Source organism: Capra hircus, chromosome 1 (assembly GCF_001704415.2).
Source record: "Capra hircus breed San Clemente chromosome 1, ASM170441v1, whole genome shotgun sequence".
Taxonomy (NCBI): Eukaryota; Metazoa; Chordata; class Mammalia; order Artiodactyla; family Bovidae; genus Capra; species Capra hircus.
The window spans coordinates 96,054,516-96,126,604 of NC_030808.1; the positions used below are offsets into that span (position 1 = coordinate 96,054,516).

The 72,089-nt window shown below is 38.3% G+C and overlaps 2 protein-coding genes and 1 pseudogene across 2 annotated transcripts; all 3 read left to right on the top strand.

Annotated features, from left to right (window-relative positions):
* Nucleotides 4,846-28,012, top strand: LOC102189522 (annotated as a pseudogene).
* EIF5A2 (eukaryotic translation initiation factor 5A2) lies at nucleotides 35,042-57,475 on the top strand. Its single transcript, XM_018047833.1, has 5 exons — nucleotides 35,042-35,171; nucleotides 35,836-36,029; nucleotides 36,565-36,669; nucleotides 51,764-51,895; nucleotides 52,790-57,475. The coding sequence occupies exons 2-5, from the start codon at nucleotides 35,865-35,867 to the stop codon at nucleotides 52,847-52,849; spliced, it is 462 nt and encodes a 153-aa protein (XP_017903322.1). The 5' UTR covers nucleotides 35,042-35,171; nucleotides 35,836-35,864; the 3' UTR covers nucleotides 52,850-57,475.
* RPL22L1 (ribosomal protein L22 like 1) lies at nucleotides 66,774-70,527 on the top strand. The gene is made up of 4 exons (XM_005675323.2): nucleotides 66,774-66,857; nucleotides 68,625-68,717; nucleotides 68,882-69,003; nucleotides 70,263-70,527. Exons 1-4 carry the CDS (start codon nucleotides 66,849-66,851, stop codon nucleotides 70,405-70,407), a joined length of 369 nt encoding a protein of 122 aa, XP_005675380.1. The 5' UTR covers nucleotides 66,774-66,848; the 3' UTR covers nucleotides 70,408-70,527.

The window sequence follows — 72,089 nt, forward strand, 5'->3', positions numbered from 1 at the left end:
CTATTCTTCCTCAGATTAACGATTACTTGTGCCTTCGTCATCATTATTCTGAGTATACTGCACAGATCCTGGCACAAAGTAGGCAGTCAGTAAGTATTTGTAAAATAAATGAATGAAGGGTATAACGAACCAGTGGTAACATTCTATTGTTCTACAAGTTAAATGGCTGTCTTACTGAAGAACTAGATCCTGGAATGAAACCTAGGGAATAAAAGACAAACAGATGCAGACATGCTAGAAGTGAAGGGTCTTTTATGCTTTTATGCTTATTATATGCTGCTTTCTAGTGAAAGAATATAAATATTTAACAGTAGGAAATTAGTTAAATAAATTATGATCTGTTCACCCAGTGGAATATTAGACTTCTATTAAAAAATGATGCTGAAAACTAATGGGTAATAGCATGGAAGTATATGCTCAATACATTAAATATTTTAAAAAATTAAAACCATTTTTTGTGCATGCATGTCAGAAAGGAAAGGAGAGACAAAATGGTATATATAGTACACATAAAAATTATGAAAGGATATGTTATAGCCCTATATGGCAATAATGCTTTTCTCTATAATAGAATCAGAAATGAATTTTTATTTTTTATTTCATTGATCTGTATTTTCTAAATTTCTACAATAAATATATATTACATTAGGAAAGGGAAAAATAAAAAGTTTTGTTCCTGCTTTTGATTTTTTGCTAAATACAAATAAATTACTTGTATAAAATAATTTAAAAGGAATGCATACAACTTCTGCCCATGTACTCAATTATGTTTTCTTTGTCAATCCTTTAGTTCAAATACTGTATGCAGGCATGTGTAAGGGGAATGGGTGACTCTTGAGAAATATATTTTCAAAGTGGAAACAAAAGCACAATAGACCATCATCACCCAAACTTGACTAAAGTATTCAAAGCATGCATGCTTTTACCTTTCTCCACCGATTGTAACAAATGCACCAAGTCCCATGAACTGGTTAAAATCAACCAACCAAACGAGCAAGTAATAACAAGTTCTTCATAATAACAAGTGCCACCGAAAAGAAGAAGTGCTGGTTGTAGAAATGAAGAAAAGTAAACAAGGGTAAGACAGCGATTGCTCCTGACCTAGACCTGTGTAATTGGATTCAGGGAGGGGGTGGGGGTGGTTATAAACAAAAATTCTAGACAAAAACAGTTTTTTTTAATGTTCTCTTTAGGTCTTTCTATTTTTCCCCTCCAGTAACATCAGGCTTGGAAGTTTCTGAAAAATGTCATGTCAAGATTACAACTTCTGAATTTTTTCCCTGCCACAACAACAAAAAGAAAGAGTGGAGAGAGAGAGGAAAACAAAGTAAGAGAGGAGGGAAAGGGTTCAGTTCAGTTCAGTTCAGTTGCTCAGTCGTGTCCGACTCTGCTACCCCATGAACCGCAGCACACCAGGCCTCCCTGTCCATCACCAGCTCCCGGAGTTCACCCAGACTCATGTCCATTGAGTCGGTGATGCCATCCAGCCATCTCACTCTCTGTCATCCCCTTCTCCTCCCAACCCCAATCCTTCCCAGCATCAGGGTCTTTTCCAGTGAGTCAGTTCTTCGCATCAGGTGGCCAAAGTATTGGAGTTTCAAGGTAGTAGGTGAATAATACTACTGCTGGCGCTTGTAAAGAATTCAATTGTCATTGAAATGGGTAATGGGCAGGAAATATATTTTTTTTAATGAGGAAGGATTGCAGAGGAGGATGTGCCTGTGAGTCACTGAAAACTGGCCCTCCTTCCATCTTTTTGTGGGGAGGGTTAGACTTCAGTGTCCAATACTGGGAGAAGGAATAGAGAGCAGTGGGAGCGATGATCCAGATGTGAGCAAGGGACAATAAAGAAGGCAAACAGCTCCACCTCTCTACACCTTGGAGTCATACACACAACAGCCTAGGAACCATTTATCACCATTACAAGACTTCCCTACAAGCCACAGAAATTCTTTGCATTAGAAAAACACAATATTTAGTAAAAACCCCCTTCTTGAAAGAAATTGTTTATACTGAGAGATAACAACGCATTAACAAAACACAGAAAACCCAAAGCTCTTTTTTTTTTTTCTTTTTAAAGAGAGAGCTATGGTAGCTAAAAGGCAGTAACTTGAATGGAAAAAAAATTACTATTGAGAGTGATAACAATAAGGACAAGCACATAATGGGTATCTAAAACCTCTATAGATACCGCCCATCCTAAGAAATCATGCCTATATATCTAGTTGATGTCGATATGAGATATATATGAGGTCCAATCTGGGTGTACAGGGAGTGTCCTTGGAATAGCACTATAACTAAAAATAAGCAAGTCTAATCAAATACGAGTAGTCTGACTGCTTGGAGGCTGGGATTGTGGCTAGAATAGGTATCTTCTTGGACCATGTGGTTTGTATTAAGAATTACATATAGTAACACGGATGAATTCCACAGGCTAGCGTAGGGTGAAAGACATCAAATACCAAAGGATCCATACTGTCTAGTCCATTTACATGATGCTCTAGAATAAGCAAAGCAAATCCATATGTTCAGAATAGTGGTTGGGATGGAGGCTGAGGATGAAATGGGGCTTTGACTAGGGGAACAAGAAGGAAGCTATCGCACTGCTGATAATGTATAACTTCATCTAGGCGATGGCAATATGACGTGTATACATTTGTAAAAGTCCACTGAGTTCTTAAGTATAAACTTAAAATTTGTTTACTTCTCTGTGAGACTTTAGCAAGTTAAGGAAGAAAATAAATAAGGATTATATAGCACTCTGAAACAAAACAGAGAGAGAGACACTGTATTTGACAACCTAAATCATTCTGGTTACCAGAGAGATCCACCACCTTATGAGATGTGTGTAGTGCAAATATTCTTATGGCCTTCATGACATTTCCATCAGGTGTGTTCCTCTCGCTTTTCTGTCCCCTGATCAGCCTTCTAAACTCTTGCTCAATCTCCCAAGAGGGCTAGCACAATCTGGAGCCAGATGGGTTTTTAAAATTTTATTTATTTATTTTAATTGGAGGATAATTACTTTACAATATTGTGGTAGCTTTTATAGACATGAATCAGCCAGAGGGTTTTAATTTTACTCTCATCACTCTGACCAGTTTTGTGAGTTTGGGCATGATTTCCATACCTTCTTCAAGTATAAATGAAATGCTAAAGTATATAGCACTTGACACGCTGACATTTTAATAAATGTTCACTTATTATCACCCCTGGAGAAGGACATGGCAACCCACTCCAGTATTCTTGCTTGGGAAACCCCATGAACAGAGGAGCCTGGCGAGCTACAGTCCATGAGGTCGCAAAGAGTTGGATATGACTGAGCAACTGAGCGTATTATCTCCAGTTTCCCTTCCTAGGAAGGAGAGAGTATTTTGAGTAATAAAAACAAATTATTCTGGTCCTCTGAATAATACTTCAGCATTATTGTGTGCCTGGAAAATCCCATGGATGGAGGAGCCTGGTAGGCTGCAGTCCATGGGGTCGCTAAGTCGGATACTTAGCGACTTCACTTTCACCTTTCCCTTTCATGCATTGGAGAAGGAAATAGCAACCCACTCCAGTGTTCTTGCCTGGAGAATCCCAGGGATTGGGGAGCCTGGTGGGCTGCCATCTATGGGGTCGCACAGAGTCAGACACGACTGAAGTGACTTAGCAATAGCAATTATTGTGTGTAGCTGTCCTGAATGTTGATCATCCACTGGAGAAACTGGAAGCTTCCCATCTCCGGGTTGTACAAAGTTGCAGTTAGACCCCACTGTGGAAAAGGCAGCTTGTGATGTCCCAACGGAAACCTGCTTGCCTCCCCTCCACCCACTCCTCTTTCCACAGGCAACAGCTGATGGACAAACTTTCTCAGGTGATTGATGCTTCTTGCAACCTGATCGTGAAGTGTGCATCTCCCATGCCACATTCCTGATCCTTTACATAAACAGTTTCCCAGACCTATGAACTGCCCCACTGGAACCAGTCAAGACAATTGGTACCCTCCACATGTTCCCACCATTTAGCTTATCTGGGAGCCTTTCACGAAGCTCATAAAGCCATTTGAATTTGTATATTCAAAAATGACATTCTGGTGATAAAGTCAAGCATTTTTTTTTTTTTAATTTAAAATAAGAATAGAGTAACTGCCTTCTTGTGTGGTTGGCAGCCTGCTGTTTACAAAGTATCTACAGCTGCTACTGTCCAATGGCTTCCTAGGTGGCGCTAGTGGTAAAGAACCTGCCTGCCAATGCAGGGGACATAAGAGACTCAGATTCAATCGCTGGGTCCGGAGAGAAGGGCACAGCAACCCATTCCAGTATTCTTGCCTAGAGAATCCCATGGACAGAGGAGCCTGGTGGACTACAATCCATGGCGTAGCAAAAAACCTGGACACAACTGAAGAGACAGCACTACTGCCCGAATCACTGTGTACTGCAGACAAGTGGCGGCATGGCTTGGATGGCGCTCAGCCACTGGGGATGCTGCCTGCTGTGAGGCCCCTCTACCACTCTTATTCCCCAGTTGCCAATGTCAACTACAATCAAAGTGCCGCTTCAGTGTAACCACCAGCATCTTTTGCCTAGTGTGGCCTAACTGCTTTAGCTGAGATAATAGCACTCATCTAAAACAGTGACTCTGAACCATATATGCACATTAGAATTACCTGAGAAGGACGTCCCTGGTGGCTCAGTGGGTAAAAATCCACCTGCCAATGGAGGGACACGGGTTTGGTCCCTGGTCCAGGAAGATCCCACGTGCCACAGAGCAGCTAAGCCTGCGTGCCATAGCCACTGAGCCTGTGCTCTAGAGCCCATGAGCCACAGCTACTGAAGAATGCGTGCCACGACTACCGAAGCCATGTGCCTGGAGCGCATGCTCCGAGACGAGAGGAGCCGCCGCTATAGGAAGCCTGTGCACCGCACCTAGAGAGCGGTCCCCGTTTCTCACCACAGCTGGAAAAAGCCTGAGCACAGCAAAGAAGACCTAGCACAGATAAATTCTTTTTTTAAAGAATTTGCTTGAGAAGTTTGAAAAGAAATTAATTTTGCCTGGCTCCCTACCTGTTTCCACATTTGCTGGGGACTTTGTTCTGGGCTGAGACTGGTTATGGTTACAGTCTCATCTTTTAAAAGTTCCTTAGGTGAATCTAGGGACTCCCCTGGAGGTCCAGTGGTTAAGATTTCATGTTTCCATTGCAGGGGGCATGGGTTCAACCCCAAGTCGGGGATCTAAGATCCCATAAGCCATGGGGGGACCAAAACATATAAATATATACACACATTTAAAAAGTACTAAATATTGTTACCAGATTTCTAAGCGCAGTTATCTTCCTACTACATTAAATCTTGGTATCTGCTTGATTTCTCTGGTTCTACTTGTACTCCTGTGTCCCTCTGTTCCTAAGCAAGGTAACCATACTTCTTAACCCTCTTTGGGTTCCTCACCTTTTCTCTAATAGTGTCTTCCCTTGAGTCATCATTTGACCCTTCCAATCCCCTGGTTCTGTGTGAGGCCTAATGACTAGTATTAGAGACTGAAATTCCTTCCTGTCGTACTGAATTTGATGTATATAATATGTATTCTGAATACTGTATGTATACTGAATTTTATGTATAGAATAGAATAATTCTGAGATATAATTATTTTCTAAAAATAAATTTTGTTATTTTTTCTTAATATAGCTGCTCATCATTACAACTCAAAAAGTAACAAAATTAAAAATAATCCCCAAACCTACAAATATCTCTGCCATCATGTTTAGTTTTTCTAAACATATGTATTTTTTCCTTCCGTTAAAAGGTATTACGACATCAACACTATTCTGTAATTTTTTTCCACTTCATACATCAGACGCCTCTATGTTCCTAAATACTATTCTCTAAATATTTAGAGAAGTCTCAGTTCATTAAATATTGTTGAAGTCTCCACAGTAATTAATTGTATGAATTTGTTTAACTACCTCTGTATTGTTGACTAGTTAGGCTATTTCCAATTTTTATCTTTTATAAATATATCCTTCCAAATATTCTTCGAACAAATCTTGGAGCATTCTTATCATGTTCTTACCTAGGAATGAAATATACATCAAATGACATAAGAAGGTTTAAGAGTTTTCACATAAGATGTCAAATTGGGTGGAAATTTTCCTTCAGATTTGTTAATTTTTTGGTTAGTGGTTAGTGGTAGTTGACAAGCCATGGACATCCTTCATCCAGGTTGGTTTCTCGCTATAGTGGCCCTTCAATGCATATCTGTGAAATGAAAAACCAGAGTAAGCCTGGCAATTGGTGGTGATTAGTCAGCACTTTCACCACTTCTGTAAACTAGCTTTGAATAATCCTGAAATTCAACTCCACTGACCTTGAGTGAATGCCACATAGAACTAAACACAATGTGGAGGCTAAAAAGACAAACTGCTTCCTTGAAAGTGTTTGTAATTTAGTATTCACACATAGTTATTACATAATACAAAATGTGATAAGTCATTAAGAAAATTAGTGCTGTGGGAAGATTTCTGAGTGGGTTCCTTGGGAAGATTACATAAAGAAAATTACATTTAATCTAGCTCTGATGAAAATAAGGTCAGATTTGATTTAGTGTTGGGCGTGTTGGGCAGAAGGGCACATTGGATATGGAGACATATGAAGCGAAACACTAAAGGGCAACAAAGTATCTAAAATTCATTTGGGAAAAAAAGACAGCAATCAAGGTGTCTCATGAGTAGAGTTAATACAGGACAAATTTAATGGGAGATACACTGGGGAAGCAGACTGGTATCAACCTTGAACATTTTGCTGAGGAGTGGAAATTATTTGGAAGGAAATGGGGAGCTGATGAAGGGGAGAGAAATGCTGCAGGAAGGTCATTGTGTCAGCAGTATGGATCAAAGCAGCTTTTGGCATAGGGAATCATTACAGCAGCCCTTGTGAGAAGTAACAGAAAAGGGCAGAAGAGAGGCAGACAGTGAGACAAAAAAAATTTTACAGCTAAGACTCTTCAATATATGTAGGACATAATAAAGCAAGCAAGAGTGAATACTGGCAAAATTTAAAAGCTGGATTTATAGTTGGTAATCCCTCCCATCCAATTTTTTTTGAAATAAATATTCAATTAATTGACCTGTTTATTTGGCTTTATTTGAAAAGCATCAGCACCACCTGGTGACAGTAACTCAGATTACCCCAACTGTCCTGAATTATACCTTTCTTTTTTGGAAAAAATTTCAAACATTTAGAAAGTTGAAAGAATACCAAAATAAACACCCCTATACCACCCTATATGATCATCTGTATTTACCAGTTGTTAAATCATGGCATCTGGTCCCATCACTTCATGGGAAATAGATGGGGAAACAGTGGAAACAGTGTCAGACTTTATTTTGGGGGGCTCCAAAATCACTGCAGATGGTGACTGCAGCCATGAAATTAAAAGACGCTTACTCCTTGGAAGAAAAGTTATGACCAACCTAGATAGCATATTCAAAAGCAGAGACATTACTTTGCCGACTAAGGTCCGTCTAGTCAAGGCTACGGTTTTTCCTGTGGTCATGTATGGATGTGAGAGTTGGACTGTGAAGAAGGCTGAGTGCCGAAGAATTGATACTTTTGAACTGTGGTATTGGAGAAGACTCTTGTGAGTCCCTTGGACTGCAAGGAGATCCAACCAGTCCATTCTGAAGGAGATCAGCCCTGGGATTTCTTTGGAAGGAATGATGCTAAAGCTGAAACTCCAGTACTTTGGCCACCTCATGGGAAGAGCTGACTCGTTGGAAAAGACTCTGATGCTGGGAGGGATTGGGGGCAGGAGGAGAAGGGGACGACAGAGGATGAGATGGCTGGATGGCATCACTTATTCGATGGACGTGAGTCTGAGTGAACTCCAGGAGTTGGTGATGGACAGGGAGGCCTGGCGTGCTGCGATTCATGGGGCCACAAAGAGTCGGACACGACTGAGCGACTGAACTGAACTGAATGCTTTGCCTGGCTTCAGTTCTTTCTGTGTGTGTGTGTGTGTGTGTGTGTGTGTGTGTGTGTGTGTGTGTGTATGCAAAGTCATTTGATAGTAAACTATAGACACTGAAACACTTAAAAATTTTCTGCATGAAGTTCCTAAAAAAAGAATATCCTCTACTTAAACATAATACCATCACCTTACTTGAAAAATTAATAATTTTACATCATCATATTATTACTGCTATTCAAATTTCATAAAAAATGTTTTGAAGTTTGTATTTTTTTAATCTACAAGATTTGTTTTGCATTTGATTATGTTTCTAAGGTCTCTTTTAATCTAGAACAATTTTCACTACCCTTTTTTTTTTTTTTTTACTTCCCATGATATTGCCATTTTTAAGCATCCAGACCAGTTATTTTGCAAAATGTCTCACATTCTGGATTTGTCTTATTATTACCCTCATGATTAGATTCACATGAAATATTTTGGCAAGAATACTTCATAAGTGACTGTGTATTTTTTATTGCATCACTTCAGGAAACACAATACCAGGTTGTCCTATCACTGGTGTTGTTATGTTTGATCAATTGGTTAAGTAGTAACTGCAAATATATCATGTGTGGGGTGTTATTTTGAGGCCATGTGAATACCTCGACCTTGACAAAGTTTTAGCCAAAGGCTTTAACATACAATGACAATCCTTACTTGAATCAGCTTATTGCACTGGGAATTGCCAAATGATGATATTCTATCATTCTTATGACATGCATTGCTAAACAGAAACAGATTAATCTAGCTATAGATCAAACTGATATAACAAAGGAGAAAATAACTGAGATTCAAGTAGATTTTGACCAAGTACTTTGTACATCCTTAGTGAAATATATTCTAAAGACAAACGGAACTAAAAAAGAAAACTTAAACTACTTGGTTAATATATTCTTAGTAATTACACAGATATTGCAATTCTGAAACTTTTTAATGTAATTCTAGAATAAAGCAAATAAACAACTATATTCATCAAATTAGGAAACAAGATTTCACTGTAAAAGAGATCCATATATAAAATAAAATCAAGTATGGAAAAATGCTATAATTTTACAGTTGAACTAGAAATATCAAATATTAACTCATGATTTAAGGAAAAAAATAATTCTTAGTTCTGTCCACAATGGTGTAAACAAAGGTATTACAGCAGCAACAGCATAACGAGCACCCAGATTTTGGTTTTTCATACGCTTACTAACCATTTGCCTATCTTCCTTGGTGAAGTGCCCGCTCAAATCTTTTCCCTGTTTTTACTGGGTTGTTTGTTTTTTATGATGGAGTTGAAGGACTTCTTTATGTATTCTGAATATGAGTTCATTATCAGATATATGTTTCATGCATATTTTCTCCCATTCTCTGGCTGTATTATTTATTTTCTCAAGCAGTTTTTAATCATGATGAAGTTCAATTCATATATTTTTCTTCTTTTATAGTTATTGCTTTTCTGTGTCTTGTCCCGCAAAAACTCTGCCTAATGGTAAGTCACAGATATGCTAATATTTTCTTCTAAAAGCTTTAGTTTTGCTTTTTATGTATAAATCTATGGTCTATGTAAAATAAAATTTTAGGTGTACATCTTTTATTAAATACCATCAAGGGGTTAATCATCTCCAACTCTGTGTTTTAGATATTTCACATTTGTTGAATAGCAGGAAACACATGTGTTTTTCCTTTCTATTTTTTAAACTGAAGTGTAGTTGACATACAAAATACCAGTTTCAGTTGTACAACATGGCAATTTGACATTTATCTACATTACAAATCGATCACACAATAAGTCTAGTAATCATCTATCACATCATTACAGTATTACTGTAATGTACATACACTCCCTATGCTGTACATTACACCTCCAGACTCACTAATTTATAACTGGAAGCTCATACCTCTTAATCCCCTTCACCTATCTCCCTCATTCACTGACTCCTCTTCCTTCTTTCGATCATCAGTTTGTTCTCTATGAGTCTGTTTCTGTTTTATTCTGTTTATTTTGATTTTTAGGTTTCATATATAAGTGAAACTGAACTTACTTCATTTAGCCTAATGCTCTGAAGTTCCATCCATGTGGTTGCAAATGGCAAGATTTCATTCTTTTTCATCACTGAATGGTATTTCATTGCAAGTATATACTATACTTCTTTTAATCTAAGTGAGTCTCTTTTTAGCAATATGGACATATAAGTCTTGTTTGTTTGCTTTTTTTAATGTATTCGGCCATCCTATGTGTTTTGATGGGAGCATTTAATCCATTTACATTTAACATAATTATTGATAGGTATATTTATTGCATTTTGTTCACTGCTTTCTAGTTGTCCTGTAGTTTTTCTTTGCTCCTTTCTTCTTCTGTTCTCTTCTATTGTAATTTCATTACTTTCTTTAGTGTTCTTGTATTCTTTCTCTTCCTTTTGTTTTTTTTTTCTTTCTCTTCCTTTTTTTGATATATGTATCAGGCTCTTGGTATGTGGTTACCATGAGGGTCAAATATAGCCACCTGTGTATACTATAGTCTATTTTAAGTTGACAGTTGTTTAAGTTGCACTTACAGTGCCTCTTACATAGCATATAGTTGGGTCTTGCTTCTTTATCTCAGTTTGATCATCATCATTGCATTTTACTTGGAGTGTTCTTAAGTGTCTTATTATGTTTGTTATGAAATGTAATTATTAATATAGCTTAAGTCCATCATTTCACCATTTTGCTTTCCACTTGTGCTACCTGGTTTTTGTTTCTTCATTTTTCCTTTTGCTTTATTTAGTGAAATATCTTAATTTTAAAAATTTAACTTATTTATCCACTGCTTTTTAGTTATACCTTTTTGCATTAAATATTTAGTGGTCATTACAGAGATTGAAGGCAGGAGGAGAAGGGGACAACAGAGATGGCTGGATGGCATCACTGACTCAATGGACATGGGTTTGGGTGAACTCCAGGAGTTAGTAATGGACAGGGAGGCCTGACATGCTGTGGTCCATGGGGTCGCAAAGAATCAGACACGACTGAGTGACTGAACTGAACTAACTGAACTGAGATTACAAAATATATCCTTAAATTTTCTCAGTCTGAAAAAGTGAAAGTCATTCAGTTGTGTCTGACTGTTTGTGACCCCATGGACTATATAGTCCATGGAATTCTCCAGGCCAGAATACTGAAGTAGGTAGCCCTTCTTCCAGGGGATCGTCCCAACCCAGGGATCGAACCCAGGTCTCTCTCATTGCATGTGTACTCTCTATCAGCTGAACCACAGGGAAGCCCATAATTAATATCACTTTACATAAAATATAGTTTAACTATGTAATCAGAAGCCTGATGAAACCTCTCATCCTTTAGGCTATAGTTGTAATATTAATATGTAATATATTACATTCACATATATATTATAAACTTCAAAACAGTATTATAATGTTTGCTTTAAATAGTTATATGTACTTTAAATATATGCATATGTGTACATATATTATATATATGTATATTTTAAAATAAGGAAAAGTCTTCATATTTATATACATATTAAGTTTTCTATATTACTATTCTTTTCTGAAAATCTGAGTTTCTTTCTGGCTTTATTCTCCTCAGCTTATAGAACTTCCTCTCACATTTTTGTATTAAGTTTTCAGTGGTTACTATAGAAATTGCAATATATACCCTTAACTTTTGTCGATCTACTTTGGCCCGCATGTAAAAAATTCATTTTATGTTCATTTCTTAAGAACATTTTCACCAGATACAGAATTCTAGTCTGACAGTTTTTTGTTTTATTCCTTTAAAAAATTTTGATCTAGACTTTTGCTTCCAGTCAAAATTTTGTTAAAAGGATAAGATTTACTCTTCTGCCTTAACAACAACAAAACACCTATACAAAATACATCAAACAACAGTTTTCAAGGTACTAGATATTAGAAAACAAAGAACAGTAGTCCCTGACAAACAAAACACAAACAAGGGAAACTAAGGGGAAAAGGCAGAACCCAGCAGTCTTCCTAAATTGAGGAGATGTAGCTGAGCGTATGAAGAGGCCACGGCAGCTAGAGTTCAAAGGACGAAAGACTGGAGAAGAGAAAGCTGCATCGAGAAAGGGCCTCAGAGACTGCATCAAGGGTTCCCATCACTGTTCAGTCCATGTGTGCAAGGAAACTGCCTGAGGCCATGGAAAGAACTATCAGGAAGGATTACAGGGGGAAAAATGCCTGGAACTTTCAGACCTGGCAACAGTGACTGTTCCCCCTAGCCAGACTGCAAAACTTTCACAATTCAGGGGCATAAATCAGGAAGGTGTTGCCTCAGAAGAAGGGAATAATTAGCTCTAGATGGAGCACTGCTCTGACCCACTTAGTAAATCGTAAGACCAAGGCTCAAAACAATCAAATTGTTTCCCAGTAGCTTAACTGCATCTGAGAGAAAAGCTCAAGATAGTTTATAGGAATACAAAAATATCTTAACACCCAGAAAAGAAAAGTTTACAAGGTCTGGTATCCAATCAGAGATTACCAGGCATGCACAGAACAGGAAAGCACAACACACATAAAACAAGATAATCAATCATTAGAAAAAGATGCAGAACTGACAAAGATGTTATAATCAGCATAGAAAGACATTCAAACAGTTTTTACAACTTAATTCCATGTGTTCACAAAGTTGAGTAAATACTTAGAAATTTAGAAAAGAACCAAATCACTGTGATGAGATTTCAGTGAATAGGATTAATGGCAGATTTGGCATTGTGGAAAAAAGATTAATGTATTTGAAGGATACACACACACACTGTGTACACATGACTTAGTATATATACACTTATTTCCAGGTGGTGCTAGTGGTAAAGAACCCGCTTGCCAATGCACAAGAAGTAAGAGATGCGGGTTGATCCCTGGTTGGGAAGATCCCCTGGAGGAGGGCATGGCAACCCACCGCAGTATTCTTGCCTGGAGAAACCCATGGACAGAGGAGCCTGGTGGGCTACAGTTCATGGGGTTGCAAAGAGTCAGACATAACTGAATTGACTCAGAACGCACACACAAATTTCCTAGCTCTGTATACAGACAGCCTAAAAGCAGCAAGCATACCTAACAGAGATAAGATCTTGATATGTAAACAAATACCGTTTGATTTCAGAGTTAGGCAGGAAAAATACAAAATGAACCTGGAGCATTGTATAATCCCAAAAAGTGAGGAAATACTTAAACAAACAAACAAACAAAATACATGAGGCATGTCAAAAGGACAGAGGCGCCCAATAGCCAAAGCCTGAAAAATTTAAACTACAAAATAGTGATACTATTGATTATACACCAAATAAAAAAGAAATATCCATGAGTCCATATTGATAAAAATAAATAAACAAATAGAAGGGACAAATCCTTATAGAAGAATTTCAAGTAATAAGAAGGGATGGGGAAAATAGAAAATCACCATTAAAATATCACAGTAACAATTGTTTCAAGCAAGATAAATGGATGAATGCTATAATTTGTAGGAAAAACTTTAAGGAGAGACCAGATAAGTGTATAGCCTTGAAATACCTACCCCAATATATTTATGAATAATTGTGGTGCATTTTTAATATATGTCCATAAATTCTTTGATATTTCTTCAACTAAAAGGTGAACATTAATAGATCTTCCTGAGGGTATGCTGGATTTAGTGATTTGCTTCCACTGAATAGAATACAGAAAGCATGATCTAAAATCTTCATTGTGTTTTCCATGGAAAAGGCAAGGCAGGGCAGGGGGAAAAGCTTCAGTTCAGTTCAGTCACTCAGTCATGTCCGACTCTTTGGACCCCATGAATCGCAGTACGCCAGGCCTCCCTGTCCATCACCAACCCCCGGAGTTCACTCAGACTCATGTCCATCGAATAAGTGATGCCATCCAGCCATCTCATCCTCTGTTGTCCCCTTCTCCTCCTGCCCCCAATCCCTCCCAGCATCAGAGTCTTTTCCAATGAGTCAACTCTTCACATGAGGTGGCCAAAGTACTGGAGTTTCACCTTTAGCATCATTCCTTCCAAAGAAATCCCAGGGCTGATCTCCTTCAGAATGGGCTGGTTGGATCTCCTTGCAGTTCAAGGGACTCAAGAGTCTTCACCAACACCACAGTTCAAAAGTATCAATTCTTCGGCACTCAGCCTTCTTCACAGTCCAACTCTCACATCCATACATGACCACAGGAAAAACCATAGCCTTGACTAGATGGACCTTAGTGGGCAAAGTAATGTCTCTGCTTTTGAATATGCTATCTAGGTTGGTCATAGCTTTTCTTCCAAGGAGTAAGCATCTTTTAATTTCATGGCTGCAGTCACCATCTGCAGTGATTTTGGACCCCCAAAAAATAAAGTCTGACACTGTTTCCACTGTTTCCCCATCTATTTCCCATGAAGTGATGCAACCGGATGCCATGATCTTCATTTTCTGAATGTTGAGCTTTAAGCCAGCTTTTTAACTCTCCACTTTCACATTCATCAAGAGGCTTTTTAGTTCCTCTTCACTTTCTGCTATAAGGGTGGTGTCATCTGCATATCTGAGGTTATTGATATTTCTCCCGGCAATCTTGATTCCAGCTTGTGCTTCCTCCAGCCCAGAGTTTCTCATGATGTACTCTGCACAGAAGTTAAATAAGCAGGGTGACAATAGACAGCCTTGACGTAGTCCTTTCCCAATTTGGAACCAGTCTGTTGTTCCATGTCCAGTTCTAACTGTTGCTTCCTGACCTGCATACAGATTTCTCAAGAGGCATGTCAGGTGGTCTGGTATTCCCATCTCTCTCAGAATTTTCCACAGTTTATTGTGATCCACACAGTCAAACGCTTTGGAATAGTCAATAAAGCAGAAATAGATGTTTTTCTGGAGCTCTCTTGCTTTTTGGATGATCCAGCAGATGTTGGCAATTTGATCTCTGGTTCCTCTGCCTTTTATAAAACCAGCTTGAACATCTGGCAGTTTACAGTTCACATATTGCTGAAGCCTGGCTTGGAGAATTTTGAGCATGACTTTACTAGCATGTGAGATGAGTGCAATTGTGTGGTAGTTTGAACATTCTTTGGCATTGCCTTTCTTTGGGATTGGAATGAAAACTGACCTTTTCCAGTCCTGTGGCCACTGCTGAGTTTTCCAAATTTGCTGGCATATTGAGTGCAGCACTTTCACAGCATCATCTTTCAGGATTTGAAATAGCTCCACTGGAATTCCATCACCTCCACTAGCTTTGTTCATAGTGATGCATCCTAAGGCCCACTTGACTTCACATTCCAGGATGTCTGGCTCTAGGTGAGTGATCACACCATCGTGATTATCTGGGTCATGAAGATCTTTTTTGTACAGTTCTTCTGTGTATTCTTGCCACCTCTTCTTAATATCTTCTGCTTCTGTTAGGGCCATACCATGTCTGTCCTTTATCTGGCCCATCTTTGCATGAAATGTTCCCTTGGTATCTCTAATTTTCTTGAAGAGATCTCTAGTCTTTCCCATTCTGTTCTTTTCCTCTGTTCTTTGCATTGATTGCTGAAGAAGGCTTTCTTATCTCTTCTTGCTATTCTTTGGAACTCTGCATTCAGATGCTTATATCTTTCCTTTTCTCATTTGCTTTTCGCTTCTCTTCTTTTCACAGTTATTTGTAATGCCTCCCCACACAGCCGTTTTGCTTTTTTGCATTTCTTTTCCATGGGGATGGTCTTGATTCCTGATTCCTGTACAATGTCACGAGCCTCATTCCATAATTCATCAGGCACTCTATCTATCAGATCTAGGCCCTTAAATCTATTTCTCACTTCCACTGTATAATCATAAGGGATTTGATTTAGGTCATACCTGAATGGTCTAGCGGTTTTCCCTACTTTCTTCAATTTAAGTCTGAATTTGGTAATAAGGAGTTTATGATCTGAGCCGCAGTCAGCTCCTAGTCTTGTATTTGTTGACTGTATAGAGCTTCTCCATCTTTGGCTGCAAAGAATATAATCAATCTGATTTCAATGTTGACCATCTGGTGATGTCCATGTGTAGAGTCTTCTCTTGTGTTGTTGGAAGAGGGTGTTTGCTATGACCAGTGCATTTTCTTGGCAAAACTCTATTAGTCTTTGCCCTGCTTCATTCCACATTCCAAGGCCAAATTTGCCTGTTACTCCAGGTGTCTCTTGACTTCGTACTTTTGCATTCCAGTCCCCTATAATGAAAAGGACATCTTTTTTGGGTGTTAGTTCTAAAAGGTCTTGTAGGTCTTCACAGAACTGTTCAACTTCAGCTTCTTCAGCATGACTGGTTGGGGCATAGACTTGGATTACTGTGATATTGACTGGTTTGCCTTGGAAACGAACAGAGATCATTCTGTCATTTTTGAGATTGCATCCAAGTACTGCATTTCAGACTCTTTTGTTGACCATGATGGCTACTCCATTTCTTCTGAGGGATTCCTGCCTGCAGTAGTAGATATAATTGTCATCTGAGTTAAATTCACCCACTTCAGTCCATTTTAGTTTGCTGATTCCTAGAATGTCGATGTCCACTCTTGCCATCTCTTGTTTGACCACTTCCAATTTGCCTTGATTCATGGACCTGACATTCCAGGTTCCTATGCAGTATTGCTCTTTACAGCATCGGACCTTGCTTGTATCACCAGTCACATCCACAGCTGGGTATTGTTTTTGTTTTGGTTCCATCCCTTCATTCTTTCTGGAGTTATTTCTCCACTGATCTCCAGTAGCATATTGGGCACATACCGACCTGGGGAGTTCCTCTTTCAGTATCCGATCATTTTGCCTTTTCCTACTGTTTATGGGGTTCTCAAGGCAAGAATACTGAAGTGGTTTGCCATTTCCTTCTCCAGTGGACCACATTCTGTCAGACCTCTCCACCATGAGCCGCCCATCTTGGGTTGCCCCACAGGCATGGCTTAGTTTCATTGAGTTAGACAAGGCTGTGGTCCTAGTGTGATTAGATTGACTAGTTTTCTGTGAGTATGGTTTCAGTGTGTCTGCTCTCTGATGCCCTCTTGCAACACTTACCATCTTACTTGGGTTTCTCTTACCTTGGGCATAGGGTATCTCTTCTTGGCTGCTCCAGCAAAGCCCCCGCCGCTGCTCCTTACCTTGGATGAGGGGTATCTCCTCACCACTGCCCCTCCTGACCTTCAACCTTGGATAGCTCCTCTAGGCTCTCCTGCGCCGGAGCAGCCACCGCTCCTTGGTTGTGGAGTGGCTCCTCCCGGCTGTCCCTGGCCTCGGGGGTGGGGTAGCTCCTCCCCGCCCGCCCCTTGCCTTGGGCGTGGGGTGGCTCCTCCCGGCCGCCCCTGACCTTGGATGCGGGGCAGCTCCTCTCGGCTGTTCCTGCGCCGTCGCAGCCTGCGCTCTCGGCTGCTGCCCCTGACCTCTGATGTGGGGTAACTCCTCTTGGTCGCCGCCCTTCAGGCATGGGGTCCTCCCGGCTTCTGCCCCTGACCTCGGATGCGGAGTAGCTCCTCTCGGCCGCGGGGCAGCTCCTCTTGGCCGCGCTTAAGCTTAGGATTGACTAATTTGAAAAATGTCAATTCACTCTGACCTATAGGACGTCTAGTACCTTGGGTAAAGATTTTAGGCAGGGGAAATACTGGCTTGGTATATGAGAGTTAGCTAAAGGAGATGGTTGGGGGTATGGACCCAGACTGGCTCGAGGGTTTATAAAAAAAATGATTTTCATGTGCCTATCTATGAAGGCTGAATCACAGGGGAAGTGCAAAGAACTTTGGCCATTCATTTGGCTCTGTGACTAATTGATGTCAAATAGATGAATACAGAATCTAAGGAAACATAGAACAGAAAATATCACATAAACTCATACTACAAAATACCTTCTAAAAAATACCTTCAGCAGTACTCTTCAAAACTATCTAAGTCATGAAAAACAAAGAAATATTGAGAAGCTGTTAGATACTAGAGGAAAGTAATGAAATAGAATGGGGTGGTATCCAGAATTGGATCTTGGAACAGAATAAAAATCAATGGAAAAACTGATGAAATCTCAGTAAAATTTCTTCTTTAGTAATAATATTGTACTAATGTCAATTTCTTGGTTTAGATAAATATAAAATGGTTATGTAAGATATAAACATTAGGGAGAACTCAGTAAAGGGTATATAGGATCTCTTGACTATCTTTGTAATACTTCTATAAATCTAAGATTCATTCAAAACAGAAACTTTATATACAAACAAGTAAAATAACTTTCCTTTGACTGCACATACGACTCTATCTGTCATAATATTTCTTTCCACCTCTTCTCAGCAAAAATCTCTGGAGGAAATGATTTAATTTTGAATTTTTTTCTAAAGTCTCTGTTGATAGTTTTTTAAACACAGAATATTCAACGATTCTTTAAAAATAATTGTTCAATTTATTAAAATTACCAATTCAAAATTCTATTTGTTCTTCAAGTTTATCCCTTAAGAGTTTTTTATTTAGGTAAAATTTATAGTGAAATGCACATATCTCTACAATATAATGACTTATGATGAATGCATACACCCAGATAATCCACACGTTTAGATACAGAACATTTAAATCGCCTAAGAAAGTCCTCTCATGACCCCCATCCAAATACCTCTCAGAATAATTTTTTATTCTTTTAGAATTAATTTTTCTGATTTTTTTCCGACCATAGATTAATTTTTCCTATTCCAGAACATCATATAAAATACATTACAGTATGAATTATTTCATATTTGGCTTCTTCCATCTAACATAATGTTCTGGCTTCTTTCAACTCATGCATATCACTAGGGTTTATCAGTAGTTTTTTCCATTTTATTGCTTAGTAATGTTCCATTTTATAAATACAACACAACTTGTTTATTCAATAAAGATAAGTATTGATGGACATTTGGATTATTTCCAGTTTTTAGCTATTGCGAGTCAGTTCAGTTCAGTTCATTTGCTCAGTTGTGTCCGACTCTTTGCAACCCCATGAACCGCAGCACGCCAGGCCTCCCTGTCCATTGCCAGCTCTTGGAGTCCACCCAAACCCATGTCCATTGAGTTGGTGATGGCATCCAACCATCTCATCCTTTATCGTCCCCTTCTCCTCCCGCCCTCAATCTTTCCCCAGCATCAGGGGCTTTTCCAATGAGTCAACTCTTTGCATCACGTGGCCAAATTATTGGAGTTTCAACATCAGTCCTACCAATGAACACCCAGGACTGATTTCCTTTAGGATGGATTGGTTGGATCTCCTTGCAGTCCAAGGGACTCTCAAGAGTCTTCTCCAGCACCGCAGTTCAAAAGCATCAGTTCTTCGGTGCTCAGCTTTCTTCACAGTCCAACTCTCACATCCATACATGACCACTGTGAGTGAAAATGCAATAAACATTCATGTTCAAGCTGTCTTATACACTTTTTTTTTTCATTTTGGAAGTTAACTAAAATTGGAATTGTTTTGTTTTATAAGAAACTGTCAAAATTTTCCAAAAGTGTTGTGCCATTTTATAATTCTGGGAGTTACACATCCTGGCTAACATTTGGTCTTTTCATCATGGTTTTACTTTTGCTTTTCGTTGCTGATTAGTCATATTAAGTACTTCATGCACTTAGTGGGCATTCACATATTTTCTTTTGAGAAGTATCTGTTCAAGTCATTTGCCCATTTTTTTATTGTTTGCATTTATTATTATGATTTCTTTAATTAATAAGAATATAAGCCACTTCCCATATACATATTTTTTACAAAAGTTTTTGATCTACAGAAAAATTGAGAATATAGTAAGAGAGTTTCCATAGACCCCCTCATTCATTTTCCTTTATTATTAACATCTTACATAAGAAAATCTTATGATATTTTCTTAAAATTAATGAACTGATATTATTAACTAAAGTCTATAGTTTACTCAAGTTTCCTTAGGTTTTTATTTTTAACTAATATATATTTCTGTTCCAGAATCCTATCAAGATATTAATTCTATGTATCCTGTTTCCTTGGGTTCCTCTTGGCTGTGAAAGTTTCTCAGATTTCCTTTATTTTAACGATCTTACAGTTTTGAGGAGTACTAGTCAAGTATTTTGTAGAATGTCCCTCTGTTGGAATTTACTGCTGTGTTTCTCATGATTAAACTGGGAATATGGGCTTTAGGGCTTTAGACTACAGAGATAAAGTGTCATTTTTTCACATCATATCAAATGTACATGTTATCAATATTGTTTACCTCTGTTGATATTGGCCTTGATCACCTCGCTGATGTAGTGTTGATATGTTTCTCCAGTCTAAAGTCATGGTTTTTTTCCTCTCTCTATACTGTACTCTTTGAAAGGTAATCACCAGGCACAGCTGGGATTTATGTGCCCTCTGTCTGAGGGCAGAGTATCTACATAAATTATTTGGAATTTTTCTACAAGGGATACTTGTCTTTTATCCTCCATTCATTTCCTCCTTGTTTATTCAATCATTTATTTACATCACCATGGACTCATGATATTTATTTTATACTTAGAGCTATAATCTAACACTATTCATTTGTTGCTATTGACCCTGATCATTTGGCTAACGTAGTGTTTGAAAGGCTTCCCCACTGATACTTTTTCTCCCTTTCCATAACTCTTAGGAAGAATGTCCTTATATGAAGCTCAAACTTATGGAACAGGGAGTCATGTTTCACTTCCTTAAGGTTGGAAAAGCTACATAAATTATTTTGAATTGTTTCGTGCTGATAACTTATCTATTATTCCCATTAGTAATTTAATCACTTGCCTGTATCAGTGTGTACTCATGAATATTTATTTTATACTTTGGGTTATCATCCAGTGTGACTTTATTTTGCTGTTCAAGGTGTTGTACAATGTGAGGTTTTTTTCTTTTCATCCCCCTTCTTTTGTTTTGGTTCTATTGTTTTGTTTTTTGAGCACTTCCTTACATTCTGGGGGCTTCCCTGGTGGCTCAGCTGGTAAAGAATCCACCTGCAATGCAATCAATTGGATTCAATCGCTGGGTTGGGAAGATCCCCTGGAGAAGGGAAAGGCCACCCACTCCAGTATTCTGGCATGGAGAAGTCTATGGACTGTATAGTCCATGGGGTCACAAAGAGTCTGACATGACTGAGTGACTTTCACTTTCACAAGCTGGACTTACAAAATGCTCTAGGCTTATCTTGTGTATTTCCTGCTCTAATTGTAGAATCAGACATTTCTCCAAGAAGTCCTAGTTCCTTTTATTGCAGAATGATATTAGAAACAAAGATCTGGGCAACAGATTTGCTTATTTTTCCAGGCCTTCTCAGCTGACAGAGCAAGGAAATATATACATGTATACCAACCTTGATAATATACACAGCTATAAATATTTCTATGTATTTAATAATTTTTATCTCCCCCAAAGAAAACTCTGTACCCATAAGCAGTCTCTCCCAATTTTTCTCCTCCTTCTATCCCTGACAACCATCAGTCTTCTTTCTGCCTCTACAACTTTACTTAATCTGCACATTTCGTATAAATGGAATAATAGATACGTGACTTTGTATCTTGCTTCTTTCACATAGCATAACATTTTCGAGATTCACTTTGTAGCATGTATCAATACTTGACTCTTTTTTATGGTTGAGTAATATTCCATTGTATGTATATAGCACATTTTGCTTACTCATTCATCCATGAATAAGACGTGGTTGTTTCCACCTTTTGGCTATTGTGAACAGTGCAGCTATAAACATTTGTGAACAAGTATTTGTTTATCTGTTTTCAGTTCTTTGTGGTGTATGCCTATCAGTGGAATTAACGGGTCATATGACCATACTATATTTACTTTCTGAAAAATGATGTAACTATTTTGCACAGTGGCTACAGCATTTTACATTCCCACCAGCATACACAAGCATTCCAATTTCTCTATTTCCTCAACAATACATGTTGTTTTGTTTTGCTTTTTTAAATTACAGACATCCTAGTGAAAGTGAAGAGTATCTCATTGTGGTTTAGATTTACATTTACCTAAGGACCAATAAAGTTGAGCATCTTTTTATATGTATTTCAGACATTTGTATAGTCTTTTGAGAAATGTCTGTTCAAGTCCTCTGCCCATTTTTTAAAAATGACTGTCTTTTGTTTTTTGAGATTTTTTTTACTGCGGTTTTATAAGTCTTGAAATAAGGTAGTGAACCTTGTTCTTTTTTTTATAAATTATTTTGGTTAGTCGAAGTCCTTGGAATTTCCAATATAGATTTAGGGTAGGCTTGTCACTTTCTCTACAAAAGCCTACTGGAATTTTTATTCGGACTGCATTTAATTTATAGATAAATTTAGGAAGTACAAACAACTTAACAATATTATGTCGTCTGATCCATGAACATGGCATATGTCTCCAATTATTTAAGTCTTCTTTACCTTACCTCCAGAATATTTTTATTATTTTACAGTTTTCAATATACAGGTCTTGCACCTATTTTATTAATAAGTATTCAATTTTGTGATACTATTATAAATGGTTCCTTTTTAAAATATTTAATTTATAATTGTCACTAACATAGAAATATAACTGATTTTCCTGTTGGCTTTGTATCCTCATTTATCAATTCTCATGAACTCATTTGTTAATTTTAGTCCATTTTATATACTGTGGAATTTGCAACTAGATGTTCATGACATCATAAATAAAGTAATTTCTTATCTGTATAAGAAATCCAAGAAGTCCTAGTTCCTTTTATTGCAGAATGATATTAGAACAAAGATCTGGCAACAGATTTGCTTATTTTTCCAGCTTCTCAGCTGACAGAGCAAGGAAATATATACATGTATACCAACCTTGATAATATACACAGCTATAAATATTTCTTGTTGCACTGGGTAGCATCTTCAATACAATGTTGAATACAAGCGATTATAGTGGAAGCCTTGTCTTTTCTTAGAGGACTTGGTAAGTAGAATTCTAAAAGTGTCCCCTAAGATTCCCATCTCCTGATTATTCAAATACAAGCATACCTTATTTTATTCCACCTCACTTCATCACACTTTGCAGATATTGCACTTTTTAGAAATTGAAGGTTTGTGGCACCACTGTGTTGAGCAACTCTGTTGGTGTCATTTTTCCAACAGCTTTTGCTCACTTCATGTCCCTGTGTCACAGTTTGGCAATTCTTTCAATATTTCAAACTGTTTCATTATTATTATATTTGTTGTAGTGATATGTAATCAGTGGTCTTTGGTGTTACTATTATGACTTGCTGCAGGCTCAGATAATGGTTGAGAAAAGATGAGAAGCAAAAGGCAAAGGAGAAAGGGAAAGATATATACATCTGAATGCAGAGTTCCAGCATAGCAAGGAGAGATAAGAAAGCCGTCCTAAGCGATCAATGCAAAGAAATAGAGGAAAACAATAGAATAGGAAAGACTAGAGATCTCTTCAAGAAAATTAGAGATACTAAGGGAACATTTCATGCAAAGATGGGCACAATAAATGACAGAAACGGTATGGACCTAACAGAAGCAGAAGATATTAAGAAGAGGTGGCAAGAATATACAGAAGAACTATACAAAAAAGATCTTCATGACCCAGATAACCATGATGGTGTGATCACTCACCTAGAGCCAGGCATCCTGGAGTGTGAAGTCAAGTGGGCCTTAGGATGCATCACTATGAACAAAGCTAGTTGAGGTGATGGAATGTCAGCTGAACTATTTCAAATCCTAAAAGATGATGCTGTGAAAGTGCTATACTCAATATGCCAGCAAATTTGGAAAATTCAGCAGTAGCCACAGGACTGGAAAAGGTCAATTTTCATTCCAATCCCAAAGAAAGGCAATGCCAAAGAATGTTCAAACTACCACACAATTGCACTCATTTCACACACTAGCAAAGGAATGCTCAAAATTCTTCCAAGCTAGGCTTCAACAGTACGTGAACTGAGAACTCCCCAGTGTTCAAACTGGATTTTAAAAAGGCAGAGGAACCAGTGATCAAATTACCAACATCTGCCGGATCATAGAAAAAGCAAGAGAATTCCAGGAAAATATCTACTTCTGCTTCATTGACTATGCTAAAGCCTTTGACTATGTGGATCACAACAAACTGTGGAAAATTCTTAAAGAGATGGGAATACCAGACTACCTTATCTGCCTCCTAAGAAACCTGTATGCAGGTCAGGAACAAATAGTTAGAACATTACATGGAACAACTGACTGGTTCAAAATAGGGAAAGGAGCACATCAAGGCTGTATATTGTTACCTTGCTTATTTAACTTATACGCAGAGTACATCATGTGAAATGCTGGGCTGGATGAACCACAAGCTGGAATCAAGATTGCCAGGAGAAATATCAGTAACATCAGATATGCAGATGACACCACCCTTCTGGAAGAAAGTGAAGAGGAACTAAAGAGCCTCTTGATGAAAGTTAGAGAGGAGAGTGAAAAAGCTGGCTTAAAACTCAACATTCAAAAAACAAAGATCATGGCATCTGGTCTCATCACTTCATGACCAATAGATGGGGAACAATGGAAATAGTGACAGACTTAATTTCTTGGGCTTCAAAATCACTGCAGATGGTGACTGCAGCCATGAAATTAAAAGATGCTTGCTCCCTGGAAGAAAAGCGATGACAAACCTAAACTGCATATTAAAAAGCAGAGACATTACTTTACCAACAAAGGTCCATATAGTCAAAGCTATGGTTTTTCCAGTAGTCATGTATGGATGTGAGAGTTGGACTATAAAGAAAGTGCTGAAGAATGGATGCTTTTGAACTGCGGTGTTAGAGAAAGCCTCTTGAGAGTCCCTTGGACAGCAAGGAGATCAAATTAGTCAATCCTAAAGGAAATCAGTCCTCAATATTCATTGGAAGGACTGTTGCTGAAGCTGAAGCTCCAATACTTTGACCAACTGATGCAAAGAACTGACTCATTGGAAAAGACCTTGATGCACAGTCCCTGGGGTTGCCAAAAGTTGGACATGACTGAGTGAGTGAACTGAACTGAACTGAACTATGACTTGCTGAAGGTTCAGATGATGGTTGGATATTTTTTCAGCAATAAAACATTTTTTAATTAAGATACATACATTTTAAAGACATAGTGCTACTATATACTTATTAGTCTATATTTTAGTATAAATATGACTTTTATATAAAACCAAAAAAAAAATTGTGTGACCAACTTTATTGTGATATTCCCTTTATTACAGTGGTCTGGAATCAAACCCACAATATCTGTAAGGTATGTCTGTACCAACCTGGGTAGGCTGTGTAGGGACTCTAAAGATGGAATTAAGGTAGTAATCAGCTCAACATTAAATTAGGAAGATTATTGTGCTGGGTCCAGTGTAATTACATAAACCCTTAAAAGTGGAAGAAGAAGGCAGAAAAGTGGGTCAGAGAGATGCTGAAGAAGGAGAAGTAGCAGGGAGTAGTAGATGACACATGAAGAAGAATTCTTCAAAGAGAGTCAAGGCATAAGAAGGACTTGACTAGCCATTGCTGATTTTGAAAATGGAGGAAGGGGGCCATAAGCCAAGTTACACAAGTGACCTCTGCAAGCTGAGCACAATCTCCATCTGACAACCATCAAAGAAATAGAACTCCAACACTAAAACTGCATGGAACTGAATTCTGTCAACAACCTGAATGAACTTAGAAGTGGATTCATCCTCAGAGCCTTCAGAAAAACAAAAAACAAAAAAACAGCTCTGCTGAAACCTTCAATTTGGCCTGCTAAAATCCAGAGAAAAAATTGAGCCACACTGGCATGGACTTCTGATGTATACTGTGTAATTTTTAAATGAATGTTATTTTAGGGTACTAAATTTGTTGCAATTTGTTTTGGGGGACAATAGAAAAGAAATAGAGAATATGTTCAGCCTTTCACCACTGAATATGGCATTAGTTGGCCACCTCCACCCCACAGGTTGAAGGAGTTCCTTTATATTCTTGGTTTGCTGTTTCTCTCAGCAATGGGTACTGAATTTTGTCCCTTTTTTGTGCATCCACTTAGATAATTGTATGTTTTTCAACATTTTTCTATTAATGCGGTGAATTATACTTTTTCTCTTTTTAATTAATATTCAGGAAAGTAATGACAACAAATTGAGTTTTTCATTTAAAGCATATAAAGGTGTAGGTCGCAAAAGGATACTCACTGTAGTATGGTGAAATTATTTATGCTGAGTGGATGAGTATTAATCCTCATTTTTTATCTTTTCTTAAGTAATAGCTTTATGGAGGTATAATTCATTTATCATGTAATTTCCCCTTTAAAATGTACAATTCAGTGATTTTTAGTATATTCAGAATTGTACAATCATCATATTATTTATTATCAGTACATTTTCATCGCCCCCAAAGAAGCCCTGTACCCATTAGCAATTATCTCTCATTCTCTCCTCCACCCAGTCCTAGCAATCACTAATCTACTGTCCGTTTCTATGGATTTGCCTGTTCTAGACCTTTCATATAAATGAAATTATTCAACATGCAGCCTTTGTGACTGGCTTTTTTTCATGTAGCATAATTTTTAAGGATAATCCACACTTCCTATTTATAAGTACTTCTTCCTGGTGGCTTCCTTCCCTGGTGGCTCAGATGGTAAAGTGTCTGCCTGCAATGTGGGAAACCTGGGTTCGATTGCTGGGTTGGTAAGATCCCCTAGAGAAGGAAATGGCAACCCACTCCAGTACTCTTGCCTGGAAAAGCCCATGGACAGAAGAGCCTGGTAGGTTATGGTCCATGGGGTCGCAAAGAATCGGACACAACTGAGCGACTTCACTTTCACTTTTCACTTTACTTTCTTCCTTTTTATTGTTGAATGTTCCATTATATAGAATAGCATATTTCATTTATCCATTCATCAGCTGATGAGCAATTAAGTTTTTTCTAGTTTTTTACTATGATGAATAATGTTTTATGAACATTAATGTACAAGTTTTTTGCAGGGATGAAAATTCTCTTGAGTATATAACTAGGTGTAGAATGGTTAGGTCATATGCTGTCTCTAAGTCTGATATTTTGAGAAATTGCCAAACTGTTTTCCAAAGCAGCTGTGCTATTTCACAACCCCACTAGCAATGTTATGAAGGTTCCAATTTCTCTACGTTCTTGCAACAATTGTTACTGTGTTTCATTTCAGTCATTCTAGTGGGTGTAAAGTGGTATCTCACTGTAGTTTTGATATGCATTTCCTTAATAACTGATGATGTTGATAAGTTTTTTGTGTTTAATAGCCATTTCCATATCTTCTTTGGAGAAACATCTATTCAAATCTTTAGCCAATTTTAAAAAATTATTTTTCTGTTTATTTTTGAGTTGTCAGAGACCTTTACATTTCTGTATACAGATCCCTTATCAAATATATGACTTGCAAATATTTTCTCCCTTTGCATGATTTTATTTTCACTTTTTTGATGTTGTCCTTCAAGGTACAAACATTTTCAATATTGATGACATTCAAATATATCTTTTTTTAAAAATTTACTACTTGGAGTTCTGCCCGCAGGTGCCACCTGGGAATCCCTTCACAATCCCAGCAGAAGCAGCACCGTGGATTCCTTTAAAGTGGTGCTGGAGGGGGCCAGCACTTTGGGGCTTCTGGCCACAGGTGTGCAAGGACTTCAATGTGCCCTTCTCTATCTCCTGGCTCACTCAGTCCTGGAGGTAAAGCTGAGCAGGCCAGCATGGCTGTGGGTGACTGAGTGCTGAGTATTGATGGTGAGAATGCAGAGGGCCTCATACACATAGAAGCCCAGAACAAGATTCATGCCTGTGGGGAGAGCCTCAGCCTTGGTCTCAGTAGGGCTCAGCCCCCTCAGAGGAAACAGCAGAAGGCCCTGGCCCCTCACCATGGACCCCCCTCACCCCACTCCCACCCTCGCCCAGGCAGTACACCTTTGCACCCAGTGCTTCCCTCAACAATACACCTGGCCTTCGGGGCAACCCCACTCGCTGACAGTGCCCTGTAGCAGAATGGACAGCTGCTCAGCAAGTAGTGGCTGATGGAGGACTTGGAAGACTGGCAGCCAAATTCTGGGACAGGCCAGTCCCATTCCTTCTGCATCCTCGCCCACCTCACGAGCACCGAGTTCATGCAAGACCTGATGAGAAGCACCTGAAGAAACCAAGGGAAAACTGTCCTGGAGCTGCAGAGCCCATGCCACACCCACCTCCAGGACTGGCACCCCTGGCACTCTGCCCATGTGCTCAACATGCAATGGTAGTCTGGCCCTCGCTGGCTGGCAGCCCTCTCTGCCTCTCTTTCTGTTCTTCCACCCAGGGCATCTCCCCTTGGTGCTTCCAGCTTCTGCCTACCTCACCCATCCCTTTCTTGCCCCTGCATTGAGCCTCCTGCTGGCCTAGCCCTGGCTGCCCTACTGGCACTGGGCCTGGCTCCATTTGACACTGCCCTCACTCTTTGCCCTATGGTACTGCTGTCTGCCAGGTCTGTGCCGGCTTGGGCATGAAAATAACTTCTTAGCCCTGCTATTAAAAAAAAAAAAATCTGCTTGCAATGCAGAGATGCAAGAGTTGATGCAGAGATGCAGGGGTTGATCTCTGGGTAGGGAAGATCCTCCAGTAGGAAATGGCAATCCACTTGTTTTCTTGCCTGGAATATTCCATGGACAGCGGAGCCTGGTGGCCTACAGTCCACGGGGTTGCAAAGAGTCAGACATGACTGAACACACACACAAACACATGCTGTGAAAGGATTCCTCCCATCTAGTTAATTGGCACATCCATCATGTCATACATCATACATTTATCTTTTTTTGGTGAGAACATTCACATGCTACTCTCTTATACAACACTGTGTTGATTCATTATGCTATACAATACATCCTTATACCTTATTCATCTTATAGCTGAAAGTGTATACCTGTTTACTAATCTCTTCCTATTTCTCCCTAGATCCTGGCCACAATTTTCTACTCTCTGTTTCTGGGGTGTTTTTCAAGATTCCACATATAATGAAATCTAAATTCAGTATTTTTCTTTCTCCACCTGGCTTATTTCACTTAGCATCTATGTGTTCATCTATGTGTCAAAAGTGGCAGGATTTTCTTCTTTCACATGACTGAATAATATGTATTCATTGTGAATATATACCACACCTTCTTTATCCATTCACCGACTGACAAACACTTAGGTTATCTCCATACCTTGATTATACGAGTAATACTGCAATGAACGTGGGAGTGCAGATGTCTCTTCAATATTCTGTTTTCATTCCCTTTGGATATATACACAGAAGTGGGATTGCTGGATCATATGGTAGTTCTATTTTTAATTTTTTGAAGCACCTCCCTGCTGTTTTCCATAGCGGTTGCACCATTTCACAGTCCCCAAAACTGTGCACAAAGATTTCCTTTTCTCCACAACCTGCCAGCACTTGTTATCTCTAGTCTTTTTGATGATGGCCGTTTTAACAGGAGTGGGGTGATAATATCGTGATTCTGATTTCCCTGATAATTAGTGATATTAAGAAATTTTCTATGTACCTGTGGGCCATTTGTATGTCTTCTTTGGAAAAATGTATATTCCATTCCTCTATTTTAAAATCAGATTTTTTTTTGATTACTGAATTGCATGAATTCAACAACATGTTGCATGAAAACAACAATGGCTAATTTTGTAGTCAAGAACTCTAATAATTGCTTATTTTTAATATTTATTTTTATTATTTATATTTATTTATTTATATATTTATAAATAAATATTATTTATATTTATTATTTTATTGTTTATTTATTATTTTTAATATTTATTTATGTGGCTGTATCAGGTCTTAGTTGCAGCACATGGGATCTTCATTGCATCATTCAGGATCTTTCACTGTCGCACACAGATTCTATTTATGGTGCAAGGGCTTAGTTGCCCCTCAGCTTGAGGAATTTTAGTTCCCCAACCAGGGCTTGAATTAATGTCCCCTACATTGCAAGGCAGATTCTTATTTACTGGACGACCAGGGAAGTCCCTGAATTTTGCATGAATTCTTGATGTATTTTTGGATACTTACACCTTATCAGATGTATGACTTGCAAATACTTTCTTCCATTCCATAGGTTGTCTTTTCTCATTGTTGATGGTTTGCTTTACTATGCAGAAGCTTTTCCGTTTGATGTAATCCTTGTTCATATTTTCTTTTGCTACTTTTTCTTTTAATGAACTATCCAAAAAAATCACTACCAAGATCAATGTCAAGAATTTTATCCTCTATGTTTTCCTCTAGGAGTTTCATGGTTTTGGTTCTTATGTTCAAGTCTTTAATGTATTTTGAGTTAATTTTTATGTGCGGTATAAGATAGGAGACCAGTTCCATTCTTGTGCATCTGGCTATCCAATTTTCTCAACCTTATTTATTGAAGAGCTATACTCTCCCCATTGTATATTCCTGCCTCCTTTGTCATCAAATTGGCCACATAGGCATGAGTTTATTTCTGGACTACTTTTATAATTCGTTCATCTATGTGCCTGTTTTTGCACAATGCTGTACTGTTTGATTACTACAGCTGTGTAGTATAGTTTGAAATCAGGAAACACGATGCCTCCAGCTTTATTCTTCTTCCTGCACTAGATTACTTTGACTACTTGGGATATTTTGTGGTTCTCTACAAATTTTATGATTTTTTTATTTATGTGAAAAAATGCCATTGGAATTTTGATAGGAACTGCATTGAATATTAGATTGCTTTGAGTAGTATGGAAATTTTAACAACACTGTTTCTTCCAGTCCATAAGCATGGAATATATTTTGTGTCTTCTTCAATTTCCAAGTCTTGAGAGTTTCCAGATCTTTTACCTCCTTGGTTAAATTTATTCCCTAGAATTTTATTCTTTTTGAAGAAATTTCAACTGGACTTCCTTTTTATTAAAGTATTGATGATTTACAATATTAATTTCAGGTGTACAGTATAGCAATTCAGTATTTTTACAGATTATACTCCATTATAGATTATTACAGGCAGTAGATATAACTCTCTGTGCTATACAGTATGTCTTTGTTAATTATCTATTTTATATACAGTAGTTTTTATCTATTAATCCCATACCTCTAATTTGTTCCTTCCTGAATTCAGGTTGTTAATACTTTCATATTGCACTATGCTTATTATTCTCCCTTCTTGTAGTGTCTTTGTCTGGTTTTGGTTAATAGAGTAATGCCGGACTCATAAAGTGAGTCCAGAAGTGATCACTCATCTTTCAGTTCAGTTCAGTCACTCAATTGTGTATGACTCTTTGCGACCCCATGAACCACAGCACACCAGGCCTCCCTTTCCATCACCAACTCCCTGAGTTTACCCAAACTCATGTCCATTGAGTCGGTGATGCCATCCAACCATCTCATCCTCTGTTGTCCCCTTCTCCTCCTGCCTTCAGTCTTTCCCAGCATCAGGGTCTTTTCAAATGAGTCAGCTCTTCACATCAGGTGGCCAAAGTATTGGAGTTTCAGCTTCAACATCAGTCCTTCCAATGAACACTCAAGACTGATCTTTAGGATGGACTGGTTGGATCTCCTTGCAGTCCAAGGGACTCTCAAGAGTCTTCTCTGACACCACAGTTTAAAAGCATCAATTCTTCGGCACTCAGCTTTCCTTATAGTCCAACTCTCACATCCATACATGACCACTGGAAAAACCATAGCCTGGACTAGACAGATCTTTGTTGACAAAATGTGTCTGCTTTTTAATATGCTGTCTAGGTTGATCATAACTTTTCTTCCAAGGAGTAAGCATCTTTTAATTTCATGGCTGCAGTCACCATCTGCAGTGATTTTGGAGCTCCCCAAAATAAAGTCAGCCACTGTTTCCCTTGTTTCCCCATCTATTTGCCATGAACTGATGGGACCAGATGCCATGATCTTCATTTTCTGAATGTTGAGCTTTAAGCCAATTTTTTCACTCTCCTCTTTCACTTTCATCAAGAGGCTCTTTAGTTCTTCTTCACTTTCTGCTATAAGGGTGGTGTCATCTGCATATCTGAGGTATTGATATATCTCCCAGCAATTCCTGCTTGTGCTTCATCCAGCCCAGAATTTCTCACAATGTACTCTGCATATAAGTTAAACAAGCGGGGTAACAAGGTGACAATATACAGCCTTGACGTACTCCTTTCCCAATTTGGAACCAGTCTGTTGTTCCATGTCTAGTTCTAACTGTTGCTTCCTGACCTGCATACAGATTTCTCAAGAGGCAGGTCAGGTGGTCTGGTATTCCCATCTCTTGAAGAATTTTCCACAGTTTATTGTGATCCACACAGTCAAAGGCTTTGGCATAGTCAATAAAGCAGAAATAGATGTTTTTCTGGAATTCTCTTGCCTTTTTGATGATCCAACAGATGTTGGCAATTTGATTTCTGGTTCCTCTGCCTTTTCTAAAACCAGCTTGAACATCTGGAAGTTCACGGTCACTGGAAGAGCTTACAAAAAATTGGTATTAATTCTTCTTTAAATGTCTGTTATAATGCACCAGTGGAACTATCTGGTTCTGAACTTTTCTTTGTTGGGAGCTTTTGATTACTGACCTATAATTCTTCCTACTAAATGATCTGTTTAGATTTTTCATGATTCAGTCTTGGTAGGTTGGACATTTCCAGTAATTTATCGATTGTTATATTTCAACTGAACAATACCTAGACCAGATAAAGAGGGCCAAGACCTTTATTTCAGCATCCTGTAGTTATTTCTTTAGCAGCATTATATCTGTTAAAATTGCTAGATTGTATCCTGCACTGGACAGCAAGTACCTAATGAACAACAGGCTGTCCTGATTAACACAGCCATTTCAGTTCTGAGAGCACTAAGATAAAAAGTAACCCTCATTTTTCATAGATTACACATTTATGAATATGCCTGATTACTAAAGTTTACTTGTGACCCCAAAATCAAATTTTGCTGTGCTTTCTTGCTCATTTGTGGACATTTACAAAACAGGAGAAGATTTTAGTCAGCCAATACACATTTTCCTAGCTAAGGTCAAAGAAGGCAGTGCTCTGCCTTCTTGTTTCAGATATCAAACTGTAAACAAGTGTTCTTTTCACAGTCCGTGTTTCTTTTTGCTTTTTTGTGACTTTCATTGATGACTTGGTTGTTTAAAATGGTCCCAAATATAGTATTTTGTAGTGCTCTCTAGTGTTCCTAAGCACATGTAGGCTGTGATGTGCCTTACAGAGAACACACGTGTTAGATAAGCTTCCTTTGTACATGAATTACAGCGCTGTTGGCTGTGACTTAAATGTTAATGAACCAATTTATATTAAATACAGTGTCTTCAAACAGAAGCACACACAAAGCAAGATTATATATGTTAGCTGACCAAAATGTGATGCTCATGGGACTGTAATATGTACTTCCTCTAGTAGCAACAGTTCAATATTCACTAATCCAGTGTTCCAGCAACTTGACTAGAATCAACTATATTTGTTGAATGCATGAAGCTGGATCATTTGATTCCAAACCCAAATCTGTGTGACTGCAGTATATGGTGGTATATAGGCAGCATGCAGTAGTATATGGTAACAGGGACTGTGGAGACAAACTTCCTTAGAGTTTATGCTGGCTCTTTGACTTGATAGCTGTCTAATTTGGGGCAAATTATTTAACTTTTCTCTGCCTTCTTCCACAATTTAAAGTGCAGACAAAATAGTTGCTAATGGTTGCCTGGGCTGGGTGTTGGGGGAGGGGACTGACCACAAAGAGGCACAAAGAAAGTTTTGAGAAACATTCTGTATCTTGTTTATAGGTTTACAGTGGTAGTTACATAACTGCCTATGTTTTTCAAAACTCATAGAACTTAAAAGGGTAAATTTCATTTTGTATAAACTCTAACAGTAAATTTGAAAGTTGAAAAAGCAGTAACAGTCAAGATTAAAGGAATAATGCACATAAAACATTTACTGCACTACCCGCTTATATACTCTAAATACTTGTAACTTTCTAACAATAATAGGGAAAGGTTAGAGGGTGTAAGGAAAAGCAGAGTGGACTCCTGAACCAGGGTCCTAATCTGGCTCTTTCACATATTAGCTAGATGCTGAGCTCAGTTTAGGGTGTTCACTTGCTTACTGTAAATCTTAGACTGGACAACACACGTGAAACATCTGTGTAAACCATGGAGTCACACAGAAGAATGAGAAATGGAATTTTTCATGAGACAGCAGTACAAATCACAGGGCCACATAAACTGGGGTGTTAAGGTCATCTCTGCAAGGTAGTAGAATTTGGTGGGCTGTGAAACCACTGAGAAAAGGAGAATGCATCTCTTTTTAAGAAACTCGGTCCTAATCCTATTCAAGTCACTACTGGCTCCACATTAATTCCAAGACTACCCAACTGGCCTAATGAGGTACGGGCATACCTCAAACTTGAAGGAATGCCAATGCCAGGAGGATGTAAGAGCTGAGTTTGGCAGAACATCTTTCTGCTGGACAATGCAGTAGGAGTCAGACACCACTTGCCTCCAAAACACGGTAACAGCCTCTGATGTGAGGAGTGTGAGGAGAGAGTTAGGTCATTTCACCGCTGCTTTTTAGTTCGTGGATGTCTCAGGAGTTCTCACGCTTGAGAGCAGATCAGCAGTGGCAGCCGCTGCTGGAATCTCATCGTGGGTGGTTGGTGTCTCCCGCGAAGCCCACAGTGGGAGCCCAGTAACACCATACTGCACTGGGGCTCTTCCTCAAGGAAAAAGCATGGTTTGGAAGGCCAAGTAGGGCTTCAAGTTGGGCCAGAAGTTGGAACCCAAAGTTCCCTCCAAAGCCACGAGATACACTCATTGAATTCGCACGCCTTGTGAGTTCTGACAGCCGTCACATGACAACTACCACAACACCTGAGGGCACCGGCCGTCGAGTGCGTGGCTTGGTTTCCGTTCAGTTCGACAGGGACCCTAACTTAATCGCACCTGGAAGTTTGAGAGAGCACGTTTCCTTGCCGGCGAGTTTACCCTCAGCAACCAAACTCCATAAAGCGCTCTTCACGCCGGAAGTGCACTAATCCGCAGCACGTGGGGTTGCCAGGGCGCTCTTCACGTGACTGGGCGGGGCCTCAGGAAGCTTATAGCCAATGGTAGCGCGAGAGGGCGGTGCCTATGACGCGCCGGGACCTATCCCGGAAGTGGGGCTGAGGTGGGGGCGGGAAAGGGCGGGGAGGCCGGGGTGTGGAAAGTGTGGCGGCCCCGCCCCGTCTCTTGGAACTGCCGCGGCCGCCACAGCTGCCGCCGCCGCAGCTGTGCGGGACCGGCGCGGGTGCGCAGGCAAAAGGCTCTCTTTACCTTCTGAAAGGTGAAGACTCGGGGAAAAGGTGGTGGGGCTGCGACCGGAGCGAGGAAGGGCTGGGGTAGGCAGCCAGAGCCGAGCCCCGACCAAGAAGAGGAGGAAGGATGGATGGGGGACCGAGGCGAGCGCGGGACCCGCCAGGGCTCAGGCCCGTGAGGCGCCGGGCCGGGGATGTCGGCAGGACAGAGGGTGTCTGAGAGGTCGAAGTGACGCCGCTGCAGGCTGGAGGGAGAAGTGTGCGCCCACTGCCCGAGGGCCAGGTGCTGAGGCCAGGTCCTGTTATCCCCATCCTTCGCAGGGATGTGCGGCCTGGGCTGGGTCCCCCGCACTGAGGATCCGGGCGGCGGCGGAGGGCCGGGCGGCGTGGTACGGGAAGGTCGTCCGGCGGTGGGACGGTGGGGGCCGGGATTTGCTGCCCCCCGAGCGGGTGAGCGCCCTCGGCGGGTATTCCCCAACCCCAGCGAGCTCTGCTGCGACTTCTCTCCCACCTCCCCACCAAAGGATGGAAAAGTTTGCAAGGCCGGAGTTAAAAAGTGCCTACTATTCCGGGTGGGTGTTCTATAAATGCAGAAATAATAGATCCATGATGCTTGGCTCGTAACTTGTCCGAAATGAGGCGTTTCCCTGCTTGCATGCTAGTTGTTAAAAACCAAACAAACTTTTTGCATAGTACCCTCAGAGGAATCTCCCCAGCCCACCATGGCGGATGAAATTGATTTCACTACTGGAGATGCTGGGGCTTCCAGCACTTACCCTATGCAGTGTTCCGCCCTGCGCAAAAACGGCTTCGTGGTGCTCAAAGGACGACCATGCAAGATAGTGGAGATGTCAACTTCCAAAACTGGAAAGCACGGTCATGCCAAGGTAAATCCCCTTTCTGGTCTGCCTTGGCGTTGGGGTTTTGATCACTTGTATTCCATTACAGAACATGAGGTTTCTGAACTTAGAAGTGTATAAGAACAGATATTTTTTTTCTTCCCACAGTTACTGGGTGATCAGCTATTTGAATACTGAAAGGTAGCATTTCCTTCTTGGGCCCTAATAATGTTTCATTAACTGGGAATTGAAACTTTCCTGAATCCTAGTGACTTAGGCAATCTGTTTTACAAATGAGAAAACCTGTTCTAACATCATTCTAAGGAATTTTTCTTAAGCACTTTTATGATTGAGTTACTAGACTGTATGATATTGGGTCTTGATATGTCATGATACTGTTTAGTTGTTCACTGCTTCTCAGTTGTATGATCACTGCTTTTTTTTTTTTTTAAGAAAGTAAAATTAGATGACCTTGGAAGGAGAAAGAATCTGTCATAATCAGCATTGGTATTATGCTTCTGTGTATGTAATGAGTGATATCTTGGCAAAGATTAAACAGATTTCCTGTTCTCCCTTCTGTTAGGTTCACCTTGTTGGAATTGATATTTTCACGGGCAAAAAGTATGAAGATATTTGCCCTTCTACTCACAACATGGATGTTCCAAATATTAAGAGAAGTGATTATCAAGTAAGTATTAATTTCCTTTAAAATACTGCTTGTTTCCTAAAGGTGCAAATACTTTCTACTGTCAGTTGTAATTTAATAAAACCCACAAGTAGTTTTGTAGGTTTTTCTAACCCATTATTAGGTACTGCTTATCTTAGAAATGGGAGAAATATCGTGCTATTTAACGCTTGTACTTTATCTAGGATGACTGCTAGTTTGCCCTTTAACATTCTTGCATTTAAAAAATTTGAACACTTCCTGTTTTTCAGATCACATGACTCCATATTGTGAGTCCAATGTTTAGTAAAATTACTGTTCTCTTTGCTGTAAATTATTTTAAGTTTAAATAATTCCCTTCTGGGTATTTTTTTTTTTTTAACCTTACCAGACCTAAGATTCTCAAGAAATTTCTGGAATTCATGTTCCAACAACCAAGTTTGTATGTATCAATGAGTGTCAGAATTTGGTGTCCTTAAATAGGGAAATAAGTTGAAAGCCATGAATGCAAAGGATAAAGTGTATGGTCACTGAATAAGGTGAAGGAAATTTAAAAAAAAGCTTCCTAGTTGTTTTATTTATGTTCAGTGACCATGCTGTGAAATTATAGGTATAAACTGCAACTTTTAGTTCCAGTTATACATTTGGATAAGTCATAAACATGATAGCATTTTCTTGTTTGGAGTATTGATAGTAACTAAACCACTGACCTCATAGGATGTGGGAACTCAGATTAATCATAACTAAAGTCTTTCTTGAAAGTCTTTAATTTCTTTATCAAGCATGCTATATATAGAACTCTTTTCTTTTCATTTTACTTAGTGAAAAATACAAATGTGATGCTCAATTTGTTTTACCCAATTTAAACTGATTTCTTTCCATACCTTATATTGTGTTTATAATTTTTAAAGAATATTACCATTAACTGCAATATACGATGATTTCCTTTTAGTTTTTGTCCACATGTAAACATATTTTTACACAATTTTAATCTAGTAAGCAGTTTTACATTTTCATTTTCCCTCTTAATAAATGTTTTCTATTGTTGTTTAAAAGTCTGTAGAAATTTGAATTGTCTTAGTAGAATAATAGAAAGTTTTTTTTAAGTCAGGCAGATGTGAGTTTCGATCTAGTCCTGCCACTTTCAAGCTAGGTGATCTTGGACAAATTATGCAACCTTTCTAAGCCTCCGTCTTCGTATCTACAAAGAAGGGATAATATGAAGATTAAATGAGAAAATGTACCCCTAATTACCTCTTAATTAGATATATGCTCCAAAGTAGTTTTTCCTGTATAAAAACGTCACTTAATCACTTATTCTTGGAGTACTTAATTTAGACATTGCATACAGTGCTGCTGCTGCTACTGAGTCGCTTCAGTCATATCTGACTCTGGGTGCTTGGTAAACATTTGTTAAATGCATACATGGTCATTCAATGAGGTAAGGATGGTACAGCCAACTAAAGCTAAGCATAGAATTTTCTTTTGCCAAAAATGAATTTCTGTTTTCATCGTTAACATGTGAATGCTTTGAATATGCAATATCCATTAACATTCATTCAGTATATAATGCTTTTGCCTTTGAGTGTTTCAGAAAAATAGTATCAGTAGTTCAGATGACTACCACTGTGATCAAATTAGCCAATCATTGATTAGAACTCAGGATTAACATAAAGGAAAATTTTGGTTTGAGTTGTATTTTGGCAGGACCAGAACTAGAATGAGGGAAATGAGATTAGTAAACCACTTGCCTCAAGCACAAATTTTGCATAAAGACAAGACCAGTAACAATGCCAAGCCACATAGGGGCCTAAGTCAGAAGGGAAAAATCAGAAATTCTGATCTTGTCTGAAAATTTGTTCATTATAGAATTTTTGCATTTTAATTTTTTAAAATACTACCTTAACCTGATCACTGAGGGTTTTGTGTGTTTGTGTGCACATGCACACCACCTTAAATTTTGCACCCAAAACAAGTGCCTCACATGGTTCACTGTAGTCCCAGCCTTTGGTATATAGTCTGTGTTGCAGAGCTGGTAAGAAAATGGCTCAGGCCTAACAGTGTTAGGATTAGATCCTTTCTTTGCCATCTACTAATTACATGGCGTTTGTTGACGAGTTATTTAATCTCTCATCTGCCTTTTTGTAAAATAAGGATAATAATAAACTCCTCATGGAATCACTGTAAGGATTAATTAGTTAATTCTTAGAACAGTGCCTTGCAGAGTGAGCACTCAGTGATCACACCCCTTCTTTATCAAGTCAGCATAGAATACTTATTTCTGTTAATTTAAAAAATTAGTTCGATGAACCTTTCCAGTTATATTCATTGTGCTATGGTGGTCTTCACTATCCAAGTGGCTTGATTCAGTTTCTACTTATTCTTTGGCTACTTGTAGTCGTTTGTGTTTGCTGAATTCAGTATTTCAAGTGCCAGTTTGGCAGTCAGCTGAAGTGAAATATATACATAAGTGTATGTGTATTCATTATAATAATTAAAAGGTAAATCTTTGTTTAAGAAAAGAAAAGTATTTATATTTTTATGTATTTTAAAATAAATTCAAAATGAAAGAAAAATTGTCCCCTGAATTCCATTCCAAGATGTAGCTGGAATTGCTCATTTCTATCCTTTCTCTCAAAACTAGTTATGGTTGTGTGGGGCTCACTGATAGTGTAAAATATAAATACACTTAAACACTTTTGGGATTCCCCAGACTCTTTAGAAACGCTTGTTTAAACTCTGCTACTCCCTTGAATCATATTGCTTTAGAAAGTTCTGTGTTCCTGTGCACCACACCACAAGTTAAATACATTTTTGTCATTCACTAAAGTTTTATCTGTCATTTAAAGATCATTTTTCAGAAGGAAAGCTAATCACTACAGGACATGTTAAAGTATAGATTGTGTATCTTTGGATTATTGGTGAATTTCCAAAACGATGAATATTAAATCCTAGTATACTCTTCAAATAAGTGTATGCCTTTTGTATAAGGAGTTGAATTTTGTTGTTGCAACTTAAAATAGAACAACAAAGAAAACAATGATGCAGTGAGTTCTCTGTGTTTGAAGTCTTTTTATACTTTTTAACCTGTTTGTGGAATCTTTGTGTTCCCTGGTAGAAGCAGTGTTTCTTTGGAATAAAAACCCTATAAATCAGCAGATCCCAGTATTTCAGGGAGAAGAAACATATTTTACTACAGAGTCAGTGAGAGTAATAGTGAGAAGAGCCTTCTACCTTTGGTTCCTAGGCCTGTGTATTTTACCTTGGGAGAAATAGTACCATATATTGGAATATATTGTAACTTGTAAAACAGCACCCAGGCCTGCATTGTCCAGCAGGTGGCAAAGATGAGTAGGCCAATGCAAACTCAGAATGATGGGAGTACATGGAGCAGTGAATCCTCTGAGCGTTGTCCTGCTGTCTATTTCGCCTGTCAAATGAATTTTTTAACCAGAAATGATACTGTGTGAGGTACTGAAGGAATGTGACAGTTTATAAATCCACAGATGAGATTTCAGCAGAAGCACTGCAGGCAGCAAAGGCAAATTTATATGTAAAGTAAGAATATATTGCAGTGAGCACAAACTGCTGCCTCTTCCATGACGGAGGGAATATACTATCACCAGGCAGCTGGCTCTTTGCCCGAGGTTCAGTTCAGTCGCCCAGTCGTGTTAGACTCTTTGCGACCCCATGAACTGCAGCATGCCAGGCCTCCCTGTCCATCACCCGGAGTCCACCCAAACCCATGTCCATTGAGTCGGTGATGCCATCCAACCATCTTACCCTCTGCCGTCCCCTTCTCCTCCTGCCCTCAATCTTTCCCAGCATCAGAGTCTTCTCAAATGAGTCAGCTCTTTGCATCAGGTGGCCAAAGTACTGGAGTTTCAGCTTCAACATCAGTCCCTCCAATGAACACCCAGGACTGATTCCTTTTAGGATGGACTGGTTGGATCTCCTTGCAGTCCAAGGGACTCTCAAGAGTCTTCTCCAACACCACAGTTCAAAAGCATCAATTCCTTGGCACTCAGCTTTCTTTATACTCCAACTCTCACATCCATACATGACCACTGGAAAAACCATAGCCTTGACTAGATGGACCTTTGTTAACAAAGTAAGTCTTTGCTTTTTAATATGCTGTCTAGGTTGGTCATAACTTTTCTTCCAAGGAGTAAGCGTCTTTTAATTTCACGGCTGCAGTCACCATCTGCAGTGATTTTGGAGCCCCCCAAAATAAAGTCTGACACTGTTTCCCCATCTATTTGCCATGAACTGATGGGACTAGATGCCATGATCTTCATTTTCTGAATGTTTAGCTTTAAGCCAACTTTTTCACTCTCTTCTTTCACTTTCATCAAGAGGCTATTTAGCTCTTGTTCACTTTATGCCATAGGGTGGTGTCATCTGCATATCTGAGGTTATTGATATTTTTCCCGGCAATCTTGATTCCAGCTTGTGCTTCATCCAGCCCAGAGTTTCTCATGGGGTACTCTGCATATAAGTTAAATAAGCAGGGTGACAATATACAGCCTTGATGGACTCCTTTTCCTATTTGGAACCAGTCTGTTGTTCCATGTCCAGTTCTAACTGTGGCTTCCTGACCTGCATACAGGTTTCTCAAGAGGCAGGTCAGGTAGTCTGGTATTCCCATCTCTTTCAGAATTTTCAAGTTTATTGTGATCCACACAGTCAAAGGCTTTGGCATAGTCAATAAAGCAGAAATAGATCTTGCTTTTTCCATGATCCAGCGGATGTTGGCAATTTGATCTCTGCTTCCTCTGCCTTTTCTAAAACCAGCTTGAACATCTGGAAGTTCACAGTTCACATATTGCTGAAGCCTGGCTTGGAGAATTTTGAGCATTACTTTACTAGCGTGTGAGATGAGTGCAATTGTGCAGTAGTTTGAGCATTCTTTGGCATTGCCTTTCTTTGGGATTGGAATGAAAACTGACCTTTTCCAGTCCTGTGGCCACTGTTCAGTTTTCCAAATTTGCTGGCATATTGAGTGCAGCACTTTCACAGCATCATCTTTCAGGATTTGAAATAGCTCCACTGGAATTCCATCACCTCCACTAGCTTTGTTCATAGTGATGTTTCCTAAGGCCCACTTGACTTCACATTCCAGGATGTCTGGCTCTAGGTGGGTGATCACACCATTATGATTATCTGGGTCGTGAAGATCTTTTCTGTACAGTTCTTCTGTGTATTCTTGCCACCTCTTCTTAATATCTTCTGCTTCTGTTAGGTCCATACCATTTCTGTCCTTTATTGAGCCCATCTTTGCATGAAATGTTCCCTTGGTATCTAATTTTCTTGAAGAGATCTCTAGTCTTTCCCATTCTATTGTTTTCCTCTTTCTTTGCATTGATTGCTGAGGAAGGCTTTCTTATCTCTTCTTGCTATTCTTTCGAACTCTGCATTCAAATGGGTATATCTTTCCTTTTCTCCTTTACTTTTTGCTTCCCTTCTTTTTACAGCTATTTGTAAGGCCTCCTCAGACAGCCATTTTGCTTTTTTGCATTTACTTTTCTTGGGATGGTCTTGATTCCTGATTCCTGTAGTGTCACGAACCTCCATCCATAGTTCATCAGCCACTCTATCAGATCTAGTCGCTTAAATCTATTTGTCACTTCCACTGTATAGTCATAAAGGATTTGATTCAGGTCATACCTGAATGGTCTAGTGGTTTTCTCCACTTTCTTCAATTTCACTCTGAATTTGGCAATAAGGAGTTCATGATCTGAGCCACAGTCAGTACCCAGTCTTGTTTTCGCTGACTGTATAGAGCTTCTACATCTTTGGCTGTAAAGAATATAATCAGTCTGATTTCGGTATTGACCATCTGGTGATGTCCATGTGTAGAGTCTTCTCTTGTGTTGTTGGAAGAGGGTATTTTCTATGACCAGTGCATTTTCTTTGCAAAACTCTATTAGCCTTTGCCCTGCTTCATTCCACATTCCAAGGCCAAATTTGCCTGTTACTCCAGGTGTTTCTTGACTTCCTACTTTTGCATTCCAGTCCCCTATAATGAAAAGGACATCTTTTTTGGGTGTTAGTTCTAGAAGGTCTTGTAGGTCTTCATAGAACCGTACAGCTTCTTCAGCATTACTGGTCAGGGCATAGACTTGGATTACCGTGATATTGACTGGTTTGCCTTGGAAACGAACAGAGATCATTCTGTCGTTTTTGAGGTTGCATCCAAGTACTGCATTTCAGACTCTTTTGTTGACCATGATGGCTACTCCATTTCTTCTGAGGGATTCCTGCCCGCAGTAGTAGATATAATGGTCATCTGAGTTAAACTCACCCATTCCAGTCCATTTTAGTTTGCTGATTCCTAGAATGTTGACGTTCTCTCTTGCCATCTCTTGTTTGACCACTTCCAATTTGCTTTGATTCATGGACCTAACATTCCAGGTTCCTATGAAATATTGCTCTTTACAGCATTGGACCTTGCTTCTATCACCAGTCACATCCGCAATTGGGTTTTTTTTTTGCTTTGGCTCCATTCCTTCATTCTTTCTCGAGTTATTTCTCCACTAGCATATTGGGCACCTACCAACCTGGGGAGTTCCTCTTTCAGTATCCTATCTTTTTGCCTTTTAAATACTGTTCATGGGGTTCTCAAGGCAAGAATACTGAAGTGGTTTGCCATCCCTTCTCCAGTGGACCACATTCTGTCAGACCTCTCCACCATGACCTGTCTTGGGTGGCCCCATAGGACATGGCTTAGTTTCATTGAGTTAGACAAGGCTGTGGTCCGTGTGATCAGATTGGCTAGTTGTCTGTGATTGTGGTTTCAGTGTGTCTCCCTCTGATACCCTCTCTCAGTGCCTACCATCTCACTTGGGTTTCTCTTACCTTGGACGTGGGGTATCTCTTCATGCTGCTCCAGCAAAGCGCAGCTGCTGCTCCTTACCTTGGACGTGGGGCAGCTCCTCTCGGCCACTGCCCCTGACCTTGGGCTCCTGACCTTTGCCGTAGGAAATAGTGCCATATCAGTGACTCTGCATTGGTCTGTGCTCTGAGGTACCAGCAGCAGCTGTAGTCAGTAGTGGCTGTAGGTCACATCAGCCTTGGTGAGAAAAAACCTGTGTCAATTAGCTTATGCCACAATGGCCAGTCATTGATAAGCCAATTGAGCAAGGACTGAGAAGACTACAGTAAGAAACTAAGTGACATTCGCCAATAGAATCATCTTGTCACGTAACTATCTGCCTCCTCAGTAGCATGTCCTCTTGGTAATAAGCATTTATACAGACACATTCTCTATTCAGAGAGGCCCCTCCAGGTACCACTCTCTCAAACCGTATTGTCAGCAGTTTTCCCATCTTGTTCTTTCAGTGTGGTTAAACTTCCATACAGACTCTGAGCCATTGCCCATCATCTGTGTAAATCTAAACCTTCAGTTCTTTATCTTCTGAGTCCAGTGTATGAAGTTCTCATCCTCACTGTCTCTTTGAGTAGTTTCATCAGACCATGCAAAACCATCTAGAAACCACTCTGCATTTTTTAATTTTTCAGTCAGCTGCTCATAGGGAACTCCCCCAACAAAGCCACTGGTATGAGTTGAGGGGGAAGTGGTGGATGTTGCAGAAGGTACTTTCTGAGTCTCATACAGCTTGCCTGTGCCTTCAGGACCTGCTCAGGTTGGTCTCCTATATGCAGCTTCCACTTGATGAAGTGGTGCTGTGCATACCCAGTTTTATGGCTTGATGGGTCAGATAGCACTCTAGTTGATAACAGTGTTATTTACTTGTGTTGTTTGATAACAGTGGTCAAGCATTCAGTTCCTTCTTGCTCAATCTCCTCCCTAGGCCCCCGCTCCTCCCCCTGCTGCCAGGGACTAGCAGCTCTGAAGAAGTAGCTTGAGAGTGCTGGAGGAAGAGGAAAAGGAAGAAGGAGAAAAAAAGGAGGTCTTACCGAAAAGTCTGACTGTTTTGAAATATATCGAGAAATAAAATTAAGTTCAGAAGTTAGGGCTAAGAAGGCACCTGTAGTGATGCTATTCCTTCTCCAGCTTTCTGTTGTTGTATACCAATAATACAAATACAGGCAAAAAGTTGCCTCATAATTTTCCTTTTTCATATTCTTATCTGACCACTAATGGACAGAATCCTCAGTCACTGGCTTTCCCCACATACTTGCTTTCAGTTCATGCTTTGTTTCCTCAGCTCCCTGTGCCTCCAACTATTTAGTGGTTACAGTGCTCTTTCTAGAATTCTGATATACCATAGCATTTTCTTTTTTGCTTCTTATAGTAGACATTTTCAAAATATGATGAACCTCATATACCCATCATCCACCTTAAAAAATTATCAATACATAGCAAATCTTACTTCATTTATACCCCACCATCTACTTTTATATCCTGTATCCTCTATCTCTTGATTATGTTGAAGCTAATTCCAGATATTATGTTATTTATCATTTCATCTGCAAATATTTTGATACACATTTTTAAAAGGTAAGGGCTGTAAAGAGCAAGATCAAAGCAAACTATGGCACCTCCAAAATTAGTAATTCCTTAATGTATTCAAATATCCAATCAATATCTACATTTTCTTAATTGTATTTGTGTTTTGCTTTTTCAGATGTGATAGTTAATTGTTTTTATTTTGTAGTTTTTCTAAATCAGGACCTAAATAAAGTCCACACGTTGAAATTGGTTGAGGTATCTCTTAAATCTGCTTTGTAGGTTCTCTTCTCTCATACATGCATTTGAGTCTCTCTTTCCTCCCTTCCTTATTTATCGCTCTCTCTGTGTCCCCTCTCAATTGTTTGATGAAGAACGTTGCTCTGTAGACTTTCCCACAGGAAAATGCTAATTGCATTTTCCTCGTTCTTTAACATGTTCCTTTGTCCCATATATTTCTGAAAATGGATAATTAAATGTACAGATCTAGTTTAGATTTTTTTTTCATCTTTTTTCTTTAACAAGAACTACCCCAAAGGTGATGTTCTGTGTAGTCATCAAGTAAATGAATCTTATAGTTTGCTCTTTTGTGATGTTATTAGATACGTAATAACTGCCTCAATCCATTAACTTACTAGGGAAGACAAAGTAATAATAATCAGTTCTTCTTTAAAAAAAAAAAAAAGCTAGAACACTTCTATAAACAGAAACTTTCCTTTAGCTTTTTTGATTACCCTTGGAACAGTATATAATAGGAAAGGCAGTATAAGTACTTGATTCTTGCCCTTTAATTACCACTTTTCAAAATTAGTTGGTTCTCTGGCTTTTACTGAAGATGACCAGTGAAATGTTTTTTTGCCACTTTGAACTCAAGCATTTAAACACATTTATGTTTTAGTATATTGTAATTATTATCATTATTCATTCTCAAATTGTTCTGTCTTTGGCCAGAGGGCCCTTATTTCAGTTAGCTCCTGAATCCCTTCGATATGGATCACCATGCTTTCACATCTTGTATGTTTCCTACTCTGGACCTGGAATTATCCATTTTATCCAGGAGCCCTATGGAGAGAAATGACACCATACATCGGATTCTTTTAGTAGGAAATAATAGATACCACATTTTGGTACTAGTATTTTGGGGGTATGGTATAATTTCAGATGTCATTCAGTAGCTTGGTATGCCACTGCATGATTGACTCTTCTATTACAAGTTTTCTGACCCTGCCCTCTCCTGTCTCCTTGCTTACTGTTAACAAAATGATTTCTTTTTCTACCAAAAAAAAATTGTTCATAACATTTCAGAATTACCAAATGAGTATTGTTCAGTTGCTCAGTTGAGTCCGACTCTTTTCAGCACACCAGGCTTTCCTGTCCTTCACCATCTCCCAGAGCTTGCCTCAAACTCATGTCCATTGAGTCGGTGATGCCATCAAACCATCTCATCCTCTGTTGTCCCCTTCTCCTCCTGCCTTCAATCTTTCCCAGCACGAGGGTCTTTTCCACCAAGTTGGCTCTTCACATCAGGTGGCCAAAGAATTAGAGCTTCAGCTTTAGCATCAGTCCCTCGAGTGAATATTTAGGATTGATTTCTTTTAGGATTGATTGGTTTGATCTCCTTGCAGTCCAGGGGACTCTCAATAGTCTTTCTCCAACATCACAGTTCAAAAGGATCAATTCTTTGGCAGTCAACCTTCTTTATGGTCCAACTCTCACATCCATACATGACTATTGGAAAAATCATAGCTTTGACTATATGGACCTTTGTAGGCAAAGTAACATCTCTGCTTTTCAATACGTTGTCTAGGTTTGTCATAGCTTTTCTTCCAAGGAGCAACCGTCTTCTCATTTCATTGCTGCAGTCACTATCCACAGTGATTTTGGAGCCCAAGAAAGTAGAGTCTGTCACTGTTTCCATTGTTTCCCCATCTGTTGGCCATGAAGTGATGGGACCAGATGCCATGATCTTTGACTTTTGAATGTTGAGTTTTAAGTCAGCTTTTTCACTTTCCTCTTTCACCTTCATCAAGAGGCTCTTTAGTTCCTCTTCACTTTCTACCATAAGGGTGGTGTCATCTGCATATCTGAGGTTATTGATATTTCTCCCAACAATCTTGATTCCAGCTTGTGCTTCATCCATCCTGGCATTTTGCATGATGTACTCCGCATATAAGTTAAATAAGCAGGGTGAAAAAAAAAATAAGCAGGGTGACAATATATAGCTTTAATGTACTCCTTTCCCAATTTTGAAACAGTCCATTGTTCCATGTAAGGTTCTAACTGTTACTTCTTGACCTGCATACGGATTTCTCAGGAGGCAGGTAAGATGGTCTGGTATTCCCATCTCTGGAAGAATTTTCTACAGTTTGTTGTGATCCACACAGTCAAAGGCTTTAGTGTAGCCAGTGAGTAGATTTGCTTAAGGTGAAGGATCAGAAGGAAATATTTAGAATTATAACTGTCTCCTTACTACCATCTCCTTCTGACTCTATAGAATCAGAGAGGGCTTTGAGGAAAGATTGAAAAAGTTGCACAGAAAAAAGCTTGAAACACAAAAAAGTGGGAGAATGGCACTGAAACATGTATACTATCATGTAAGAAACGAATCGCCAGTCTGTGTTCGATACAGGATACAGAATGCTTGGGGCTGGTGCACGGGGATGATCCAGACAGATGATATGGGGTGGGAGGTGGGGGGGGGGTTGGGTTTCAGGATTGGGAACTCATGTACACCCAAGGTGGATTCATGTCAATGTATGGCAAAACCAATACAGTATTGTAAAGCAAAATAAAGTAAAAATTAAAAAAAAAAAAGAAATACAAAAATGACACTGTTAGCTTTTTTTTTTTACAAGATTGAAAATTATAAAAGGGGAAATGGTACCTTGAAAGTGGAAAAATGTGGTAGATAATACTGTAGCCAGGTGATCAAAGTTAATATCACCAATAATAGGAAATAGACATTATTTACCTCTTGATGTGATACCTTGAGGACATATTGTTTATGCAGTAATCTTTCCAAAAATGCACTATCTTATTCATTAAGAAACTGACAAACTCAAACTAAGAAACATTCTATAATCAATGAATCTGTGCTTGTCAAAAACATAAGTGTCATGAAAGACAAAGGATCAGGAGCTGTTCCAAATTAAGAGACTGAACTGGTATGATAGCCAAAAAAATACCAGGCACAATCCTGGAGCTGGGAGGGAAAAAAAGACAATACTGCAGCTTTGAATAATATGTTATGGAATGAGGTTCGTGACATTGTGCAGGAGACAGGGATCAAGACCATCCGCATGGAAAAGAAATGGAGGCCTTAACAAATAGCTGTGGAAAGAAGAGAAGCGAAAAGCAAAGGAGAAAAGGAAAGATACAGGTATCTAAATGCAGAGTTCCAAAGAATAGCAAGAAGAGATAAGAAAGCCTTCTTCAGCGATCATGCAAAGAAATAGAGGAAAACAACAGATTGGAAAAGACTAGAGATCTCTTCAAGAAAATTAGAGATACCAAGGGAACATTTCATGCAAAGATGGGCTCGATAAAGGACAGAAATGGCATGGACCTAACAGAAGCAGAAGATATTAAGAAGAGGTGGCAAGAATACATAGAAGAACTGTACAAAAAAGATCTTCATGACCCAGATAGTCATGATGATGTGATCACTAATCTAGAACCAGACATCTTGGAATGTGAAGTCAGCTGGGCCTTAGAAAGCATCACTACAAACAAAGCTAGTGGACGTGATGGAATTCCAATTGAGCTGTTTCAAATCCTGAAAGATGATGCTGTGAAAGTGCTGCACTCAGTATGCCAGCAAATTTGGAAAACTCAGCAGTGGCCACAGGACTGGAAAAGGTCAGTTTTCATTCCAATCCCAAAGAAAGGCAATGCCAAAGAATGCTCACACTACCGCACAATTGCACTCATCTCACACACTAGTAAAGTAATGCTCAAAATTCTCCGAGCCAGGCTTCAGCATTAGGTGAACCGTGAACTTCCAGATGTTCAAGCTGGTTTTAGAAAAGGCAGAGGAAGCAGAGATCAAATTGCCAACATCCGCTGCATCATGGAAAAAGCAAGAGAGTTCCAGAAAAACATCTATTTCTGCTTTATTGACTATGCTAAAGCCTTTGACTGTGTAGATCACAATAAACTGTGGAAAATTCTTCAAGAGATGGGAATACCAGACCACCTGACCTGCCTCTTGAGAAACCTGTATGCAGGTCAGGAAGCAACAGTTAGAACTGGACATGGAACAACAGACTGGTTCCATAGGAAAAGGAATGCGTTAAGGCTGTATATTGTCACCCTGCTTATTTAACTTCTGTGCAGAGTACCTCATGAGAAACGCTGGACTGGAAGATGCACAAGCTGGAATCAAGATTGCCAGGAGAAATATCAATAACCTTAGATATGCAGATGACACCACTATTATGGCAGAACGTGAAGAGAAACTAAAAAGCCTCTTGATGAAAGTGAAAGAAGAGAGCAAAAGAGTTGGCCTAAAGCTCAACATTCATAAAACGAAGATCATGGCATCCGGTCCCATCACTTCATGGGAAATAGATGGGGAAACAGTGGAAACAGTGGCAGACTTTATTTTTTTGGGCTCCAGAATCACTGCAGATGGTGACTGCAGCCATGAAATCAAAAGACGCTTACTCCTTGGAAGAAAAGTTATGACCAACCTAGACAGCATATTCAAAAGCAGAGACATTACTTTGCCGACTAAAGTCCGTCTAGTCAAGGCTATGGTTTTTCCGGTGGTCATGTATGGATGTGAGAGTTGGACTGTGAAGAAGGCTGAGCACCGAAGAATTGATGCTTTTGAACTGTGGTGTTGGAGAAGACTCTTGAGAGTCCCTTGGACTGCAAGGAGATCCAACCAGTCCACTCTGAAGGAGATCAACCCTGGGATTTCTTTGGAAGGAAAGATGCTAAAGCTGAAACTCCAGTACTTTGGCCACCTCATGAGAAGAGTTGACTCATTGGAAAAAACTCTGATGCTGGGACGGATTGGGGGCAGGAGGAGAAGGGGATGACCCAGGATGAGATGGCTGGATGGCATCACTGACTCAATGGACGTGAGTCTGAGTGAACTCCGGGAGATGGTGATGAACGGGGAGGCCTGGCGTGCTGCGTGCGATTCATGGGGTCACAAAGAGCGACTGAGCGACTGAACTGAACTGAACTGAATATTGAATTTCCTGATTTTGAAAAATAAACTGATTATATAAGAGTATGTCCTTTTTCTTGAGAGGAACACAGTATTATTGCTGAAGAGTCATGATGTTTGAAACTTACTCTCAAATAGTTCAGTAAAAATATAAGAATGTGTATGGAAGCATTTTATATATTCCATATATACTAGAGATTAAAAAAAAGCACGTGGTTAAATGTTAACAAAGAGTAAATTTAAGTAAAAGACAAAGGATTTCATTGCATTACTTTTATGACTTTTCTTTAAGAAGATCAAATAATTCATTTTTATTAATTTATTTTTCTATAGCTTAGTTTTATTTTTGAAAATTTTAATTTTATTATAGCAATTTATTTTAATGTTTATAAACAAATACTTTAGAAGACGTTTTATAATGTCTGTACATTTTTGTGTTTGAAATGCTTTATAGTTCATCCCATGGCTTATGAATGCTATGTTATTAATTGCTCATAAAAAATAAAATACCATATAAATTTCAAAATACCAATATTACTATTTGCTTATGTGGTTCAGTCACTAATGGACTGGGAACCTTTTAACTCTTGAAATTGACAAGTTCTACCTCAGGGAGTTGCTGAAGGAGCTAAAATAAAAACAGTGAGCCTGTGGTTGTCTGAAAGTTACACTTCTGTCTCAGCCTCCTTGCTCCCTGCCCCCCTGGTGCCCTCCGTTTTCTGCCAGCTACCTCACAAATGTCTGAGTGACCAAAAGATTAAAGTGTTTGTGGTGGCTTTTTGTTTTTGAGATTACAGACATGTGTAAAAACTGAAATCTGTGGAAAGCCACTGCCCAAGTCGGTGGCACCATAAAGGAGCGCTGTGACATTCTATCTCTGGGGTATCCCTGTGTATGTCATAGTGGCTGAAGGGGACCAGGGACCATGTCTCTGATTCCTTTTGTGTATCTCAGTGTTAGCATCCGGCGTACTGGCTGGTTGCCTTTCATAAAACCTCTTGGAATTCTAGGCACACTGATGGTGTACCTGCTTTTAGAATAAATGAATGTGGCCTGCCAGTTTCCTCATACCTGTAATGAAAAAAACTCAATGATAACAAAACTATGTCTTTTTGCAGGTTAGGTTGATGACTGGGTTTGTTGCATTAATTTCATCAACAAGCTAATTTTTTCCTCTTTAAAAAAATCTAGTGTTGTTAGCAGTGAGCTGGAGACTAAAAATTTTCCACTTCAGTTTTTTTATAATCAAATTATAAAACATATTGTTTACAGTCATGAAAAAACTGGAAATAACTTTTATGCCCATTAATACAAAAATGGTTAAATCAGTAACTGTATCCATGCAGCTCTGAAGTGATTAAAGAGATTAAGGTAAGTCCATATTTTCCAAAATTGAAAGATTTCTAAGACATATTTAATGTATTACTGTGTACTTATACAAATAAATGTAAATGGCAATTCATGTTAAAATTACAAAGGAGTAAATATAATCTAATCAGTGCAAATGATATAATTTCTTTCAATAGCTGATATGCATTCAGGATGGTTACCTTTCCCTGCTAACAGAAACTGGTGAAGTCCGTGAGGATCTTAAGCTGCCAGAGGGTGAACTAGGCAAAGAAATAGAAGGAAAATATAATGCAGGTGAAGATGTACAGGTAAAGACCTATGGGGAGATTTTTTTTAAGCTATTTTATAAAAGCTTTGACCTAAATTAGTTAGCATAAAATACTATAAGAAATACGGCTGTTAAATACTGCTGAAATGTTGAAAAGGAACTCTAGAACTAGGCAGTTTCCCCAGGATACCTTTTACCATGCCTATTTTGAAAGAAAGTATCAAAGTTCAGTTTTCACTACATAGACACTGTCAACCCCAAATTTGTTTTGAAGGTCAGTCTGAACTATTCTGAAGGATGAGAAAGGATGTTACGGGAATTCTAAAGAGTGAAGGTGATTTATTTTATCTTTGTTATAACTTTCAGAAGTATAACATCTAAGTATTGCTGCATTTATAGTTCTTATTCTCCTGTTCCCTGGAAATTGTTTTAAAAACCACAGTTTAAGAAATTCTTCTCTAGAAAACTATATAGAAAGATGATTTGATCTTGGAATGCCTCTTTCCAAAATAAGTATGTATAAAACATCCACACATACTCACCTCATCTCCTTCCCTCACTGTATCCACAAGTCTGTTCTGTGTGTTTGGAAACGTATACATGACCACATGCAAAATAGATGAGCAGTGGGGACTTGCTGTATGATGCAGGGAGCTCAAACCCAGTGTTCTGTGACAACCTAGAGGGGTGGGAGGAGGGTCAACAGGGAGAGGACATAGGTATACCTATGGCTGATTCCTCTTGATGTAAAGCAGGAACCAACACAATATTGAAAAGCAATTATCCTCCATTTAAAAATAAATAAATTTTTAAAAGTTAAATAAGCAGGGTGAAAAATAGATCCACAATTATCCAGTGTATGATGAATTAAATATGTCTTATATAGATATTGCCTTTTGAATAACTTTTTACCTGCTTTTTTTTTTCCTTCTAGATATCTGTCATGTGTGCAATGAGTGAAGAATATGCTGTAGCCATAAAGCCCTGCAAATAAATGGGAACATCAGGCATGACCAAACTGTTTAGGTCTGGATCAACTACAGATCTAAAGTTTGGTTCTAAGTTGTCACCAAAGCTATGGCCTTCATAAGCAACCTCATTTCTTCTTCAGTTGTTTTGAAATTGTGCTGAGTTAGTTTTGTAGGCAATTAGTAATTTAAAAAAATAATCGAGATATATAACTTTTTTTTTTAATTTTGTAGGTGTCTTTACTATAACATTCCTGTGGTTTTCAGTATGTGAGTCCAAGAAACAGATGAGATAGCTTCAGCAGATGTGATTTGAGCAAATCATTCCTGAATTTTAGTTAAATGATAAATAAACCAGGGTTTTAAACAATGTAGCATCCAGTGGTATTGATGTATCACATTTAAGTTGAATTGCTCTGCATTGATTTCAAACTTAATATCATAGAATAAGTAGATTATGGATTGGAATTGTCAGAATTTCAGCCTGAGTGTGGCAAGTACAGATCCTTAAACAAAAATCATGTTATCAAAAGTGCCAGTTATCTTAGTAACCGTGTGCAGCCCACCTGTGTTCCCTCAGTCATTCTGTTTTTAGCCAAATTTCTGGCAGACTTAATATAATCTGTATTATGGGCATTTTAATACTTTGTTGTGGTTAACAGAGGCATTAAACTGTTGTGTGACTGTTAGCAAGTCATATTGTAAAGATGGCCCAAAGGACAGTGGCAGAGGGTGTTGGTAAAAGCTGTAGCTTTTTATTTGAGGCCTTTGTAATCAGCATAAAAATAGGACCTTTCTTTTTTGAAATCAGAATATTTGTTAAACAAAAACTGGAAATTCTTACTTTAAATTATCTGGAATGCTTGTTAAATTTATGTATTTTTTTCTAACATGAAAGTGAATCATAGAAGAAAAGTTACTTTATATGATTATTATTTAACTTAAGTATATGTATTTATCTGGTTGTCATGTGACTTAATTCACTTACTGGTATGAAATATAGCTAGGAAAGATTTCTATAAACTGAATTAATTTTAAAAGTATTTTAGGTGATTCTGCTACATTTCTGTTCAGTCTTTTGGATCATATATCTATTTCCAGAATTCTAGGCATTATCACAGGGTTTGTGAGGACTTTTGACTCAATAACAGCCATTATATTGCAGTGAAACTTGGAACAAAATCACCATTTCAGTAATACTTTCATTCTCTAAGACTGATTATAAGACCTCTCCCATCATACATTGACTTCTAAAAGGCCTTTGTACCCTATCACCTAGAGGAAAATCTGCATGATGGTATAATCGGTCTACTCAGTGATTGGAAATAGCATTAGGAACAGAAGATCCCAGTTTTAGTTACTTAATTTGCCCACATTTTAAATCTTGTATTGGCCTGAGCAAAACCACTTGGAGAAGAAGCAAGATGCTTTAAGGAAATGCAAGAGGAATTCTAAAGCACAAGAAATATTGATGTTATAGTTAATCATTTTTTAGTATAACATTTTAGCTTTTGCCCATCTAAAGCACAATTAGTAATTAGGCTAAATTTTTTCATTTCCGGAATTCCATTTAGGTATCTACTAGATACTGCTTTAGTTTTTTTAATACTCTGTGGTATGTATCTTACTTGTGACTGGTTGGCATCGTTACCTGCAGGAATTCCAGAAAGTTACCAATCTGTGCTTCTTGCTGGCCATTTATATGACCCCAGTTAACTACACTAGTATTCTGGTTTAGTATTAATTCTGGATTAGCATGCCCTTGTTCTTCCTAATTTATCAAACTTCACATAAATATATTTTCAATTGCAAGGTAAAATATTTCAATTGCAAAGTATATATAAATTATAATAATGCACCTATACTCATATATTGAATGGCAAAAGCTACTTATGCATAAGTACTTCAAGTACTATAATTAAGTGTAAATACTCTTCTGACATACAGGTATAGATTTTAAAGATACGGGACTGCTTATTTTCATGTAAGTCAATACTTGTTTCTCTTGAACAATATATTTCATTTAGAAAAGCTTTATAAATTGTCTTAAAATGAAGCAGGAAACATTTTTTAATAGAACAGAAATGACTTCATTCTTTTTGACATCAGAAAGATCAAAAGTTGATTCCTAGTATTTGTTGTACTCTTTTGTAGTAAATGTTAAATGTCACAGTTACCACCTGTAGAATGTAGACTGTCATGTTGATAGATTATACAGTGATATACCTTTTTGTCTGCAGGCATTTCACCAACTTAAATACAGTATTATACTAACAAGTGGAATATTTGTTTCTTTCTAGAACGACACATTTTATTTCTACTGTGAAGACTTTGTTATATCTTATTTGCTACCAAGTTGTACACCCTCTGAAACAGATCAAATTATTGCTACTTTGACTTAGTATTTGCATCATAAACATAACTAGGATGTTTCTTTCATGCTCCCCTGCAAGGGCTGTCAAGTCACTTGAAATTGTTGCTAACTGAGCGACTTCACTTTCACTTTTCGCTTTCCTGCATTGGAGAAGGAAATGGCAACCCACTCCAGTGTTCTTGCCTGGAGAATCCCAGGGACGGGAGAGCCTGGTGGGCTGCCGTCTATGGGGTCGCACAGAGTCGGACACGACTGAAGCGACTTAGCAGAAGCAGCAGCAAGCTCTTGAATCCATTTCCATTTATGGTACAAAATTCTGTATGGATGCTTTATAACTATTACCAAAACTCTCCGGCAGCCGGAGCATGAAATCTTTAATAGGAGATGCTGCAATAAAATGTTTAGGCTATAAAATTTGGGGATACAATTTTTCATTATAGCACAACATGTGTGCTTATGCACACATAGCTTTGTATGTTTGTTCTTTTTACAAAGTCCTTCCAACTCTTAAAAGTACTGTAGTCTGGTAGTGCCTCAAATGTTGGTAACTTTTTTTTTTTACAACTTTTTCAGAATTTGTTTTTGTATTTTAAAGTTTCTCAATTAGATTATTTCTAGTTGTAATTTGAATGCATTGTTCTCAGGGCTGTTTGTGCTAAGAGCTGAAGTTTCCTTATTTTAAAGCTAACTGCCTGAAAGAATATTGCAAAATTTTCCCACATTGTAATACAGTGATACATACAAATACAAATCTGTAATATCTACACACTTAAACTACATGCTAAATATTCAAAAAAAATGGGAACATTGCTAACATCTATACTGGAATCTTGCCATATTTTTTTCATTTTAGAAAAGAATTTGGTGGTCTTACCTTAGAACCTTATCCTTAATGATACACCTGAAAGCATTCCTTTGGCATGGATCCCAAAGATAGCTTTAGAGCCAAACTTTAATGTGATTCTCAAAACATGTCTAGGAACAAAAGAATTAAAATTCATAATACTTTTGGGGGTACATTAAAGTGTTTACAGATTGAATTCTGTATATGAACTAGTAACAAATTTATTATAAGAAAATATGACTCTTAAGCAGTATATGTACAAACTGTAAGCATATTTCCATAAACAGCATAATATTAATTGATCAACAGTTTTAAATTTTCTGATATCATCTAGGGATAATATTTCTTAGAAAACTATGAAAACGAGCCTTTTTTCATCCCAGCATTTGGACAAGTAATAGGTAACAAAGGCTTAAGAAAAATTTATTGTGAAAAACCTTAAAATTGAGAAAATTCAATCCATTAACTTTATTAAATTTTCTTTCTCTGAATTGGGCATATGGTATTATTTGATTTTAGCAGGGAACATTTGGATTTAGCTTACAGAACACAGATGTTCTATGGGAACATGACTTGAAGTTCTATATAATTTAATATTTTTTCATTAAATGACCATCTGAGCATCAACATAACTACCAAGTGAGGTCAAGTGCCTGAAAAGTATTGTATGTATCTATACACGTTTTCCTTACATGAAAGATGGATCTTATAGCAATGCATATCAGGCTTTCACCTGCTAAAAAAGCATTCTTGTTGCCCAGCCTTACCATCCACCACTATTCCTGACTTATTATAGGTTGCAACTTATTTTACAATTAAATGAGAAGTTCCTTTATTTATATAAAGTCCCTAAAACTATGTCTTGATATTGGTAGACTTAAGTTTATCATAGTTCAAGATTGCACTTTTTTAAAACTCTGGATATAAACTTTATTCAGTGGTGACTACACAGCTTGTCATAAGTCATGATTGTGATCTTGAGAGGAATCCTTTATGTGGTTAATCTCTATTATAAATAAGCACTCGTGCTTGTTATAAAGAATAATGCAAATTCCTAGCTCTGTACTGTTTTTGTCCTTCAAAAAGGAAATAGTTGAAATGGCATTGTCTAATCCAGTGGCACTTTATTAGTAATACATTTTATTTGTCATAAGGTATAAGAGAACTCATGCTCTTACCTGCAGAGACTCATATGTTTTAGCTAAAACTTTAAAATTGTAAGATATGTAGTATGGGTATTATTATAATTGTGTATTTTACATTTCAAAACTGAGTAAAATTCATATATTAAGCCTTTGACTATGTTAAAATAATTGTGAAATCCTTTAAAATGTAGATAGTAAACTTACCAATTATAACTTTTTGTTACAATATATTTGTCTGTTAACTTCATCAGTTATATTAAATAAAAGTTAAGTTAATAAAGTTAATAGCTTATACTATTCTTGTATATATACATTCCTAGAGACATTTTCATACCAGAAAACTAACTACTGTTAAAAACTAACTTGTATTTTGTTTGTTTTTCTATCTTTTAGGTTCTTATTGTACAGCACCCTAGCTTTACATCTGGAAATGTTAATTTCTAAATTTCAGTTCCAGATTTAGATATACTTTTTAAAAAAATATTTAAGTTTTTAATAGTTTTTAGAATATATAAAATACATGGTTCAAAATTCTGTAGATACAAGAATAAATACATCTCTTCCTCCTCTTCCTGTGCATTCTTCCAGGGATACATAATGCAAGAGAGTTCAGTGGTCCCAGCCCCTGATCAGGGTCTGAGGTGTTCCTTCCCACCAGGCTTGCTGTTTGCTTTCTGTACTGATGTGAATGGTGTGATGAGTCCCAGAAGCAAAGTCTTTTCCCAATTCTCATCATATCTAATCAACATCATCTGGACAGATTCATCCTGAGGTGGTGCAGCAGTTTCTTCCTTTTACCCACTGTACCATTCTAGAACATCTCTCTCACTTCCTGACGTGTGGACCATACCAAGACTACCAGCATAGTTGTCACCTCATATCTGTGATGAGTATTACTGTTACCCATAACCCTCGAGATCGAGCAAGCATTACTCGGCAGTGGGAGAAGCACCAGATTAAAGTCTTGTACACGTCAGCCCCACTCTTTTTTGCCACTTGCAAACACTAATAACTTGTATCCCAGAATTAGGCATGGGAGGGAAAAAAGAGTGAAAAGGCACTAACTGTATGTCACATATCAGCTTGAGTTTCTTCACGCCCCCAACCCCAACCTCATATTTAAACAAATATTCTATCCAAATAGGATATGTCCTATGGAATTGCCACTTTTAGAACTTGTACTGCCTGTCTAAAGTGTGTTCCACTGGGAACTTAAAACATAGATTCCCACAATACATTCAGCAGGATCAGTTATAATCACTGGGTGTGTATCAGCTCAAAAGGACCCTCCTACAATGTTTTATCAATCCATTGTCCAATTTGTGAGTTATTTGAATCCAGTTGAAACAATTTTTGATCCCACCCATGGGTACTACACAGCATCACAATGACTTGTGTCCTAGTGTTTAGAATGGCAACCACAATCACTATCAGCTCCCTGACAAAGATTCTAATTGGGAGAATGGAGGTTTATCTAATATTGATAATTGATAATATTAATATTGATAGTGTGTCTGCCTTTTTTGTTCACATTGATGTGTCTGAGTTTCACTTAAAATTGTTGTCACTCTAGTGCATTTTAATTTTGTACAAATCATTGAGGTAAATCTTAGAGGAAAAAAAAAATACAAATACATGGAACTTTCCAAAAAAGAACAGGACATTTAGGGCACAAGGAAACAGTTTCTACAAAGAGGAAAAGGTAAAAATAACGCTGATACGAATCCTAAGTGAAAATAAAAAAACGCTTCTACCTGGAAATTTGAAAACCTATTATATAATTCTATAGTGAAAAGAGTATTACCAACAAAGAATTCCTGAAAAATAATGAAAACTATATCAGAATCTATGTAAAGCTGTATACAAGAAAATTTGTAGCCTTAACATCTATATCAAAAATGAAAGGAATGTAAATAAATACCGAAATCAAATAACCAGAAAAAAAAGAGAGCATAAGGGAAGAAATGATAAAAACAGAATTAGGTGACTAGAGAACTTCCCTGGTGGTTCAGTTGGTAAAGAATCCACTTGCAATGCAGGAGATGTGGGTTTGACCCCTGGGTTGGGAAGATCACCTGGAGAAAGAAATGACAACCCACTCCAGTTTTCTTGCCTGGGAAATCCTATGGATAGAGAAGCCTGGCTGGCTACAGTCCATGGGGTTGCAAGAGTTGGACACGACTTAATGACTAAACCACCAGGTGAATAGAAAAATTGAAGTTAAAATTCTGTTTTCTTAAAAAACTAACAAATCACTGGCTAATTTATGTAAGGTAAATAAAGGAAGAAAACAAAAGTAAAAAATGAGAACAAGAAAGAATGACTAACAATGCAGAGGGAAAATGAAAATAAATCCTATGTGGATAAATTTGAACACCTAGATGATATGATTTTTTAGGAAAATACAGTTATTACAATCAACCTCCATAGAGAAAGCTTAAACAGAACAACTTCAAAACAGAGAAAGTTATCAAGAAATTGTTCACACACACACACACACACACACACACACACACACACCCAACAACCAAAAACAAAACCAGGCAAGTAGTTTCACAGGAGAATTTTACCAAACTTTCAGAGTCCAGATGGTCTCAAAGTTACATAGATTGTTTTAGAGCATAGAAAATTAGAACTTCCAAATTCTTTTTACAAAACAAGTATAACATTGATACCTGAACTTGATAAAGATAACAAAAATAAATACAAGTACTCATGCAAATATCTTAATATACTATACTAGTAGTGAATAGACGCAAACCACACATGAAGAAAATGATACCCACACCCACATGGAGTTTACATCAGAGATGCAAAATAAATCAATATTATGAAATCTATCAATTCACTCCCAAGGAAATAGATTAATATCTTAGGAAATCTCTCTTAATAGTATTCAATATATTGAGTCTAAAGAGAAAGGTTATATTATTTTTTCCATAGATGCTGAAAAAAAACTCTGGATAAAACAAAACCCATCCTCAAAACATCTCTCTTAAATGGTAGCTGTGTCAGGTTCGTGAAATTATAGAAAAATTCCTTATTTGTGTTACTAGTGCTCTGTTCCCATTTGCAATAAATTTGATTTCCCCCCACAACTTGTTTACATGAAGCACAGGTAGGTTTCTGTAACAACCCAAGTGGGCCATTTAAAAAAAAGTAACTATAGGTTTTCCTGCAAGATCAGACCAGTGCCACCAAAGTTGGGACCAAAGTTCAGCAGAGATTATCTGGGACCTCTGAAACCAAGTTATTTTACCTGAACTTGGTGGGAAAAAAAAAAAACAACTCTTCAAAAGAAAAAAAGAGGTGGATGACTATTTACCATAAATATATCTCCATTTACAAACATGATAACATGGTATATGTAACATTATATGTGTGTATGTGTGTGTGCATGATCACATGTGAGTGTGTTTGTGTGTAAAATTGTAAAAGCTAGCCATTCACCTAATGGAAAAACACTGAAGGCATTCTCAGTAAGGTCAAGAAATAGACAAGCATGCCTACTATCTTGACAGCTATTATATTGTTCTGGAAGCATCAGCCAGTACTATTGCACAACAGAAAACAGTTAAGACACATTAGAATTGTAAAAGAGAAGAAGCTTTCCTATTTTTAGATGATCTGATAGAATACCTGGAAAATCCCAGATAATCAATGATAAAGCTAACTCAATAGAATTATTCATCAAAGTAGAAGGATATAAGATTAACATACAACAGCTTTTATATACAAAAATAATACCCAATTAGAAGATATATAATGGAAGGAAGACCAGCAAAAAGATAAAATACAGTGAAGAAACATACAAAAAATTTTTCAAAACCTATATGAACTATAAAACACTACTGAAAGACACAAATCTGACTTAAACAGGTGGAAAGATATTCCTTGTTCTAGGCTGATGAAAGTGAAAGTGAAGTCGCTCAGTCGTGTCCGACTCTTTGCGACCCCATGGACTGTAGCCTACCAGGCTCTTACTGGAGTGGGGTGCCATTGCCTTCTCTGATTGAGATGCCAGTTCTACTTCATTTATAAACTTAATGCAGCCCCCTCAAACTACAAGCTTTTTTATGGAGCTAAGCAAGTTGCTAAAAAGTTCATGTGGAAGTATAAACAAGAAATAGCTAGAAAAACACTGAAAAGAGCTAGAAAATAGCTAGAAAAATACTGAAAAGAGCTATAAGTGGGGACTCTGTTCTGTTAAGTCGCTTCAGTCGTGTCCACTAGCACTATGGAAATTAAAACTTACTATGAGTTCTCTACAGGATCTTCCCTGGTGGTTCAGATGGTAAAGCGTCAGCCTACAATGCCTACCATGTGGGAGACCCAGGTTCAATCTCTGGGTCAGGAAGGAAATGGCAACCCACTCTCGTATTCTTGCCTGGAAAATCCCATGGATAGTGGAACCTGGTAGGTTACAGTCCATGGGGTTGCAAAGAGTCAGACACGACTGAGCGACTTCACTATGAGGTCTCTATGGGGCTTCCCAGGTGGTGCCAGTGGTAAACAACCCACCTGCCAATGCAGTAGACATAAGAGACATGGGTTCAATCCCTGGGTCAGGAAGATCCCCTGGAGGAGGGTATGGCAACCTACTCCAGTATTCTTGACATGGAGAATGCCCTGGACAAAGGAGCCTGGAAAACTACAGTCCACAGGATTGCAAAGAGTCGGACATGGACTGAAGCAACTTCACACACACACACACAAAGACTCTATAATGAAAAGAGTGAGGTACTGGCAAATAAACAGACCAAAAGAGTGAAATATGAAGCCTCAAAATAGACCCAAATATATATACAGAAATTCTGTATTTGATAAAAGAAGTATTGCAAACCACTGGGCAAATATTTATTTAGCTAAATTGCGCTGGGACAATTGGAAAAAAATAAACTTGGAAAAAATTAAATGAATTCCATACAACATACATAAAAATAAACTTCAATTAAAGCAGTGGTCCAAATGGAAACAATAAACTCTACAAGTCCTAGAAGATAATATGGGTGAATTTCTCTATAACTTGGCTTCCTTTCAACTATGACTGAAAATCCAGATACAATGAAAAGATTTATAGCTATATAGATATATTGTAGATAAAAAAACAATAAATGGAGCAAAATGCTAATAGTAGGTAAAAGTCTAGATAAAAGATACATAGACACAAACATATATTTATATATTCTTTACCAGATTTTCATGTATTTATATATGTATATATTGTGTTTTGAAATATTTTTACAATTTTAAGTTTGAAATAGTTTATAAAGTTTTTTACATTTCAAAAAAGTATGTATTGTACCAACTAATATTTACAAATGTAAAAATTACTTGTATAATCTAAATTATATAGATATATAAATACACATTCATAAACATGCATGTTCCAAAGGATTAAATAGCTACTTTAAGCAGGTGTGACTTTAGATATTTTTATGCATTATCTTTTTTACTTCTTTATATTTCCTTTCATGAGCCATTTATTTCAGCATAAGAGGATAAAAATTTTGTTTTTAAAAGTTTCTCAAAGCATTGCTTACAGTAGTGAAAAAATAAAAATAATCTAAATGGACACAAATAGGTGAATGAGTATGATAAAAATGATAAGTAATAAAAATAAGCAATGAAAACAGATACTTGTTCTTATTTTAATGGTTGATCAATTATTCAGAATTCTTTTGGCATTGTATAGCATTAAAATCTTACTTCTGAAACTGCAATTGTTAAAAATAATTTTAAAATAACTTTGGTTTTTCTAAACATACACTGAGGACTTCCCTGGTTGCTCAGTGATAACAAATCCACCTGCCAATGCAGGAGATGCAGGTTTGATCCCTGGTCTGGGACGATCCCAAATGCTGTGGAGCAATTAAGCCCCTGGGCCACAGCTACTGAGCCTGAATTTTCACAAACCACACACACTTTATGTAACCACCCCCAAGATCAAGAAACAGTACATTACTAGCACAACAGCCCACAAAATAAAATTTTTTTTATATGCACTAGGTGTTTGTTTAGATTTACTCACATCTTAGACCTTTTCTTTGCTCACTATTTCTTTTGGAAGATAGCCCTTCTTTCAGGGTTATTTTTCTTTATCCCAAAGTATATTTCTCAGAGTTCCTTTATTAGGGATCTGTTGTTGTTAATAGCAAATTTTCAGTTTTGTTAAAAATATCTTAAACGCATCTTTACTCTTGAAAGATAGTTTTAAACTTTTTAGTTCTAGCTGGACAGTTATTTTCTCTTGTGTATGTGTCAGTTGCTCAGTTGTGTCCAACTCTTTGCAACCCCATGGCCTGTAGCCCACCAGGCTCCTCTGTCCATGGAATTCTCCAGGCAAGAATGAGTTGCCATGCCCTTCTCCATTTTTTTTTTCCTCTTAGTACTTTGAAGATAATAATTCTCTGCTCCTGGCTTTCATTGTTGCTGATGTGAAATCAGCTGTTAATATATCTCCCGTTAATAAACATTTTGGTTTTTCTTGCTGGATGCTTTGGAAATAACTGTGTTTGTGTTTTGAAGTTTCACTACAATGTGTTTAGGTATGCATTTCTTTTCAATTATCCTGCTTGAGGCTTCCTGAATCTAAGAATTTAGCCATTATTTCTCTAAATTTTGCCCTACCCCCATTTTCTCTATTGTACCCTTCTGTGTGTGTGTGTGTGCTTAGTTGCTAAGTCATGTCCGACTTTGCAACCGCCTGGACTGTAGCCCGCCAGGCTCCTCTGTCCATGGGATTTTCTCAAACAAGAATACTGGTGTGTGCTGCCATTTCCTTCTCCAGGGGACCTTACTGACCTGGTACTCTTCTAGATCTCCCATTTGACATAACTAGAACATTCTTACTCTAACATCTTTGTCTCTTAACCTACCTTTTTACATTTTCTCTTTGCTTGTCTATGTTGCATTTTAAGTAATTTCCCATTCACTGATTTTCTTTGCAGTTGTCTACTCTTCTGTTTAACTCATCCACTCTTCCTAATTAAAGATTTTGGTTTTAATTTTTAGAAGTTCTATTTTGTTCTTGTTTTTAGAAAATTTCTGGCCAATTTCAATTGTCCCTGGTTCTTTTATCATATCTTAAATAGTCTTAGCTTTTAAATATATTGAAGATAGTTATTTGCATTTGCTTCTGCCTGGCACTATCAAGCCAAGCACACTTTTAAACTGTCTTTTTAGGCTGGAGCTGTCTCATACCATTTGAGCAGAACTAATTCTAGCCCTAAATTGGTATGAGCATGAGGACTGCTCATTTCTGCCTCCAAAAAATGGGAGGGTGTCCCTGTGAATCTAACCTGCCATATTGTTCAATATTTTATTTTACTGCTCTATTCAGGCACTATTATAATATAGACCCAATGATTGAAGGTTATATTAGAAATATATCTATCACATATTATAGTATCTATATTTGAATAGCAGAAAAGACAACTTCCCTTCATTGTTCTAAATTATCTTGGCTCTTTTTAGACACCTGTTATTTCATATGTTTTAGAATCTACTGTCAAAATAAAAAATATTTGTAGGGTGTTGATAGGCAATGTATGTACATATACTATGTATATAATGGAGACAGAGAATCTGTGTTTAAAATTTGGTTATTTATAATATTTAATCTTACTATCTTACATTTCTGGTTAATATTTTTCTTAAGTTTTTTCATAATTAAAATATTTTTTTCTGTTATAGTTTCTATTTAATTATCTTGGGATTGTTTTTGATATCCACTTTGTACAAATGACTTACTAGTTTTAAGTATTTTTTTGGTCATTGCATGCAAGACTGCCAAAACAAGCAATAAAGTAATAAGGGCCTCAATTAATGGCTTATTTTCAAAATATCAATAGTACAAGGATCATTTCTACTCTTCAGCCTGGGCAGCCCTGGAGGAGAAAATGCCAATTGCTCTAGGGCTTCCCTGGTGGCTCAGATGGTAAAGTGTCTATCTGTAATGAGGGAGACCTGGGTTCGAGTCCTGGGTTGGGAAGATCCCCTGGAGAAGGAAATGGCAATCCAATCCAGCACTCTTGCCTGGAAAATCCCATGGACGGAAGGGCCTGATAGGTTACAGTCCATGCGGTCATCACAAAGAGTCGGACACGACTGAGTGACTTCACTTCCCTTCACTTCCTTAATGTTTATAAAATAAATAAAATTACAGTGGTTCCTGAAGCAAACAAGCAAGAAAAGTTGAAATTTCTTCTAGGAATTCAACACTTCAATTTAGAATCTACACGTTTTATGCTTCATTAAACATAGCTCTATTACTAATCATTTTCACCAAGAACAGACACAGCTATCCCTTTCTAGGGTCGCTCTCTAAATTAACAAAAATCCACCGCAGCCTCTACACTTGCCCACCCTACCCCCTTGCATGACAGTTTCACTGTTTCAACAAACAAAAACACCGCAGAACACTGAGAGGCATGCCACATTTCTGAAATGACATCAACTTAGAATCCTTCAAAGCTCAGAAACTATTTTTTTTTCTTTTCTCATCAAGTATGTCACCACCACATATCCATCCTCTTGTGTCTTGCACATTTTAGTAGTTAGATCTCAGCAAAATATTCTTTGGATGGCATCACCGACTCAATGGACATGAGTCTGAGTAAACTCTGGGAGTTGGCAATGGACAGGGAGGCCTGGCGTGCTGCAGTCCATGGGCGGCAAAGAGTCGGACACGACTGAGCGACTGAACTGAACTGAAAATATTCTTCGAACGTTTACTGGGAGGCATTGTGGATGGCACCTCTATCCACGGGAATTCTCCAGGCAAGAATACCGGAGTGGGTTTCCACGCCCTCCTCCAGGAGTTCTTCCCAACCCCGGGATCGAACCCAAGTCTCCCGTACTGCAGGCGGATTCTTTACCATCTCAAACACCAGGGAAGCCCAAAAGTACTGCAGTGGGTAGCCTATCCCTTCTTCAGTGGATCTTCCCCACCCAGGAGTCGAACCGGGGTCTCCTTCATTACAGGCGGTTTCTTTACCAGCGGAGCTACCAGGGAAGTCCAGGATTAACTCTAAAACCTATAAATAGAATAAAATATAATAAATTACACACAATGTGTGAAAACGCGAGCACTACGTATTTTTCTCTTAAAAGATTTTCTTTTCACCCTCAAGAACCTAGTTTTGGCTCCACAAAACACTGATTTCCCTCAACAGTCATTTAGAAAACAAGACTTAAGGGTCAAAGCATATATATAGAAATAACTTTTTTGCTAGAGGATTATAATTGCAATATAAGACAGGAGATCCCAAAGGAACCTGAGACACTGCCTTGCCCTGATTTGGACGAAAGACCCAGGCGATTAGTGAAAAACGTTTCCTGCATCCCTCGGGTGTGTGCAGCTGGAGCGGTCTCCCAGAAAGTAACCGCAGAGACCACTGCGGTCAACCAGCATTTGCAGTCACCAGCGCAGTACCGTGAACGGTTTCTCCTACCCGCCGGCCGGCGCTCCCTAGTAAACTGACTGCCTCCAGCCCTCGGAGCCAACCCCCGGTTTCCTGGGTTACTGGCCTCCGCGCTCCTCCCATGTTCTCGCAGAGAGACGGCGATCTTACGTTCTTGGCGCGTGACGCAGCACGCTGCGGTATAAATACGTGCGGCCGGCAGCCTCGCTCTCTCTCATCGCGCGGCAAGCCTTCAAGATGGCGCCGGTGAGTGTTCGTGTTGGTGTCGGGAGTGAGCTGATTTTCGCCTGTTGTAGATGAGTTTTGCAGCTGGCGAGTTGAGATCGTCTAATTTTAAGCAGAGGAAGGGTAAAATGGGGACTTCGGTTAGGAACACAAGCAGAACGTAAAGGTTGTGAGTTTTTTCTTAACTCCTGTCGACTGCCATGCGGTTTTGTGCATTTCGAGGTAGGCCCGAATTGGCTTAGATGGTTGGTCGTGGCAGCGCAGGGAACGAAGAGGAGGCAGGACGGTGAGCGGGGCTAGTGGGACAGCCTTTGGGCCGTTACTTTTTTTTTAATCTCACGCCTGATAACGCCGATGATACCCTGTTTGTTTCCACAAGGAAGCGACGGTCGGTAATGCAAGTCTAATGGCTTTGCCAGGCGGAGGGAGAGAGCTGAGGCACTCAACTTCCGGGATAGCCACGGTTGCAGAAGTTTCAGAGAAGTTAAAAGTTAGGAAGAGGTTTCTTCATTATCTCACGATAAAAGTTTTTTAAATGGTGAAAGCCAGAACTCTTAGGAGAATGTAAAAGTGGCGTTTTTCAAAGTTTTTACTTACTAAATAAGGGAACCAGTACCTAAAGCCGGTTAAAGAGCTTTAAAGCCATCCAAAGAGCATTTGAAATGTTAGGGTAAAACTGCATTTCTAAACCTAATTAGTACTCAGAGGTATAAATTGCCCAGTCAAGTCCAGCTCCTAGTATTCTCTTATACCAGTTTCAGCTAAGTCGCTCAGTCGTGTCCTACTCTTTGCGACCCCATGGACTGCAGCACGCCAGGCTTCTCTGTCATCACTAACTCCAGGAGCTTGCTCAGACTTAACTTCCTTCGAGTCGGTGTTGCCATACAACCATCTCATCCTCTGTTGTTCCCTTCTCGTGCCTTCAGTCTTTTCCCAGCATCAGGGTCTTTTCCAGTGAGTCAGTTCTCGTCAGATGGCCAGAGTAATGGAGCTTCAGCATGAATATTCAGGACTGATTTCCTTTAGGGTTGATTGGTTAGATCATGCAGTCCAAGAGACTCTCAAGGATTTTCTCCAGCACCACAGTTAAAAAGCGTCAATTCTTCAGCGCTCAGCTTTCTTTATGGTCCAACTTTCACATCTATACATGACTACTGGAAAAACCACAGATTGTGTCAAAGTTTGGATAAAAAATTTTGACACAAATATGTTTTTTTAAAAAGCAGAACAGATTAAAGATTCCAAGTGGTAGGCTACCTGATTCCCCACCTGCAGTGGGGGTGGCAGTAGTAAAGACATACCTGGTAATTTGAAATTGAACATGTGCCGTCTGGAAAATAATAAAAGCCCACAAAACTTAGTGTTGATAATTTGAGGGGGAAAAAATGGACCTGATCAGAAGTTCTGATCATGCTCTAGGTAACTTGTTTAAAGGAGGTTGATTCTCTTAATTTTTTCCATTTGAAAAATAGGATTCTTGGGAATCTTCTGGTGAAGGAAACTATAGGTCACCATGTACTTTGAGCTTTCTTGAATTTTGCAGTTGTGAAACATTTATATGATGAACAAGGGAAATTTCCAGCGGATTTCATGAAACTTGGTTTTTAACCAAGTTAATGAGTGTACTCCCCTACTCATAGCCAGGTTAGAAAAACGTAGGGTGTATAATTTTGTGCCATTTCAAACATATATAGCCTCATTGTACATCTCTGCACTGATAACAGGGTTTTGATTTTATATGTGAACAAATTGTTGTAGAGAGCCATACTTACATTAACTTTTCTGTAGAAGAAAGACAAGAAGCCTAAGAAGTCAACCTGGAAGTTTAATTTGGATCTTACTCATCCAGTAGAAGATGGAATTTTTGATTCTGGAAATTTTGTAAGTATCACTCTACTCAGCTTGGTTTTATCATTTTAGTAGAATTTCTAATAATGAATTATATAATCTTGGATTTTAACCTAATCTCTGTTCCTAGGGTACCTTCCCTAGTGAATATCTAGGGTTTTCTTCCCTAGTGTGGCATTTTTTCTGTTTTAAAATAGGAACAATTTCTGCGGGAAAAGGTTAAAGTGAATGGAAAAACTGGAAATCTTGGGAATGTCGTTCACATTGAACGCTTCAAGAATAAAATCATAGTCGTTTCTGAGAAACAGTTCTCTAAAAGGTTGGTATGTGTTTTCCATCGTGTTTTGTTTAAACAGTGTTGGGTGCTGTAATATTAGAATGTGTTTGAAGAAACATGTCTGTTGTGTAATACGGGAGTAGTGTCCTAGCTTCTAATAGAGCAGCCAGTCAGAGGTAAATTTCTCTAGTGTTCGTCCTGTGGCCAGTGTTCATTCATTAAAATTTTCTTAACAGATAGTAAATATTAATACTTCATAGTGACAGCACTGTTTGTTACTGCATAGCCTAGCATGAACCAAACACACTAGGTAGCCACTACCGAGGAACTTAAATTTAAGCATAGAAGAGAGATAATGAAATGCAGTAATGTAAGTAGTTGATAAGAGCTGTGTGTAAGTGCATAAAGAAAGTTGTTGTTTAAAGTGGTCAGGCAAAGCTTCATCTAAATGAAATACAGGAGTGAGCCAAAGACTTAGAAGCCTGTGGTGGTAGTACATATTAGCTATGGCTGTGAATTAATCACTAGGGATTTGGAGATGAAGTATCTGTCCCCAAGGTTCTTATGAACATGCAGATAACTGTTATAAATGCAATATTGTAATTGCTGCATTGCAGGTAGAGATTGGGATAGCAGGAGTTTGCGGAGAACCTGAGAGTAAGCTTAGTGTTGCCAATGGAATGAGATTCCTAATGGGGAGCAACATTGACAGAGGCAGGGAAGCTTGAGAGGAATGCGTAGGAGTTCAGAATTGTAAAACATAAAGGGAGAGTAATTGGAATAATGAAATCAGGCCACGCTGAAAGCTTTTTTTACAAGGACTGTGCCATATGCATGTTTTAAGACTGGATAATCTTGAACTTGTGAATAAGATTCAGCCCTGTTGACAGGTTGCCTCTTGTTGATCCAAGATGGGATTGAAATTAGGGAGATTGGTGGTAAGGAGAATGTTGATATTGGCTTGTAACATTTGAAGAATGAGATCATATTGTTTAATTTAAAAATCTAACGTCGCAGTAAGACTGAAGAGGAAGCTACTATTACTGCTATCCTTCATATTAGTCTCCAGCATATAAAGTTTATTGCGAGGGTGGGGGAGAATAAGGGTTTTGTTGTAGGGCATAAATTGATACTAATTGGGGTTGAGAATGCTACCTTATATCCCTAGCAGCCTTACTCAATGTTTAGTACAAATGAAATAATTAGAGGGAACTAGGAACACAGAAGATGAATATGACAGTGTGTCTTATATAGGCCTTTATTAAGTATTATATTTAATGAAATTTATTTTTATTTTAAAGGTATTTGAAGTACCTTACAAAGAAATACCTTAAAAAGAACAATCTTCGTGATTGGCTTCGTGTGGTTGCATCTGACAAGGAGACTTACGAGCTTCGTTACTTCCAGATTAGTCAAGATGAAGATGAATCTGAGTCTGAGGACTAGATCTTGCCATCCTTCATAGGGCTTTGCTTGTTAATAAAACTAATTAAGCATACAAAAGAAACATCTTGAAATGGACCTTCAGGCTATCAGTGAATAAAAAACATTACTCTGTATGTTAAACATTCATCTTTTATTTAAGTGTATGCTGGTCATATGGTGCTGGTTTTCCTTTAATACTTTTTTATAATTTTATTGGAGTGTAGTTGATTTACAGTGTTGTGTTAGTTTCAGGTATATAGCAAAGTGAATGAGTTATACATATATATCCACTCATTCTTTTGTTATATAGACCATTACAGAGTACTGAGTGCAGTTCCCTGTGCTATAACAGCAGTTTTTTAGTTATATGATTTATGTATGCTAAGTTGCTTCAGTTGTGTCCAACTCTGCAAACCCATGGACTGTAGCCTGCCAGGCTCCTCTGTCCATGGGATTCTCCAGGCAAGAATACTGGAGTGGGTTGCCATTTCCTGCTGTCATCTGTTTTATGTATAGTGGTGTGTACGTGCCAGTGTCAGTCTCCCAATGGATCCTTCTCCCCCCGTATCCCCTGGTAATCATAAGATTTCTGCATCTGATTTCTGTTTTGTAAATAAGCTTTTGTCCACCTCCCCCCTGCCCCCAAATATTTTGTATAAGTAATATTTAAATAGCTTATAGCTAGTGGAATTTCAGGATTTATCTAATGTACCAGTTTTACAGACGTTCTCAAGTTAAAAGTATATAGCAAAAACACAATTGAGTGTAACTATATAATAAAATATTTAGATTTGATCAACAGTCTATCTTTGTACAATGTGTAAATGAAATCTAAGCAGTCAGTTCAGTCGCTCAGTCGTGTCCGACTCTGCAACCCTGTGAATTGCAGCACGCTTGGCCTCTCCCTGTCCACCAACTCCCTGAGTTGGTGATGCCATCCAGCCATCTCATCCTCTCGTACCCTTCTCCTGCCCCCAATCCCTCCCAGCATCAGTCTTTTCCAATGAGTCAAAGTATTGGAGTTTCAGCTTTAGCATCAATCCTTCCAAAGAACACCCAGGACTGATCTGCAGAATGGACTGGTTGGATCTCCTTGCAGTCCAAGGGACTCTCAAGAGTCTTCACTAACAAGACAGTTCAAAAGCATCAATTCTTCGGTGCTCATCTTTCTTCACAGTCCAACTCCATACGTGACCACAGGAAAAACCATAGCCTTGACTAGATGGACCTTTGTCAGCAAAGTAATGTCTCTGCTTTTGAATATGCTATCTAGGTTGGTCATAACTTTCCTTCCAAGGAGTAAGTGTCTTTCAATTTCATGGCTGCAGTCACCATCTGCAGTGATTTTGGAGCCCCCCAAAATAAAGTCTGACACTGTTTCCCCATCTATTTCCCATGAAGTGATGGGACCAGATGCCATGATCTTAAGTTTTCTGAATGTTGAGCTTTAAGCCAACTTTTCCACTCCTTTCACTTTCAAGAGGCTCTTTAGTTCCTCTTCACTTTCTTTAAGCAGAATGGTTAACAATCTCCAAATTGTAGATGAGAATTAATAAAAGGGAGGTACTAGAGCCATATCTCAGGGTGGTGGTAGCACCTTAGGTACTTAGATGGGCTGTGAATCCTAATGCCAGTAGAACAGTTTTGCCAGATTTTGACTATTCCAACTAAGTACAGATGTGTGTGTAATTGGTTTTGGGAGT

Bases quoted from the DNA above. Each gene is read 5' to 3' on its own strand.
- EIF5A2 (XM_018047833.1), top strand. From the start codon at position 35,865: ATGGCGGATGAAATTGATTTCACTACTGGAGATGCTGGGGCTTCCAGC. The intron at 36,030-36,564 runs GTAAATCCCCTT...CCCTTCTGTTAG, and splicing joins GAAAGCACGGTCATGCCAAG to GTTCACCTTGTTGGAATTGA. The intron at 36,670-51,763 runs GTAAGTATTAAT...TTCTTTCAATAG, and splicing joins TTAAGAGAAGTGATTATCAA to CTGATATGCATTCAGGATGG.
- RPL22L1 (XM_005675323.2), top strand. The intron at 68,718-68,881 runs GTAAGTATCACT...GTTTTAAAATAG, and splicing joins TTTTTGATTCTGGAAATTTT to GAACAATTTCTGCGGGAAAA. The intron at 69,004-70,262 runs GTTGGTATGTGT...TTTATTTTAAAG, and splicing joins GAGAAACAGTTCTCTAAAAG to GTATTTGAAGTACCTTACAA.